This window comes from Meriones unguiculatus, chromosome 8 (genome assembly GCF_030254825.1).
Source record: "Meriones unguiculatus strain TT.TT164.6M chromosome 8, Bangor_MerUng_6.1, whole genome shotgun sequence".
NCBI lineage: Eukaryota > Metazoa > Chordata > Mammalia > Rodentia > Muridae > Meriones > Meriones unguiculatus.
Genome location: NC_083356.1, coordinates 86170199 through 86242287, shown reverse-complemented (window position 1 = coordinate 86242287; position 72089 = coordinate 86170199). Strand labels below are relative to the sequence as shown.

General features: G+C 39.6%; 3 long non-coding RNA genes across 5 annotated transcripts in view; all 3 read right to left on the bottom strand.

Moving 5' to 3' along the window:
• Positions 1-23326: 23326 nt before the first annotated feature.
• Positions 23327-38421, bottom strand: LOC132655894 (uncharacterized). Its single transcript, XR_009593843.1, has 7 exons — positions 38286-38421; positions 37481-37633; positions 34068-34128; positions 33894-33975; positions 27326-27391; positions 24402-24506; positions 23327-24271 (listed from the first exon to the last, which is right to left on the bottom strand). It is a non-coding gene; the product is annotated as an uncharacterized LOC132655894 (long non-coding RNA).
• A 3015-nt stretch (positions 38422-41436) lies between these two features.
• On the bottom strand, positions 41437-43383 carry LOC132656032 (uncharacterized). The gene is made up of 3 exons (XR_009593989.1): positions 42511-43383; positions 41845-41961; positions 41437-41722 (listed from the first exon to the last, which is right to left on the bottom strand). It is a non-coding gene; the product is annotated as an uncharacterized LOC132656032 (long non-coding RNA).
• A 27286-nt stretch (positions 43384-70669) lies between these two features.
• Positions 70670-72089, bottom strand: part of LOC110559364 (uncharacterized) — an 11060-nt gene continuing 9640 nt past the window's right edge. Inside the window, exon 5 of one of the 3 annotated variants that reach the window (XR_009593841.1) lies at positions 70670-71705. This is a non-coding gene — a long non-coding RNA (uncharacterized LOC110559364). The remainder of the gene's footprint in view (positions 71706-72089) is intronic. The other 2 variants (XR_009593842.1, XR_002477055.2) reach the window with 2 other exon arrangements.

Below are 72089 nucleotides of genomic sequence, written 5' to 3'. Positions count from 1 at the left end.
TAAAGAGGAGCCTGCAATGGCTGAAAAGTATTTAAAGAAATGTTCAACATCGTTAGTCATCAGAGAAATGCAAATCAAAACTACTTTAAGACTCCATCTTACACCTTCCAGAATGGCCAAGGTCAATAAAAAAAATGACAGCTCATACTGGTGAGGATGTGGAGTAAGCGAACACTCTTCCATTGCTGGCGGGAGTGCAAACTTGTACAGCCACTATGGAAATCAGTTGGCAGTTCCTCAGGAAGCTGGGAATAAATCTTCCTCAAGAGCCAGCTATACCATTCTTGGGCATATACCCAAAGGATGTTTCATCCTGCCAGAAACACTTGCTCAACTGCTGTTCTATTCCTAATAGCCCCAACCTGGAAACAAACTAGATGTCCTTCAACAGGAGAATGGATAAAGAAAACGTACATTCACACAGCAGAGTATTACTCAGTCATTATTTAAAACAATGAAAATTTCAGGTAAAGAGATGGAACTAGAAAAAAGTTAACCACCCTGACCCTTACCAGCTACAGTACTCAGGAGAGCTGGTCCTGGACCTTACCTGAGCAGCACAGTAGAGCTGGTCCTGGGGCAGGAGCACAGGTGAGCCTCTAAAGAATGTGAGAGGGGAAGGGCTGGCCCGCCATTGCCTACTGTAAGATACCTCCCCTCTCCCCAGCCTCCACCATGTGTGGAGGTCAGGAATGCTGGTCCTGAATTCATTAGAGCTAGAGAGCTGCTCCTGCCCCTTACAGGCTGCAGCATTCAGGAGAGTGGATATGTATAAGCCTGCTCCAAGAGCAGGAGAGAAGGAGAGCTGCCCCTGCCCCTTGCCTGCTACAGCATTGGGTGAGCTAGCTAGAGCAGTGCCGGAGAGCTCACCTTGGGGTATGGGTGTAGGAGAGCTGTGGGCTGACCAACTCTGCTACCACCCAGGTCAAGATCCAGAACTTTGAGTTGGCCCACCCCAACATCTACTGCATCCATGAACTGCTGGAGCATGTAAAAGGGCTGGTCCTACAGATCCAAAGCTGCAGGGTCTCCATGATGCAGGACAGCAACAGGCTCTCTGAGAGGAGTCCCAGCAGTGACCCGGTGTTGATGGTGTAGCAGAAGCTACAGGCCTCAAACCTAATCAATGACCCATTGTAATGGACGTTTGCAAGTAAAGTTGTTTGGACAAAAGAGTATGAGCTGGGGTGCACCATAACATATCACAGAGTCCACGACAAGATATTTTTTCTTCGTTTTGTTTATTTTCTATTTTTGTTTTTTGTTTTCTTTTTGTAGGGGAGGTTGTAAGGATTGATACACAGGGATGAGGAAATGAGTGGGATTGGGGTACATGATGTGAAACTCACAAAGAATCAATAAAAAGTTAAAAAGTCAGAAAAGTCAACCTTAGTGAGGTATCCCAGACCCAAAAAGACAAATATGGTATTTATTGGATTATATGGGGATGTTAACTGTTAAATCATTGATAAGCAATCTACAACCCATACAACCACAGAGAATAGGTATAGAGCAAGGGGCTAAGAGGAAGAGATGAGTCTTCCTAGGAAGGGTGAAGGATGTGGGAGCTGAGGGGGGAATATCAAATGGGAAGGGGAGTAGATTAGGAGGGTGAGAGAGGGAAAGGAGGGACAGCTAAAATTAAGGACCATTTGAGGGGTCGTATGCTAATATAGTAGCAGCTTCCTAAAATATGTACGTCTATGAAAGTGATCTAAATGAAACTGCCAAACAGCAGGTGGGGCAGAACCCCGCTGGACATCTTTTGTCACCAAATGAAGCTTCCAATATTGGAATTAGGATAAATCTAATTGGATTTTTTGGTCAAAGGGTTTCCATTCGGAACCCCCAAACAACTCGGACTAGTGCCGAGGCTATTGCTTGCCCTCTGCAGACAGACAGTAAAGCCTGACAACATCTATCCAAAGTCTTGAGAATGGAGACGTCGAGGCAGGGCCCATCTAGAGTCTAGCTCTCAGGACTGTGTTCAAGGTACTGGAAGGTACTCTGAATGCTGCCAAATGAGAGAGGTGAACACCAGAACAGCTACAAGGCCTAGGATCTAGAGTGGTAAACTGCCTGCAAAGTACACTGGTGCGATTGTGGCACAAAGCCTGCGGGAGTAACCAATATCTGATTTGATTTAAGGTCCACTCCATGAGATGGAGCCTATACCCAGCACTGCCTGGGTAGCCAAGAACCTGAGGGTAGATAGGACAGGCACCTAAGGGAAAAACCTTCTGCTGCAGGATTATAACAATAAAATGACTCTGAGTGACATTCTTCTAGATTCATAGATCATTACCTTGCTCAGTCATCATCAGAGTTTCTTCATCCTATAACAGATGGGAACAAATCCAAAGATCCAGAAAACACCAGAGAATGAGACACTTTGAAACATTCCACCATGAATAGGATGTCTCCAATGAATCCCTCCCCATCAGGGCTCAGGCAACTCTGTAGAAGAGGAGGCCCAGAGAGGATGGAGGACATCAAGGAAACAAGACTTTCTAAACATGACATGACAAACATACAAATATAAACTCAGAGACTATGGCAGCATGCACCAGGCAAGCAAAAGTCTGCGACAGATAGGCTCCTAGAACTGAAAGGAAAAGATGGACTCAAGTCCTCATCCTTGCTAAGAAGCTATATTCAAACGGTAACCACTTGCAAATGAAAAATTAGTTTTTTCCAAAGGAGAATCACTAGGGAAACATAACATCCTTAAAGGTAAGCCTCACTCCCAGCAGGAGATGGCCAACACAAAACGGATTCCCAGCATCTGTACATCTTTGGAGGTTCCTTGCCTCATAATGTTGAGTCAGAGTTTTGTTTTGTTTTGTTTCTTAACCTTACATGCCTTTTCCATATATATATTACGGCTTCAGGTTTTGTGTTCTTAAGGGATTCCAATGTGTGTGAACGCGTGTCTTTGCACATAGATGTGTTTCTTGTGCTTTTTTTTTTTTCTTTGGCACTTTTTCTTTTCATTTATTTATTTTTTTGTTCCAATTTGTTTTGGTCTTATCTTATTATTATTCCTTAGATACCTGTTTATTTTCTAATGAGAGATGGAAAGGCTGTGTGTATCAAGATTGGAAGGGAGGGGAAGAGGAACTGGGTGGTGGGAGAAGGAGGCCTTAAGCACAGTATATTACATGGAAAGAAAAGTGTTGTCAATTAAAAAAAAAATGAGCTAGGAGTGAAATGAGGGTCACGGTCAAGGATGGCCCTACATCTGACTAGAGCATCTTCTGGGAATTAGTTTTAGATTCATAACAGACAAATCTTTTCAGAGAAGAACAGGTTGGCACGAAAGCAACAAAGAAGATTTTTTTTAACCCCGGCTAGTCATACTTTTCTGCATGACTCAGCTCAATATTCTCTTACTTTTTCAAAATGCAGACAGATAAACATACCTTGCAGAGAACCATCTCTTTGATAATTCTCAGATTCTCATTCTTAATTCTAACTGAATGTTAAAACTCAGTCTTTAAGAGTGCAATATAATACATTGATCTACCTAGATGTTCCAAGACACTCTTCCCTTCTCAATATCCTTAATCACCCTTGTTTGTCATGTAATGTGACATATCCCACAGTTTACTATAATTGAGGTATGGACTATTAGGTGACCACTCTTCAGGGTACCACAGACACTTAAAAGAGTTTTGTGTTATATCCCCTTTACCAAATGACCTCCGAAAAGATCAAGTAGCACTGATTTAATTTATGAAGTCAGTTAAATTACAAGGAGTAACCACAAAGAGCTTATTGGAGATTATTTGTAAATACAAATAATCAATAGAAACTCATAAAAATCATGGAAATACTCCTGAAATAGTGACAGTACAAAGATTTGAAACTGAATGATGAAAAGGATGTAGTTACTGTAATTGAAAATAGCCATCAATTTGAGAGGTTTTTCTCTCTACATGACTTAACAGAAATGAGTATGTCTATTGCCAATCACAAGAAGGCAACCACAGATATAAAGATGTCCTTGACCCCTCTCCCCTTGGCCATATATTGACTGAACTCAAACAGAAGGCAAAGGGCAAGAGCATCTGATTAATGCAACCCATTGAATTTTGCCTCCCAAGGCACCAAAATCTGTGAAGCAGGGTAACAGATAAATGCAGAAGGAATGTGAAGTCCTATTGTTTGTCCTTCATCATCTGTGCTTGTCCTTTGTCCAGATAAGAAACACATTTCACTAACACGGGGAACACAGAGCCCCATCTGTTGCTACCTGAGCTCAGAATCAGGTTAATTCAGCCTTATGAACAACAAAAACCAGAAACGTATACAATATATCAAAAGAGTGAGAGAAAGTGGGACAAAGAAATAATTAGCAAGATAGAGTGGCTGCCACAGCCTTGTAACAAAGTTGGTACCTGAGGTTCTAGCCTGCCAGGATTGTTCTTTCTTTCCTGTCAGCTCCTGAGCTGCTACAGAATTTCCCTGGTAAAGATCCTTAGCCTTTATCCCCACAAGATGTATACTCTTATGGAGCTGGTTTCTGCCTTCCACCTTCCCGATGGTGAGTGCTCTCTGTCACGAACAATTCCACATTTGGCTAAGGCTGAGGATCTGGCTTGCTTCCATGTATGTGAACCTATCTGCATTGCCCACGTGGCATGCCTGGGTTGGCTACCCAGAGGCTATTTAAGCTGTGGGCTGGCTTTCCCCAGGGTCCGAGGATTGTTCAAGGTTCCTGAATAAACTGCATTAAAAATAAAATAAAATGTAAAAAAAAAAAAAGCAATAAACATGTTTGAGTCCATGCTCAAAAAAAAAAAAAAAAAAGACTACTGACTTTACTGAACAGTTATAAGCACCCCCCACCCCAACCGTTATCATTGACTACAGGAGATCATGGAATATTCAAGTGAGTGGTCTGACCTGGAGGCATGAGGCTCCTCCCCTTTTTTAAAACAGTAATCCAGTCTTCTCTGGGTAGCCAGGATCAATCCTCCATAACAGTATAACTGTATAGTAGCCACATTTGGGGGGAGGGGGGAGGTTGAGGAACATAACTGGTCCTCAGGAAAAGCATTTCTTCCATTAAAATTAAAACATCCAAAGCTATAAGGCTCAGGTTCATGAAGGTACACTAGAAAGAGAGAAGCCACCCTCAAATTCAGCCTCACTCCTTCACTCCTGCAAACATGCATTTCAGCAATGGGATGGACAGCATCCAGTATGAGTTACAACATTTAAGTGTATATCACACCTTCCAAGATAACAGTCTCCCACCTCAGAGAGCAGCACACACAGAGAGGTGGAACAATAATATATTTTGTTAGCACTGTAGTTTACTTCCTCTGGTAAGTATTCTCACCAATAGTTAAGGGACTGCCTATGAGTTAGATTGCTTCAGTAAGCTACACTCACCTTGGTAACTCAAGCCAAAGTTCTGCCTATAAGAAATAAACATTTTCTACATGTAAGAAACACCTCAAACAGTACAGATCTACTTCCAGTTCTAAAGACTCTTCCATCAGTGACCACTGCCATATATCCCTGTCAGTCAATCACTTTTCACCACTTCGTCCCTGGAAAAGACTAAGTTAATTGCCCTCATTCTGTACTTGCTGGTTAAGGAGAGACACAGTGTGGTCTATGGCACTCTGTGATTGTTTATTCCAGCAAAATCCCATCGGTCAAAGACAACACACTCTTTCCTACCGTCTTCTGTCACCTCAAACAATTCGTTGAGATGCTGCTGCTTTTCCTCATCAAAGCTTTGCTGGCTGCTCAACTGATGGACTCTTCTTATGAGTATGCAATGGGCAGCTGAGTATATTGTACAAATGCCTGTATGTTTTCCTGGATGCAGTATTCCAAGACATCAATGACATTTCTTCCTCTTTGACTCTAGACCACCATTAAGTGTTCTCATCAGTGCACCAGTATATTGTGCCCAGGTGGCTAAGCACACTTTAAATCTGCACACTCAAATAAACTCAACCACATAGACATATCCACATAGATAGGGTCCAAACTCACCTTGTTTTCCCCTTTGCTTAATACTTTTAGACACTTCTCATATAAAAAACAGTGTCCTGATGTTATAAATGGGTCCATTTTCTTCCTAATGGGACATCCTACTTCTCTGTCCAGTTTTGGCGGCCTACCGTATTTACTACCATGACTCTGTAATGTTAGGCAGGCAACTTCACATATATGAGTCTCATACTTCAAAGAAAGTTAGAGACAAGGGATATGGACCCATTGGCAAAGCGATTCTCATGCAAGTTTGAGGATCTGCATACAAAGGCTGGAGAAATGTGGTGTGTAATGATAATCCCAGGGGTAGGGAAGTGGAGACAGGCAAGTCCTTGGGGCTTGATGGCCAGTCAGCATAGCCTACTCCTGCTACTAGCCATAGTTCTTAAGGAAAGATGCTCTGAGATTGATTTGTAGCTTTTATACGTGTGCAAACAAATGTGCACCCATACCAGCGCGAACAAAAAAAGAAAAGTGACAAAATCTACTTTATAGGGATGATGAAATGAAAAACTGGCAATTTAAGTAAAACTCTACCGAGGATTTCCTTTTTTTAATTTTAATTTTTATTAATTACAATTTTTCACTTTGTATCCTTCCTGAAGCTCCCTCCCTCCTCACCTGTCCCAATCCCACCTCCCCTTCTGCACCCATGCCCCTCCCCCAGTCCACTAATAGGGGAGGTCTTCCTCGACTTTCTTCTGATCCTAGTCTATCAGGTCTCATCAGGAGTGGCTGCATTGTCTTCCTCTGTGGCCTGGTAAGGATGTTTCCCCCTCAGGGGATGGTGATCAAAGAGCAGGCCAATCAGTTCATGTCAGAGACAGTCCCTGTTCTCATTACTATGGAACCCACTTGGACACAGACTGCCATGGGCTACATCTGTGCAAGGGTTCTAGGTTATCTCCATGAATGGTCCTTGATTGTAGTATCAGTGTCAGAAAAGACCCCTGTGACCAGATTTTTTGGTTCTGTTGCTCTCCTTGTGGAGAATTCCCTTGGACACAAAAAGCACAAAACATTGTAGCAATTCCCACCTTTAAGGGTTATACTTGAGCCATGTCTCTATATTAAATATATATACACAAAAAACTGTTGCAAATATAAATGTTTAATGAGATATTAATATTGCAAAACTGATTAGTTTAATTCAGACAATTCTACATTGGAATGGACCCTCAAAATGTTATTTGTGGAATTAAACTCTAAAGTTTTAATTTATGTAACCGTCCTTGGAGTTAATTCCCCTTCAAACATCTATATTTGAAGAAAATCTTCCATAGGATTTCCAGATATACCAGTAAAAGACAAACGCATCATAAACTGATATTTTAATTGTTCACGGGTGGGATTGATGCCGAGCCTTGAGGATACTTAGCAAGCTTTGTTTTCCATTTCAGTTGACATTGGCAGTCAGATTCTGAATCTTCGCTCCAGTGCGGTAATTATGTCAAGCTCAGCTTGGGAGGGTGAAAGTGTTCTGTTGAGAGCAGTTGCCCTTGATCACAAGGAAACAGAACAAGAAGGGTAACAGATACTCCCTGAATTCATCTCACTTCTAACAGAAGCCTAGTAAGAACATGAATACTAGAATGCTGCTTTCCACCTCAGATGAGAGAAGTAAACGGAAGAAAATAGTAAAAGCAGAAAATTCACTAACATGTCTGCTTCCCTATTGCCTGGGAAGAAAGTATAAGCAAATGGCTTCTCCACATGTTTTAATTAAATTGTTGGGGAACGCCCTTTGTAAAAAGCTCATGCTTTTGGTTGGGATGCTGACTCAAATTGCTTTAAGAACCTACAGTTTGGGGAATGACCATATGTATGTGTTATGCAGGCTTCGGGGAAGCAACTTTCTTAATAACAAAAAGGTGTGATATATAAACTCATAGTTTAGAGTCATCCATTAGAAATTCATTCTTCCCAAATACTTCTCCAATGTGTAAAACTGAGATACAAAACAGCCATTCCATAATGTGCTTCAAGATGTACCAGATGTATTTCTCCATTCTTGTGGGAACCTGTGGATTAGCCTTCCCTCATGAGCAATCCCTGAGCAGGAAGATCATTTCCTCCTACTCTCCCCACCAACTCTCTTGCAATTTGCAGGACATTATGGGATATTTGCCACAATATGTGGGACATTTTGGTCTCTCCCTGGAATTTTGCAAGCATGCTCTAACATGGTTTGAAGCAGGAACCAAGATATTTGTTTCATATGGTGAGAGCTAACATAACATAACTTCAGGATGGAACCAGGAGCTCGCCTTCCTTTCCCAAAGCCATTAGCACTGACAGTGCATCCCATTTATTTAGTCAAACGGCAAAATGGAAAGGCATAATCATTAGCTACAGATATCCCTGCTGATTTAACAGCCTTGGAGATTGCAGCATCCTATCTCGATGCTGGCAGGAAGCAGAGGAAGCTGGCAAATCCATCCAAACCTGGGTTCTCCTTTTATGAGAGGTTCAGTCTCTGCCATTCTGTTTGCTGGGAGCAGCACAAAGTTCAAGCAACAGTAAATTGTTATTCTCACACTTTATCAATTTGGTAGACCTGACAAAACCGGAAACCGGAAACGGTCTACTTCTAAGTGGGAACCCAATTTCTTTATAGAATATAGCTATTCATTTTATCAATTGATTTTTAAATAAAGTTTCTCTTTAAGAATAATAACTCTTGGCTAATGCCCTGGTGGTAGCTCACAACAGTGTGATGCAGCCATGATCATTCAGGCCTTTACAGCCATTGAAGCAGGACATTCTCCCCAAGCATGGTTGGATACCATAAAAAGCTAAAATGATACCCTCAGGATGCGAGGCTAAGCACTGCACTCAGGGTCAGCCGCTTTCGACCCAGAGAAGAGCATGTCTGATTGCATGCGGGTTGATGCCCCAGGTCCCACCTCTGAGAAAAAGGTATTGGACGGGTCTGATGCTCTTTGGGTGGATGACACCTAAATGAACATCGGTACAAAGTCCCAATTTATTTCTAATATCAGAGATCAGACCTCTACTCTTGCCTGATGCGTCTAAAACAAAAAGGGGGAACTGTAGAGAGCTGCGGAATGCTGTGCCTTAAAGATGGAGCTGGTTTCTGCCTTCCACCTTCCCGATGGTGAGTGCTCTCTGTCAGGAACAATTCCTCATTTGGCTAAGGCTGAGGATCTGGCTTGCTTCCATGTATGTGGACCTATCTGCATTGCCCACGTGGCACGCCTGGGTTGGCTACCCAGAGGCTATTTAAGCTGTGGGCTGGCTTTCCCCAGGGTCCGAGGATTGATCAAGGTTCCTGAATAAACTGCATTGAAAAAAAAAGAATAATAACTCTGCTTAGGGGTAAAATACTTTCTGATCACGAAAATGCAAAAACCTCAATTTTGGTAAAACCGCAAATTTCGAAAGGAATACTTTGACATTTTTTAAGAAATAACAATCCACTTAAAGTATGTTTTTAATTATTTATTAATTACACTTTATTCACTTTGTATCCCCCTGTAGTTCCCTCCCTCCTCCCATACCAATCCTTCCCTTTCTCCACCCTCTGCATGCATGCCCCTCCCCAAGTCCACTGATAGGGGAGGTCTTCTTTTCCTTCCTTCTGATCCTAATCAATTAGGTCTCATCAGGAGTGGCTGTATTGTCTTCTTCTATGGCCTGGTAATGGTGCTTCCCCCTCAGGGGGAGGTAATTAAAGAGCTGGCCAATCAGTTCATGTCAGAGACAGTCCCTGTTCCTATTACAATGAAACCCACTTGGATACTGAACTGCCATGGGTTACATCTGTGCAGGGGTCTTAGGTTATCTCCATGCACAGTCCATGGTTAGAGTATCAGTCTCAGGAAAGACCCCTGTTCTCAGATTTTTTTGGTTCTGTTGGTTCTCCTTGTGGAGTTCCTGTTCTCTCCAGATCTTACTGTTTCCCACTTCTTTCATAAGATTCCCTGCACTCTGCCCAAAGGTTGCCCTTAAGTCTCAGCATCTACATTGATAGTCTGCAGGGCAAAGCTTTTCAGAGGTGCTCTGTGTCAGGCTCCTGACTTGTTCCTTCTTTTCTCCTTCTTCTGATGTCCAGCCTCTTTACCTTTCTGGGTTGGAATTGAGCATTTTAGCAAGAGTCCTCCCTTTTGATTAGTTTCTTTAGGTGTACAGATTTTAGTAAGTTTATCCTATATTATATGTCTATATGAGTGAGTATATACCGTGTGTGTCTTTCTGCTTCTGGGCTAGCTCACTCAAGATGATCTTTTCCAGATCCCACCATTTACCTGCAAATTTCATGATTTCCTTGTTTTGTTTTTTTTTTCCTGAGTAATATTCCATTGTGTACATATACCACAATTTCTGTATCCATTGAGGGGCATCTGGGCTGTTTCCAGCTTCTGGCTATTACAAATAAGGCTGATACAAACATGGTTGAGCAAATGTCCTTATTGTGTACTTGAGACTCTTTTGGGTATATTCCTAGGAGTGGTATAGCTGGATCTTGAGGAAGCTCTATTCCTAGTTGTCTGAGGAAGTATTTTTATAATTACTATTTGTATTGATTTTTTTTATTTCCAAGGTTTTTGCAACTTATTTTATTGAAAATATACCAAAAATAACAACTCTGCAGGGTGCATTTTAAAAGGATATATTCAATGAAAATTGTAAATTTGACCAGCTTCAAGTCATTGTTCATGCCTTGATTGCTATGATAAAACTGAGTCCCAGGACACACAGGACGCATTCCTTTTTTTTTTTTTTTAAACTTCTTTTTTTTTTTACATTGTGATTTATTTTTTCTTTTCCATAATTTTATTTTTCTCATTAGTTACATTTTGTAATTCTGTATCCCAGCTGTATCCCTCATTCCCTCCCCATTCCCTCCCACCCTCCCTCATCTCCTCCCTGCCCCTTTCCAAGTCCACTAGTAGGGGAGGACCTCCTCCCCTTTCATATGACTCCCTTTTGTCAGGTATTTTCAAGACTGGCTGCAAAGTCCTCCTCTGTGGCCTAACAGTACTGCTCCTCCCTTGGGAGGTGGGGAGGTCAAAGAGCCAGTCATTGAGTTCCTGTTAGTAATAGTCCTTGTTCCCCTTACTATGGGAAACCAATTGATTACTGAGCTATCACGGGTAACATCTGAGCAGAGGTTCTAGGTTTTATCCTCTCATGGTCTTTGGTTGAGTGTCCAACTCAGAAAAGACCCTGTGCCCAGATACGTTTGGTCCTTGTGGAGCTCCTATCCTTTCCACATCAAACTCCCCTTCTTTCATATGATTCCCTGCACTCTGCCAAAGGTTTGGTTGTGAGTCTTAGTATCTATTTTGGAGCACTGCTAGGTAGAGTCTTTCAGATGCTTTCTGTGGTAGACTCCTGTCATACGTTCAATGCATATCCCATTTGTCTTTCTAAATGAGGATAGATCATCATACCCTGTGTCTGCTTTCTTGATTATCTTCTTTAGGTATATAGATTTCATTATGTTTAGAGGGCTAATATCCAGTATATATAAAGAACTAAAGAAGCTGAAAAGCAGCAAAACAAGTAATCCAATTAAAAAATGGGGAACGGAGCTAAACAGAGAATTCTCTGTAGAGGAATATAGAATGGCAGAGAAACACTTAAAGAAATGTTCAACGTCATTAGCCATTAGGGAAATGCAAATCAAAACGACCCTAAGATTTCACCTTACACCCATCAGAATGGCCAAGATGAAAAACACAAATGACAACACATGTTGGAGAGGTTGTGGAGAAAGGGGAACCCTCCTCCATTGCTGGTGGGAATGTAACTGGTACAACCACTTTGGAAGTCAATCTGGTGCTTTCTCAGACAATTAGGAATAGCGCTTCCTCAAGACCCAGCTATACCACTGCTAGGCATATACCCAAAATTTGCTCAAGTACACAATAAGGACATTTGCTCAACCATGTTTGTAGCAGCTTTATTTGTAATAGCCAGAACCTGGAAACAACCCAGATGTCCATCAACGGAGGAATGGATACAGAAACTGTGGTATTTTTACACAATGGAATACTACTCAGCAATCAAAAAGGAGGAAATCATGAAATTTGCAGGCAAATGGTGGGATCTAGAAAAGATCATTCTGAGTGAAGTATCCCAGAAGGAGAAAGACAAACATGGAATACACTCGCTTATATAGACCTAAAAGACAGGACGCATTCCTTTTAATGACGAACATTGCACTATAGCTGTGGTCAAAGCATGAGCTGAGCTGTACATTAGTTCAGAGACAATTCTATGAGTACACCATCGGTGCACGGCCAAGTCTAAAGACATTCTTACTATCCGAGTTATCAACACTGAAAACAACAGCCTATCCACCCATGATGGTGCTCTGTGTGAAGGGAATCTTTCTCAAGCCACACATGCAAAACAACACCAACAAAGAGTAACAAAAGTCTTAAGGTTTTAAAGAAACAAAATCTTATATAAATAAATTCCCAGTTTCTCTATCGTTAGACAAAATGTTCTCTTCCTTCCCCTTTGTCTCACTCAACAACCCAAGTCACTTTGTCTTCCATGTCTATTTTCTAAACACCCACACAAACACACTAGCTGAAAGCAGCTTCCATAAACCTACCAGGACAAAGATGACACTAAGTTTAACAGACACATTTAAGACCTTTTTTTACCTGTCCTCTAAACACCATAGGCAACTTTTCATTGCTGTCTTCTTGAAGCACTTAATTCCTTTGGCTTTAAAAACTGTGATTTTTTCCTTTTCAGTTCTATTCTGGCCACTCTTTGGAGCAGGCTTGCTTTCTTCTCTACAGGAAGACATGGGTCCCTGATTATTTTTCCATTGTGTTTGCTCTCTCTCACTATGTGTGTGTGTGTGTATTTCTCTCCCATTACCTTTTATTAAAAATACTTTTTCATACAATATAATCTGATCACAGTTTTCCCTTCCTTATCTCTTTCTAGATCTTCTCTATGTCCTTGCCATACAACCCCATCCCTTCTTTTTGTTAAAAAAAGGGAAATCATGAGAAAACACGCATACATACAAGTGCTTGCGTGCACAACACAGTCACACAAATCATAACCCATAATATACAAGGAAAAGACCCGTAATGTAAAAATTTAAAAATCTTCAAAACTATCATTGAGTCCTGTCAGCCATCCACTGCAGGGAATGGAGCCCCTTTAAGTGTAGCTTGTATACCCAGCGAGACTTCATTGGAGCCAACTGGTTTGTTTTTTCTTCGCAAATGATTACCAGTTGAAGATAGCTTCTTGATTAGGAGAGGGAGCTGTCCATTTCCTTCTCTCTGCACTGAGACCCCATCTGACTTCGACCTCTGCAGCCCCTGTGCATGATATCTCAGTCTCTGTAAACTCATACATGCATCAGTCGGTCCTTTATGTCAGAAAGACACTGGTTTTGTGGTGTCATCCATCCCTGTGGCTCTTACACTCTTTCTGCCTCCTCTTCCACACGGTGCTTGAGCCCTGTGAGGAAGGATTTGAGAGAGAAATCCCACTGAGGAGTGAGTGTTCCAAGGTCCCTCACTCCCTGCCCATTGTCTGGCTGTGGAAGTCTGTTTTAGTTTCCATCTACTGCTTGAGGAGGCTACTCTGCTGATGGCTGAGTGAAACACTAATTGTTTCAGAAGGTTTGAGCCCACGGTCACAGAGCAAACACATGGGGTCAGGAACACCCAAGAGCTCACATCTGGATCCTAGACTTACACAGAGGCCCTGGCATGGGTCTCAGTCTTCCCTGCTGTCACAGCTCTTAGGAGTCCGTCCGGGTTCGTGTTTGGCAGCTAGTGCTCTACATTTTAAGTTTATTTCTACTTTCCTTAGAATTCCAAAAAGCTTCCATTGAGTTTGTTTTGTATTATACATCTACTGTTGGCCATAAGACCCATCTGGAACTCTCTGTAAAGATCCCTCTGATGTGAACATGCCTCGAATTTCCTAAGCAGGAAACTTAATCCACGAAGTGTTATGTTAATAGTGTTTGAGATGTGTACCTGGAAGGTAATTCAGCTGTGGGTGCCATCAGAGATCTTTATATAAAAGCAATATCTCTCTAGCAAGTTCTCTGTGATGCTCTCAGGCACATTACAATGAAGCAAGAAGGCTGAATAGATGCCAGTAAATACTTTTGCACAATGCAGGATGCAGAAGTACGAATTAAATGCTTCTCATCTTTATAAATTAATCAGCATTGCCTATTTTGTTGCAGGAACAGATAATGGATGAAGACATTTGCAATTTTTTAAAGCAAGATAAAAAATTTTTGAGTCCCGACTTCCAATATCAGGTTTTCAACTATGGTAACATGTTTAGTTGGATGCTCTAGAGAAAGATCTGACAATGGTTTTCTATTCTAAACTTGGTTTTCTTGCAGTATTTCCTGATAGCATAGCAAATCATTGATCCAGCTGTGGAATCTAGAAAACTGACAGTTACAGTCAGGAGTTCCTTCAACAGTGACTCCTTTGCACATATTCTTACTGTATTTTGCTTATACTCCCTCTCATGGATGTGCTTCTGGTTCATCTGCTCATTCAGCTCCTCTGCTCCATCTTTCCACCTGCCTCACACAATGTTCTCCCTCTTTCGTCAGTTACATCTTCCCACAACTGTCACCTCTTCTGTCTCTTCCACTGAGAATCTCCATAGTTTGATATCACAAAAGTAAATAAATAAATAAATAAATAAATAAATAAATAAAATAAAAACATGTGCTCTGATTTGTGACACAGTTTACAGTATGAAAATTGTCAGTGCCCTCATCAGATTTATGTATATAAGTGATAGATTCCCTGATGTCAGTGGGGGCCTACTTCAGTTGCCATGTAAATCTTTGCTTCAGCATGTTGTAGTTGCCAATCTGATAATGAAATAATGGATGGGAGAATGTATGGCATACTCTAGAACTCTCACAAGTGAAGACACACACTGTCTAAAAGCGCTGATCAAACAAAGGACAGCTACCTAAGTTACCAGAAGACCTAACACAGCAGTGAGAATAATCATGCTGATAAGGATTGAAAGGAAGACAAGGACATTGACAAAAGTGATGATGACAGACTACTAACTGACAGTGAACTTTGGAAAAGATGTGAGACAAAGGACCTGTAAAGTGTTCATCATAACATAACATAAGAGCAATATTCCTGTCCCTTTTTTTTTATGAGGACAGTGAAACCCACAACAATGAAGGTGATTTGTGCAATTGCTGTCATTAAAATTTGAAGACCCTCCCAAGAATGTTTTTATTATTTTTTATCTGTGAGGTAGAAGAATAATTCTTATTCTTCTGTTAATCCAATAATGCCAAACTTTGTACTTTTAGTGCCCTTGAGGGACATTGTTGACCTTTCATAATGAGCTCACTAACAAACATTCCCAATAATTTAAGTGCATTGCTGTTTATCATCAGTTAAGTGAAATTTCATTCTTGGTTACTACAAAAGAATGAATTCAAAATATCATGTGCCCAAGCCAAGCATGGTGGCCTACACCTGTTACTTCAGCACTTAGAAATCTGAGACTGGAGGGGCTTGAGGCCATCCTACCTACAAAAATTAAGGCCAACCTAGGCTATCCTGTGTCAAAAGGGAGGAAGAAAGACAGAAAAGATAAAGGAAAATGGGGAAAATTTTTAAAGGGAAAGGGGAGTGAAAAAGGAAAGAAAAGAAGAAAGATGCTTAAATTTCTTAGTATAATATTACCTGTAAAATCCTAAGTTCTTGCTCAAATTAAACAAATATTTTTATTTTTTTAACATCAAGACAAACATTAGTTTTCTCTTATAGAAAGTAATAGCATGGGGGAGGGAAAACAGCCTTATGAGGCCTCAGAGTAAGACAATGCAGATAGTCCTGATGAGACCTGATAAGCTAGGGTCAGAGGGAAGGGGAGGAAGACCTCCCCTATCAGTGAACTGAGGGAGGGGCATAGGAGGAGATGAGGGAAGGAGAACAGGATTGGAAGAGATGAAGGAGGGGTCTACAGCTGAGCTACAAAGTGAATAAATTGTAATAAATTTTAAAAAGACAGTAATAGCACACAAGCTTAAATTATAGATCATCTAAAAAAATAAAAGTAGCTCCAACAGCCGCCAATGAGATGGTAGTAACAATGGTGGCTGTAGTTCCAAGATCCCTTTTCTGTCTGAAGAGAGTCATAGCGTGAGGGGCATCAACGGGCACAGGCACCCAGTGAGGCATGCGTGTAACCAGGGCATACCTAAATTTACTAGCATTCCAGCATTGGGCAAAAAAGCAAGTATCATTACCACAATTACTTGGCTCTATCTGGCTAATAATGAATAAAAATGAGGGATATAGACAAACAGGTGTGGGCTTATAGGAAATATTATGAGAAGCCTTAACCCCCTCGTTGAAACATCCTGCGTCAGTTCTAGAATTAGCAGTGGTGGTGTCCGAGGTCTGAGTAGGTTCAGGAGACCATTGCCCCCAGGGGCGAGACGTGCTCCATGCCAATTGACTAACTCCATGTTTTCCTCCACTTTTGAAAGTCATTTAAGGTTCTTAAATTATTTTTTCCCTTTTTTTAAAAATTTTTCATCAATTACACTTTATTCATTCTGCATCCCCCCATAAGCCCCTCCCTCCTCCCCTTCCAGTCCCACCCTCCCTCCTCCCTCTGCTTGCATGCCACTCCCCAAGTCCACTAATAGGGGAGGTTCTCCTCTCCTTTCTGATCTTAGTCTGTCAGTTCACATCAAAAGTGGCTGCATTGTCCTCTACTATGGCCTGGTAAGGCTGCTCCCCCCCAGAGGGAGGTGATCAAAGAGTAGGCCAATCAGATTATGTCAGAGGCAGTCCCTCTTCACATAACTATGTAACCCGATTGGACTCTGAACTGCCCTGGGCTACATCTGTGCAGGGGTTCTGGGTTATCTCCATGAATAATCCTTGGTTGGAGTATGAGTCTCTGGGAAGTTCCCTGTGTTCAAATTTTCTTGTTCCACCGGGGCATTAGCCATGAGTCATACTGGGCAGACTGCTCAGACCCTGAATAATCATTTAGCCAATGTAGCTCATGCCTTAGTTGTACATAAAGGAATTAATGCTCAACTAAAAGGAAGCTTGATGGTGTTCAATCAGAGGATTGACCTCATGCAGGAGCAAATTGATACCCTATGGCAAATCGCTCAACTTGGCTGTCAATGAAAATATGCTGGACTTTGAGTCACTAGCATATAACATGAGAATTTTTCCTGTGCTGCAAATATGTCTAAACAATTGTCGAGCTATATTTTAGGTAATTGGACTGGAGAATTCGATACTACGATGGAGCAGCTGAGAGTGGCCATTGTCACAGTAAATTCTACCAGAGTGGACGCAGGACTAGCCACAGGATTATCATCATGGATTGCTGCAGCCATGAATCATCTGAAGGAATGGGCGGGCATGGGAGCGTTAGCAGGCCTTCTGGTGTTGGTCTCCTTGGTTTGCCTGTGGTATATATGCAAGATTAGAGTCTCACAACAGTGTGATGCAGCCATGATCATTCAGGCCTTTACAGCCATTGAAGCAGGACAGTCTCCCCAAGCATGGTTGGATACCATAAAAAGCCAACATGTTATGCTCAGGCTAAGCACTGCACTCAGGGTCAGCCGCTTTCGACCCAGAGAAGAGCATGTCTGATTGCATGCGGGTTGATGCCCCAGGTCCCACCTCTGAGAAAAAGGTATTGGACGGGTCTGATGCTCTTTGGGTGGATGACACCTAAATGAACATCGGTACAAAGTCCCAATTTATTTCTAATATCAGAGATCAGACCTCTACTCTTGCCTGATGCGTCTAAAACAAAAAGGGGGAACTGTAGAGAGCTGCGGAATGCTGTGCCTTAAAGATGGAGCTGGTTTCTGCCTTCCACCTTCCCGATGGTGAGTGCTCTCTGTCACGAACAATTCCACATTTGGCTAAGGCTGAGGATCTGGCTTGCTTCCATGTATGTGGACCTATCTGCATTGCCCACGTGGCACGCCTGGGTTGGCTACCCAGAGGCTATTTAAGCTGTGGGCTGGCTTTCCCCAGGGTCAGATGATTGTTCAAGGTTCCTGAATAAACTGCATTGAAAAAAATAAAATAAAAAATAAAAAATAAATAAAAGTACATGAGTATATTACATATACCTAATAATTTTTCAAATATTAGTTATCCAGAAGTGAGCTATAAAAACATAACTTAAAACATCACAATATTAAAAATTTACCATCAATAGTAATTATTCCTTTCTTGGGCATTCACATTAGCAGGCCTCTTATCTTTTTCTACAGGTTACATTCAATTCAGTAAGGCAAAAATAAATACTAACAAGTTTTAGCCACATCTCCCTATGGCTTTAAATAAGTTTATTTAAATAAACTTAAATGGTTGTTAAATTTAAGTCTCAGAAAAGATTTCATCAATTCTGACCAGAAGCCCATTATACATTATGCTGCAAGACATTAGACTGAGCTTCGCCTGTTCCACGAAGCATTTGTGTTATATAAATTATCTTATATGAACCTTCTGTCACCTAAATCTTCAGAATATATAATGAATAATAGAGACTATTTGGATAAACCTGTGAAAATGACAGCTGATCCTGCTCTAGGAAACGTGTCACTCTGTCTCACAAGAAGTCATGCAACACCGAGACCTAATGATGGTTCTACAACTGTTTTCCAGCATATTTTTACATTGCATGCATTTTCACTTCCAGCCATGAATCCAGTACTTAACAAGACAGAAAATTAATAATTCAGCTGAACATGTTTAACCAGGTAATGCAGTCAACTCCCCAGACGAATGAAGTTTATTTTCCAGACAGGGATATTAAGTCATCTGCTACTATGACCGCATCAGCGGAGAATATGCTGCGCCACGGAGTACAATAGTTATGCACATCCCACGTGCTCTCTTCTGTGCATGCAGGAAACCAGGAGGGTCGAATTTGGGGGGCGGGGGATGGGAAGCTAACACGCCATGCGTAAGTTTTTCCATTGTGTCTTGCTATTACAGCACATATGGCTCGTACCATACTGATCTGAGATCCCTCCCACACATAGGAATAAGCAGAAAAAGTGAGGAATTAAGTGTTAGCCTTCACTTTGAGTTTCCTGACTTTGGAGGTTTTCTCCAAGAGTATTATTTAAAAGTTGTTAATTTCCTTTTATAACAGTTTTTTTTTTTTAATAGAAGAAATTCCTCATGGAAGCGTAAAGGAGATGGCATGATAGATGGTGAAAGTTCTAAAGATGTGTAAACACTTATTTGTGGGCTTTTTAAATGCAGATTATTCAAATACACATCAAGGGCTTTGAAACACTTTATAAATCTGACTATAATTGTATTATTTTAAACAGTCAGGAACTGCCGTTAAGATAAAAATTGGGTATTTATATTTACCTAGAATATTATAATTTTCTACCAAAACTATTTATTTGTTTGTATATGAATATTTAGAAATTATGTTGAAAATGTGCATTCCAAGACACAACAAATATGTGCCATCAGGTATGTTCTAGTTTCCCATAACATCAGGTTGGCCAGCATCTCCATGGCAAACCAATGTAGTAACATGTTGAATTAACAAAAAAACTCAGATGATCAAGAAAGTAAACAACTCAATGAATAGTCCAAAGAAACAAAGAAATATCAAAAAAAATGAAATTCAAATGACAAGTAAATACATGAAAAAATGTCCAACATCACTAGCCTCAGAGAACGAGGTGAAAGCCTTGATCGCGGTGTCCCCTTTGCTGTGAAGAAGCTGAGGAGTGGTTGGCCATTGATAGCTACAAAGACAAGGGGAGTTAACTTTCACCAAGGCTATTTCTCCTGATATATCAACTACACTCCAGAAAAGTCCCCACTCCCAGAAGCAGTTGGGAAACCACAAACTGGACTTGATGGGAGAAAAAAACAAGAAACCTCAGGATTGGGTCAGTTGGAAAAATGTGGTGAGGAGAATAGAAATGAGAGGAGTAAGGGGGAGACTATCATCAAAATACACTGTATAAAATTCTCAAAGAATTAATAAGAATATCAATTTTTAAAAATGCTTCCCTGAAATTCTCATTCCAGTCAGAATGGCAATCATTCACAAAATTAACAAAAAAATGCTGGTGAAGATGTGGGCAAAAGGGAATCCAGTAAATGTAGGAAGGTGAAGAGGTTCAACTACTATGTGAAATCATTGTTGGGGTTCTCCAAAAATTAAGAATAGATCAATGGCCATATGACCCAGCTTCTGGTTGTTCACCCAAAGAAGACTCACAGAGATATTGTACAACACTATTTATTTCAGTGCTGCTCAGTTAAGACGGAGCCAATCTAGATGTCCAACAAAAGAAGAGACAAAAAACGTACTATTCATACACAATGAAAAAGTTTAGCCATGTTTGGTTGTTTGCAAAAAAATTAATTTAACTCAAGATAACAATATTGAATGAGTCAAAACTATCTCAGAAGGATAAATATCATGTTATATCTTATACATGGTTAGTTTTTATAAATAAACAAAATTACGCATATATATGCATATATCTATATGGCAGAAAGGCAGAAGAAAACCTATCTATGGAAACAACAAGGACTACTGAGAGGAGAGGAAGGACAATGTACATTGTATCGTATAGGAGAGAACATGCTTAACATATAATATATACATATCTGAAAATGTCACTCACAATAGCATGTACAATGAACACATAAAACAGACTTTTAAAACCCAGGACTAAGAAGATCTTAGGCCCTTGGGACAATCTTAAGACTGTTATTTAGAATACTGTCATGGAGCCAAGCTACTACCAGCTTTAATCAGAAAAGCCTCTCTGCAATGAATGACAGTAATACAGAGACCCCTGTTCAAGCTGCTGAGAATGACAGTTGAGAACCTAGCTCTCATTGTACCTCACAACAGAGAAATACCAAAGGACTTCCATTGTACTCTATTGACACATGTGAAGAGAAACATTGCAGAATTATGTGGAAGATGGTTTTATTCACCTCTTGTAATTTAACTGAGAACCATTGTTTTAATACATTTGAATAAACAGTATTTGATTTTTTCCTTTTTTTAATTCTTTATTAATTACACTTTATTCACTTTGTATCCCCCCTGTGGTTCCCTTCCTCCTCCTATACCAATCCCTCCCTTCATCCACCCTCTGCATGCATGCCCCTCCCCAAGTCCACTGATAGGGGAGGTCTTCTTTTCCTTCCTTCTGATCCTAATCAATTAGGTCTCATCAGGAGTGGCTGTATTGTCTTCTTCTGTGGCTTGGTAATGCTGCTTCTCCCTCAGGGGGAGGTAATTAAAAAGCAGGCCAATCAGTTCATGTCAGAGGCAGTCCCTGTTCCTATTACAATGGAACCCACTTGGATATTGAACTGCCATGGGCTACATCTGTGCAGGGGTCTTAGGTTATCTCCATGCACAGTCCATGCATCAGTCTCAGGAAAGACCCCTGTGCTAAGATTTTTTGGTTCTGTTGCCCTCCTTGTGGAGTTCCTGTCCTCTCCAGATCTTACTGTTTCCCACTTCTTTCCTAAGATTCCCTGTACTCTGCCCAAAGGTTGGCCATAAGTCTCAGCATCTACATTGATAGTCTGCAGGGCAGAGCTTTTCAGAGGTCCTCTGTGTCAGGCTCCTGACTTGTTCCCTCTTTTCTCCTTCTTCTGATGTCCAGCCTCTTTGCCTTTCTGGATAGGAATTGAGCGTTTTAGCAAAAGTCCTTCCTCTTGATTAGTTTCTTTAGGTGTACAGTTTTAGTAGGTTTATCCTATATTATATGTCTATATGAGTGAGTATATACCATCTACACGATGGAATATTACTCAACAATAAAAAACAAGGAAATCATGAAATTTGCAGGTAAATGGTGGGATCTGGAAAAGATCATCCTGGGTGAGCTATCCCAGAAGCAGAAAGATGCACACAGTATTTGAATTTTGAAAAAGAGAATATAACACTGAAAACCTCTTCCATTTTCCATTTTATATAGTGGCTACATAGCAGATATGGATGGGAATTGAAACTACATGTTTTAGAACTCCAATTCTAGACAACCAACATTAAGAGGTTTATTTACATCCACTCATGTTTTTCATGTGTTTTCTAACATGCATTTGCCAGTCTGGGCATAGGAGGTTTCAGACCCTATGAATGTAGGTGGTCAATGTAAGAGTTTCATCATAGAAACCCGTTGGGAAGAGTAAAATAGTCAGGAAAAGATCACATTAGGCCATTCCTTATCTTAAAATGTTCCCGAGTTGGGTATTTCCCATATCTTGAGACAAAAGTTGCATAGGGGAGTGAAAAAATTCAGATCTATTTCAGAAGTCTTAGTTTCAAAGTATCATTAATATTAGATACAGGGAAAATTGCCCTGAACAAAAGTTAATTCCTATTTAACAGTGAAAATTAACATTGTGAAGCATAGGTTTGGTCCTCTTTCTGAAAGGTATCAATGACACTTCAATTTTTATAAAAAAAAATAGTTGACTCAATGAATACGGCTAATAAATTTGGATGAATTTTTCTGTTTTAAAATGATTAAGGGAAATAAACATTTGAGATAGGATGAATTTGGAATTTTGTGGGAAAACAGGTCCTGGTAGCTCAGTGGAGATGCTTAATAAACTTTAAGCATAGTCATGCTACACACTTTTTTTTCCCATTAATGGCCTTGTATTACTATAACCTAGTGGGTATACATACATTCCTATATAACCTGTGCATACGTTTCTCAGATTTAATGTCTGCATCACCCTCCCTCAAAAAAGATTTCTGGAATGAAGCATTGTCCATGTCTGCAGCATCTTTCCTGCAAGAAATCCTAAATAACAAGAGGATAGACTTTTTTCATGAAATAATTTACTTAGAAATAGATATGAAACAGATTTCTAGAAATACGGACTTACTTAAACTACAGTAAAATTCTTTCACGGCATTAAATGATTTTAATTGCTTGTTTTATGCAGCTATTGGGAAATAGTTGAGGTATTTAAAATCCAGAGACAGAGAAACAAAAGTCTCCTCTAGTAGCTGTGATCTGCAGTGTGCATGACTTTCACTGGGCATTGTGTCTGAAGTGTAATATCAAGGCGTTAGCCCCCCAAAAGTGCCTTTTAGAAAAGCAGATAAAATGACTTCTTGGTAGCAATAATTAGAAACATAATATTTTATTTAAAATATACTTAGATACCAAATTTCCATCACACAGAAATATTTAGCAGTTCAGAAGAAAATGTTTGGCATTTTGTCCAATGGAGTACCATTAAAAATATATATATATTTTAAAGCAACCAATGCCCATCCAAAAACAAGGTACCGTGTACGTAGTCTATATGTTTTACAGTTGAGGGGGAACAGGAAAAGGAAGCTTTCAAATATTCCTTCAGAGATGGACTAGATGAGGAAAAAGTAACAATCAAGAAAGTAAAATGTAGTTCAGAACATGAAAAAAATGTCCAAGCAAAATATAGTGTGGCGGTACGAGAGAGAAGTGGGTTGCAAGAATGAGTGAGACATAAACCACACCGCTAACACTTCGCTCGGAGACAGCAAACGCGACTACAGGAGGAAGGTTATAGATCTGGAGCTGATAAAAGTGATGGCGGAATAGTGGTGTTAGAATTCGAGAGGTACCGGCATCAGAACTGACTTCAGTAGAGACACTCGAGGAAGGAAAATCAGCCGCGAGGCTGGGACAGAATTTTCAACATGAATTGATCAAGACTGAGGGAGTTGCAGTCACCAAACCAAGAAAGCACAGATCATCTCTAAAGTGTCACCAACAAAATAAAACAAAATAAAATAAAGAAAAGAAAAGAAAAAATAAAATAAAATAAAATAAAATAAAAGCATGGTGTTATGAGAGAGTCATAGATTAAGGATTCAATCAAATCTCTATTTGGTTGTTTATTAACTGTATGACATATATTTATGACATAATCCCTTCACAGCCTTTATTTCTTCATCTATAAAAGATGTCTACCAAACAAAGTTGTTCTGAGAAACAAATAGAAAATGCAAAAAAAGAAATACGTAATATTTTTTATTGTGATAAAGCAATTAACTAATGAAAGGTAGGGTTTTGTAATTTTGCAAGTTGGCTAAAAGCATCCTGGCTTATTCTATTTGCTGATCTTACCAGGCAAACTCCAGGGAAGAACCGGTGGGACACATTACAAGACACCTTCATAAAAACTTGCAAAAACACGGGTCATTTTCTGTTCTGTTTTTGTTGTTATTGTTGTTGTTATTTCTTTTCAAAAATACATCATGGAGAAGGAAGTCAAAATAGGACAAACCAAAGAGATGGAATTTAATAAACATCTGGATACTGAAAATGAAGAAATGTTAATTTCTAATATTATTTTCCCAAGTTTTCTTACCTGGTGCTTATGTACTTCTAATGAAGATCTTGATGCACCTGGGTTAGTTTTTCTAATATTTTTTTATATCCATGTAATCATGAGTCTACACATACAGAAGATAGCCTAATAGGAGAGCCAAAATAAAGCATATCATTTCTGTTGTAAAGCTCTTATCTCCATTTAAGGGTAGACCCTTAAGGATTCTTCAACAACCCAAAGTACAGACACTTGCTTTTACTTTAAAGTTTCTCTCTCTCTCTCTCTCTCTCTCTCTCTCTCTCTCTCTCTCTCTCTCTCTCTGTGTGTGTGTGTGTGTGTGTGTGTGTGTGTGTATTAAGGCCTTGTTCATATTTTAGAAATCTATCCATGATCTTTTTCCAAAGTGAAAAATACTCACTTGAATAATTCATTTTGTCTCTTACAAAACTGGACTTTGATTCACACTCCTCAAGAAATGATTGTTCTATAGGACAGTGCTTTAAGCTTGCTTATTTTCAGGTATCTCTGAAATGTTTTAATTGCATTTTATGTCCTTGGGTTTTTATGTATACATTTAATTATGGGGTTTGGTAAATAACAATATAATAGGTATCCCTTTTCCAAACACCGTATAAAGGAAGTAACATAGAAGGTTCACTCCTGCATCAGGCTTTTGACACAAGTGCTTTGAGAAGCATTTGTATTGTTTCGGAAAGCCATGATTTGTCCCAGCCACCTTTTCTTTACTGTACAATGGTTTTGTTTTTCTTTTTGGTATGGATATGCTATATTCGTACTTTTGAGCAACATATTAAAGTTTGAATAAAGTATTAAAATATTCACTCAGTTTCATGAAGACATACTTTCATTTAATTTAATAAAAGCCTCCAGTGGTAACTGCTATAACAAGCACACATTTAACCTTACAAAATAAACTCAGAATGAGAACACTAGAAATGTGTACAAGCTAAAACTGCTCCCTCTTTCAACAGTTGCTGTCACAAAAAATAATGCATATACACTATACATTATACATATGACAATACTATCACTATTTATATGACAAATGATTAATATCCAGAATATATAAAGAACTCAAAAAAGAAAGAGAGAGAGAAAGAAAGAGAGAGAGAGAAAGAAAGAAAGAGAGAAAGAAAGAAAGAGAGAGAGAAAGAAAGAGAGAGAAAGAGAGAGAGAGAGAGAAAGAAAGAAAGAAAGAAAGAAAGAAAGAAAGAAAGAAAGAAAGGACCCAAAGAGACAAAGAAAACAAACGATTGAATTAAAAAAAAATGTCTGGAACCTGAACATAGAATTTTCAAAGGAAAAAATTGCTTTGAAATATCTCAAAAACTAGAGATGATGAATAAAAACAATTTTTATATTTCACCATACCCTAGTTAGAATGGCAAAGAGCAACAAAATGATCAATAACAAGTGCTGGATAATGTGTGAGGGAAAAGGAACACTTGTTCCCTAGGATTGCCACTAGGGAAATCAGTGTGGAAAATGATCAAAAAGAGCTAAAAATAAATCTACCTTATGAAGTAGCTATACCACTCCCTGGCATATGCCCAAAGGACCCAACATCCTACTCCACAGAGACTTGCTCAGCCATGTTCATTACAGCTAGGAAATGAGAAATACAAATGTCCTTCAATTGATGAATGGATAATGAAAATGGAGTCCATATACACTATGGAATACTATTCATCTGTAAAGAAAAACTGAAACCACGACCTTTTCAGAGATGTCATTTGAACCAGAAAAGAACATATTGAGTGAGGTAATACACAACCAGAAAGACAGTGTCATGTATTTCCTCTCATCTGAGGGTCCTAGCTCCAAATCTTCAGATGTGAGCATACATGCTGGACTAACTGCAGAAACCAGGAAAGTAAGAAATGACCATTACCTGGGGAAGAGTTTGGGAGAAATAGGGAGAAGACTAGCACGGTACAAGTGATCTGGTAGAAAAATGGGGTAAACGGGAAACTCTAATTAGGGAGGGAAAGGGAGAAAAATACTAAAGAAGGAGAGATGTCTAGAAAAGTAAGGATGTCTAGAAAAGTCATTAAAAGTCATAGTATTAACTACTCACCTAAAAAATAAAAAAAAAAACTATTATACACATAAGTATACAAATGTGTATTTATAATTTATTAATTAAATTTCCCATCTGGGCTTATGACCCTTGCTCCAAGAGCCCAAGATCATCTAACAAAAAAACCCAATAACTGACATGAAAAGCCCTGTCTTGAGTTGTTGCTTAGTGTTCTCTAAGAAACTCCCCCTCCCCAAAAAATTGCAGCCTGCTGTTATTGCCTTTGGTTGCCATGCAGATTGAAGGTAAGTCCCTATTTGTTTTACTTTCTTAAATTAATTAATCTACATCCCAATCATAGCTCCTCCCTCCTTTTCTCCCAGTCCCATTATCCATCCCTCTTTCTCCTCTCAACCTGTCCCATTACTTAGAAAAGGGGACCTACACACACACACACACACACACACACACACACACACACACACACCAACCCCCCTCAGCTCATCAAGTCGCATCAGGACTGAGTGCATCCTCTCGCCCTGTTGTCTGGCAAGGCAGCCCCACCAAGAGGAAGTGATCAAAATACAGGCAATAGAGTCCATGTTAGAGACAGCTAACATGGACTCTTCCTAGGACACCCAAATGAAGCAAGAGCTGCCCATTGGCTACGTCTGTGTAGGGGGCGTGCTTCCAAAGACACAATATATAATACACTTTAGACACAGGGTGCAGAGTCCTCTGAATTGGAACCGACCTGAATGTCTCCTCCTTCAGGACTAGGTTTCATGGCACCAAAAGGGACCATGCAAACTTCCAAAGGTGAAAAGTAACCAACATTCCCACCAAGCTAGGATGCCTATGAACCACAAAAAATGACCATCACAGCACAATAATCCAAAGGATACAGTAGTGACATGCTTACCGTAGTAATACCCAACAGCTCTCTAGTTGTTGTTTGTTCATTTGTTTGTTTTGCTTCATGACTTGTCTGTTGGAGAGAGTAGAGTATTGAAGTCTCCCACTATCTATGTGAGTAGGTCAATGTTTGGTTTAAGTTTTAGTAATGTTTCTTTTACAAATGTCAGTGTCCTTGTGTTTGAGACACAGATGTTTAAGAATTGAAACATCATCTAGGTGGATTTTTTCTTTGATAAGAATGAAGTGTCTTTCTGTGTCTTTTAATTAATTTTGGTTTGAAATCTGTTTTGTTAGATATTAGAATGGCTATACAAGCTTGTTGGAATATCTTTTTTCAGTCCTTTACTCTGAGGTAATATCTATCTTTGATGTTGAGATGTGTTTCTTGGTTGTAGCAGAAGATGAATCCTGTTTAGCCATCCATTCTGTTAGTCCTTGTCTTTTTATTAGGGACATTGCATAGAGAATACCTAGGCCCCTGCTCAGATGTAGCCCATAGACAGCTCAGTCTTTATATGAATTCCCTAGTAAGAGGAGAAGAGACAGTCTCTGACATGCTCTAGGTTGCCTGCTCTTTGATCTCTTCTCCCTGGTGCGGTGACCTAGCCACTCCACAGAAGAAGGGGATCCAGACAGTCCTGATGGAATGCTATAGGCTAGGGTAGTACAGTAATGGAGGACTTCCCCTATCAGTGGACTAGGGGAGAGGGATAGAGAAGGAAGAGATGAGGTAGGGGGCTATAACTGGGATACAGAGTGAATAAATAATAATAATATGTACAAAAAAAGAAGTCATGTATAATTCTAATAGGTCTGCCATCATATGTAACTTTACATTTTCCCTTGCAGCTTTTAATATTCTTTCTTTGTTTCATATGTTTTGTGCCTTAATTATTACTTGGAGAGGGAAATTTCTTTTCTGGTCCATTCTATTTAGTGTTTTTTGTTGTTGTTGTTGTTGTTGTTTTTTAAGTTGTTAAATTAATTTATTTTTATTGATTACAGTTTATTCACTTTGTATTCCAGCTATAATCCCCTCCCTCATCCCCACCCAATCCTATTTTCCTTCCTTCATCTCTTCCCATGCCCCACCCCAAGTCCACTGATAGGGGAGGTCCACCCTTCCTTACCTCTGAACCTAGCATATCAGGTCTCATCAGGACAGGCTGTGTTGTCTTACTCTGTGGCCTATGTAGTGTTCTATAAGCGTCTTGTACCTTTATAGGCCTGTCCTTCATTAGGTTAGGAAATTTTTCTATTATTATTTTGTTAAAAAAATATTTTCTCTGACTAAAACGCTCAATCCCCATCCTGAAAGGCAAAGAGGATGGACATCAGAAGAAGAAGAAAGCAGGAAACAACCTAGGAACCTGCCACAGAGGGCCTCTGAAAGGCTCTGCCCTGCAGTCTATCAAAGCAGATGATGAGACTTTATGACCAACTGTTGGGCAGAATGCATGGAATCTTACGTAAGAAGTGGGAAATAGTAAGATATGGAGAGGACAGGAACCCCACAAGGAGAGCAACAGAACTAGAAGATTTGAAACACAAGGGTCTTCCCAGAGACCCATACTCCAACCAAGTACCAAGCATGGAGATAACCTAGAACCCCTGTGCAGATGTAATCCATGGCAATTTAGTGTGTAAGTGGGCTACATAGTAATGGGAAGAGGGACTGCCTCTGACACAATCTGATAGGCCTGTTCTTTGATCACCTCCCCCTGAGGGGAGAGCAGCCTTACCAGGCCACAGTAGAGGACAATGCAGCCACTCCTGATGTGATCTGATAGACTAAGATCAGAAGGAAGGAGAGGAGGACCTCCTCTATCAGTGGACTTGGGGAGGGGCATGCATGAAGAAGGGGGAGGGAGGGTGGGACCGGAAGGGGAGGAGGGAGGGCTTATGGGGGGATACAAAGTGAATAAAGTGTAAAAAATAATAATAATAAATATATACATATATATATATATAATATTTTCTGAGTCTTTGAACTGTGATTTGTCTCCTTCTACTCCTATTATGCTAAGGTTTAGTCTTTTCCCAGTGTCCCAGATTTCCTGGATATTTTGTGTCCAGAATTTTTTAGATTTAACATTTTCTTTGACCTATATATCTACATCTTCTATTGTATCTTCAACACCTGACATTCTTTTTCCATCTCTTGTATGGTGAAGCTTGCCTCTCTAGTTCTGTTCACTAACGTAGACTTTTCATATGCAGAATTCCCTAATTTATGTTTTCTTTAATGTTTCTATTTCCATTTTGAAGTCTTGAACGGTATTATTTGTTTCCTTCAAAGAAAATTTTTTAGCTTTCTTTAAGGAATTTATTCATTTCCTATTTAAGGATCTCTATCATCTTCATAAAGTTGGCTTTAAGGTCCTTGTCTTGTATTTCAGCTGTGCTGGGAAATTCAGGACTTGTTGCATGTAGTATGCCATATTGCCTTGTCTTTGTTGATTGTGTTCTTATGCCAGGTGTCTAGGCACCTAGGTTTGGGGTGATTATAAGACAAGTTGCCAATTTCTGAGTTTGTCTTTGTTGGATGAGTGTTTGGTTCCTTGGTATCTGTTCCCTCTCTGGTCTTCTGGTTGGTGAGGCCTATGATTGAGCAGGGGCTCTTCATCCAAGTTGGGAACTAGGACAGGGTGACAAGGGCAGATTAGGAATGGGGGGGGGCACCAAAAGAGTGGATGAGGGCCATGGGCAGGCAACCTGCCTGGAGTTCCGAGCAGTGGGTCTCTGCCCCAGTTCTGTTTCATTTGTTTCAATTCTAGGTTCTTTTGTTTTGTTTTTGCAAGGCTAAGGATTTAATTTGGGGCTTTGTGAATGCTTGGTAATCATTTTGTCACTAAAGTTTATCCCTGTTCTTATTTTTATCTTTTATTTTAAGACAGGGTCTTCCTAAAGTTGCCAAGCCTGGATTTGACCTCACTCCGTGACAATTTTGAGAGTTTTTCCTTTTGATTTTTAAGTATGTGTGATGTGTATATGCATGCCTGCATGCACAGGGTGTGAAAACCCATCGTTGGCTGAGCATATGGTGGTCTAGGAATCATTTTTCCTCACTCTTCCACTTTGTATTTGCTGTGAATGTGTCTCCCAGTCAAAGCCAAGGATCCCAAGATGACAGTCTCCGTCTCACTAGCCATCTTGCTCTGGGATGTTCAGCCCCTTCTTCCAAGGCTGGAATTACAGAAAGGCCACTGTGCTAACTCAAAGTTGTTTTTTGTTGTTGTTGTTGTTGTTTTGTTTTGTTTTGTTTTGTTTTGTTTTGGAGTTCTAAAATCTGAACTCTCATCTTCAGGCTTGACCAGCAAGCACTTAACAACTAATCTATCTCTTCATCCCAATTTTGTCATTTCTATATACGGAAAATATTTTTTTTCATTTTCATGAAGTTAAATCTGTCCACCATTCCATTTAAAGTTTTTTTTAAGAAAGACATTTATATCTACAGAATAAACCACTTATTTTATATATTCCTTCAAGTGTTCACATATTAATTATTTGTTATTTATTCTTTTCCTCCCTGGGACTTATTTCCTATGTGACAAAAATGGGATTTGATAAATTAATCTTTCTCTAAAACCGATAGCTGAAAATGAGTGAGTGTTAGTCTGAGAATCCTTCCTACTTATCTCCCTAGGCCAAGAGAAGCATATGGTATGGTAGGTGATGTCCATAGCCATAATGTATGCTATAGTCATTAACATCCTCCTCATTTAAGATACAGTTGCCCCCAGTGTCATTACTAAAATATGGGGCAATGGAATTTTTTATTTAAATGGTGCATTTTAAATTTAAACACATCTAATGTATGTTTAAATTGGTTTAATTAAATAAACCACTGAAAAAATCAAGACTTTTAAGTACAAACAGTCTCTTGGTCTTTCCAAATAACTTTTCTAGCTCTCAAGGGTTTCCAAGTAGACGTGGTTGTTTGGACAAGGTGATTGCTTATGCATTCTCATGGGTTTAGCATAGACTGTGCTCCTACTATCTGTGACCTAAATACGGTTGATTCAATTATTTAAAAGCATAACACTTTTTTGCATAGATATGCATAGATATAGCCTTAACTTAGCAAAGGCACAAACAATTGAACAAACTCTTTTGGCTTTATTACTCCTGTCAAAATTCTACACAAAGAGTAAAGAAAAAAAAGAGAAAGAAAAAACATGAACATAAAACTTTTTTTTCAAAGTTTCAAACTAATAATAAATTTTAGTGCAAAGGTTGACTTCTATACCAAATGTGGGAGTTTTCATAGCCTGGAGCCCTAAATCCCCAGGGCTACAGAAATCCCAAATACAGCATGTTTTCTATAATTAGCATTTTCTATTTCTAAACCTGTTAAGTTTCTGCTCTAATAAAAATATAGATTCAGAAAAACTAGTTCCTAAGATAAGGTGGTTTTCATGGGCCAGAATATTTCGAACTCCAAATCCAGGTTAGGGATTTTTAAAATATCAAATCTATGATCAACTTATCCTAATTTTTATCAAAATGAAATACTTGCTGAAGAAAGGAATTGACTGAGAGATAGACTGGAATTTCACTTTTGTCACTTCCATCTTAATCAAACAAAACAACATCCATGTGGCTTACGGAGGCACAAATAAAACATGTTCAAAATTTTAGCTGACTTCTTAATGACTAGATTTTTTTATATATTATATAATGTTAACATTTAAACCGTAAATCTACCTTCCGTGTTAGAGCCTTGGCATCAAGAAACTCAGCAGAATTTCAGAGTTCCTGTTCTGAGAATGTCTTTTGCTAAAAGACCACCAAGTGACCGAGTAAATCATTTGAGAACACCAGCTGTGGGGCTTCAGATCTAGCTACCTTTACGTTCGTTCAGATTCCTCCAGAGCAGAGAGGACATTAAAAATTAAGCCATATTTCATGTGAAGATACTACAAGATGGCTTTTTATGTTAAATCGTATTTGATGAAAGTACGTTATCTTTAGGACATTTGAATTAAATAATAAACTGTATGTGAAATGCAATCTGTTCCTTTCCTACAGACTCCGTGACATCACCAGAACGCATCAGGCGTTTTCCTGAACACTTATTTTCCGTGCTTGCTTCAGAAAACAACAGTTCTTCACCAAGCCAAATGCTCATATTTGGCTTTTAAATTGTGTCTATAATCAGGTCATCAGTGGGAACTATGACAGTGAAAGTAAAATTGGGTTATGGTGCATTTTAAGTGGTTAATTTAAGTGTTTTCTGGTGGGCTAATGATACCTTTTAGACAAAAAAAATTCATTTTCACCGTGCTTTTTTTTTTGAAGTAAACAAATTCTGATCACCTGCATAACATCTGAGGGTAACGACATTGTTAAATCACTTCTAAATGCCCCAGTTCAGATTCCCCTGTCACATGCAAGCTGAAACGCTCGAACTAAATTGAAGAGACTCTAATAACTTTAAATCACTGTGTCCTGCACATGCTCACAACCAGTCACTTCCAAATTTGAACGCATATAAAAATTTGAAGAGCTTCAATTATTTTAAATAGCCATGTGCAGTGGAGACAGAGATTTAAAATTGTTGTAGTGCCTGGCATTTTTTAAGTACTTCAGCCTGGATGTGAGTCAAGCGGCAGCATCCTCTCCGGATACACTGGGTTAGCTTGATGCATCAGAGGTAGCAATACATACCCAAAAAAAACAAGATCGGCTTTTTTTTTTTTAAATCACACAATTTGAAAAATGGGCATCTTATAAAATAAAACAGGTAAGCACACTGTTCCCATCCATTTCCAGACAGGAAAGTGAACACTGTGGCTATCACTCGGACAGGCCAGAGGAGAAAGATGAAAATAGTATTTTGAAAGCGGAAGGGGGGGAAGGTTTTCAAAGCAGGCAGATTCGTGCCCTCCCACAAAGCAGTGCTGACAGCCGGGACATTTCCCTGCAAGGCTTTCCCTTGCTTCCACTGTCCTAGCCAAGCCGACTTCCTTGTCCCTTCATGGAGGAGCGATTGTACTGCCTCGTGTTTCACCAACACTCTGAAGCCACTCTTTCTATATTCCCTTTGTTGAAATGAGTCTCCTGTGGGAGAGGGTGAGCACTCTGACATTTTACATAGCTCAGAGTTCACGGTCAACATACAAACCCTTAAAGAGCTTGAAAACTGTAACCGCACAATCGGGCTTTTTAGACATGGCCTTTCTTCAGCATTTCCCATCTTGTCATCCAAGCAAAAAGTTCTGCTCTCCTTTGCCGCCTTGGGGTGTCCGCGTACTCTAGGCTTGGCACTGCCCAGGGAGCTGGACACTCTTCATAATTTTGTGTCAGTGAAAACATAATGTCCTATAGTTGGTAAGGGAGAAAGGGTAAAGGGAAAAAAAAATGAAAGCAAAGAGCCTGAAGGCACTAGAATAATTAAGCCAATACAGTGACAGCTGTGGCAGGTCCTGGGCAGAACCAGCTCCACTGAGCTGAATTAATGACATCAACATCCCAGTATCTCCATTAACACTTGATCATTAATTATTACCCTCTGACAGTAAGAGCCCAAACCTTGTTAGGAGTGCCGTGTTATTAATCTACCTTACCTGCCCTCCACGCTGACTCCTCAGTGCAGTGCAGTCCTGTTTTGTTTTGTTTTTAAAACTTCATCTCTTGCTTAGTTTATACCTGGGTAAACAGGGATGGCCACCAGATCATAAACTCTGCTTCGAGTCACTAGCTTTCACGGTCTTTCATCTAAGGCCGGGGGCAGGGAGTACCTGGACATGCTGCACTGGTTTTTCTTCATCCAGTTTAGAAGGGTCAAGAGACACAATTTACCTGAAGAAGTGTAGGAGGAAGCAAAGATGTAAATTATTTACCACTGTCCACATATCTGCCCTTATGGGGACAAGAACCTTCAGATTTCCTGAGAGTCTCATCCTTGGAACTCAAGGAAACTGGGCATGTATCTTTTCAATTCTAAAAGCTGTTCACTTAAATTGCTTCCAGGAGCCAGTCAGATTGCTCGGTTGTTAACGATGCTCGCTGGGACAGCTGTAGGACCTACATTCAATCCCTCCCCTCCCTGCATCCAACTCACAGTGGAAGAAGAGGGTCTCAGAAGGCATCCTTGAACCTCCATGCTCAGTCTGTCACTCAATGACATAAATATACACACACATACCTCACACACACACACACACACACACACATCTTCATCATCGTCATCCATCCACAAAACACACAGACATAACTGTCGTCGTCATCATCAATAACTAAGTTTTAAACTCCCCAAAAATGTAGAAATGTGTATTGCACCAAATATTTCCTTCGTCAAATTCTGACCACCCTAAAGAAAAGACACATTCTTTCTGCTTTCCAGGAAAGATTAGTTGGATTTTTGTCCTATAAAAATTAAGTATCTGCCACACATTTTCACCAGAATATTTCTGGTAAAATTTCAGCCCGTAAACATTAAGTCACACTTCTGAACATTTAGTATACCGAGGGAAGAAGAAAGTGGCACACCACAAATGGCTATGGAATTCCAGGAGGTTTGGGGAGTTAACAAATCAAATAGCCTGTTAATAGGAGCAATACCAAGATCTGCGCTTACAGCATGGCATGAGTGTATTTTACTCCCAGAAAATAAAATTGGGGAAGGCACACCCAAGCCATGGGTTAGGTCCTTGCTTCACAACAGCAGACAGTAGAGGCCTGGAGTGATAATGAACCTTTACCAAAGACTTCCCTGAAGCCCAGCGTATTAATTTACTAATTGTTCTTTTCCTGCTAAAGATATGCTCTGGAGTTCAGTTCCTCATCATAAACATAGACACAGTATAACTTAATAGAGTATCTGCTCCAGCTAATGGCGCTGGAATGCACTGAGAAGACTCCCAGAGCCCCTAGAGTAGATAACATGCTTCCCAGCCTGTATCAAGAATCTATGTAGAAAGAAACAGTGGCATGAGCAGACCATGTTCCTGTCCGTTCTATCTTCCATAAGGCAGAACAGATTCTAAGGAGCAGTTGTAAGCCTACTACCTAACATGACTGCAAGAAAAAGTAAGTCCAAATTAATATACCGCCACTCACTGACAGCATTGCACTTAATTACACCAGGAGGACTAAATGTTTGCTTTCCCATTCACGATCCTAGCCCTAAACACAGCTCTGCTCTCTTGTTTGTGTTTACAGTACCATGTGTGTCGTTCCTACAAAAGATCCTCATGGGTCCTTTGGTTTGTGAATGTGGTTCAGCGAGTCCCCTCCTTGGGATCGTCACGTGGGAATGACCATTACTTGGAAATGACAACAGCATGTAGAATAAAGCCATTGATTAATGCCAGTACTTGGTTCCCAAAATAATAAAATTGTAAAATACAGGCCAGGGCAGGGAGGGAGGTGATTCTATGAGCCCTAATTCTCTCATTTAGGGAAAAAGAAAAACCTAGAAAAAAATAAATAAACAGCACAACTTCTTGAAAATATAAAGCTGAGACCCATGTTGAGTGATGTAAATTTGCATAGCTGATCAAGAGAAGTGACTGTAGATGGAAGGAAGATATAAGGTCCTACCGAAGTAGCATTTCATAAACATTCAGCAAAGCAATGAGAGTCTTTGACGTTCTAGGAGGTTCTGTGCAGAAAAAGGAAGAGGAGAAGGAAAAAGAGGAAGGGGAGGAAGAGGAGGAGGAGAAGGAGGAGGACAAGAAAGCTTCCTATCTATGCACCATTTTCTGTGTTCTTCAGAAGAATGACCATTTGTGCGTCAGTCTTTCTCATCAAGAAACGGAGTAGCTCTACTCTTCAGCTTTCTACTCCATACTGGGAATCACTTCATTTTAGTAATGTGTTGATGCCCTGATGGCCCAAAATGCCCCACTCCTCCCCACACAGGTATGTTTTGTCTCACAGACTCAGAGATGTTCCCTTGTTTTTAACAACTTTCATAGAACTTTTTTTCAAGCTTCCTTTGGGACAGCATCCTAAAAGCTGTCAATGCAGCAATTTATCATTTTTATTTTTTACCCCATTTAGTTTGTTTCTGTAATAGTAACATTGTATTGGTTTAGACTATTCTATCAAACTTCCATCACTTGTTTATCAGTACTTTTTATGACCACCACAAAACTTCTGTCTGTCATTTAAACATTCCCAGAGAGTCTCTGTTCTCTAAAGCACCCACAGTCACTCAATTTCACATCAGAATCGTTAGTTGTAAGTACCAGTTTTCAACAATATTCCAAATATATACAACCACCTCATGTTTGAAAATACTTAGCAAAAAGGAAATTAGTGAACCCAGACCATTACTGAGAAATTTTGGTGATACTCACAACAAAAGTAAGTCCTTTCTACACAGGCAATCCTTGAAGAAAAGGCTACTAAACTAACCACCATCCCTTTACATTTTTATTAAATATTTTCCTGAGTTTTCTTCATCTTGGGACACCCTCACAATGATTCTTTGAAGAATTAAAATCTCGCATTTTGATTACCTCTTTTTAACATTTACCAGGGATCACAGAGAAGATATTGTTTGACATTGAATTTCTGTTAACCATGTCCTCCACTGGAGCATAGCTGTACACATTGTTTCCGAGCTAACATAATGGGGAATATTTTCAAAGAAGGCTGTGTTTCAGGCCAGATGGTTTATCTGCTGAAACAATTCTCCCAGTAGAGAAATAGTGGCTGCACAGTTGCAGTAGTGTTCATAAGCCTAGTGCAGTAGATTCATTTGGCACCCACATTTTGGAGTCAAACAAAAGTACGGTTTGTGTGAATCTCGGACTCAGATATTCATGAGTGAAAAGGAGCTCTCTGAGCGGTGCGTTGTGAATTATTGTAAAGACTGTGATGTGTTTACATCACAAACACAATACAAAAATAGGATAGAATTTTCAAGCATGTATTAATAGTTTCACATACACAGTGCAGAGGGCCACTGTTGTTAGGATAATTGCCTCAGAGGTTATCATGGACTGGCTCAAGAAAAGCCAAATTGCCACCACTAGTGTGGAAAGCAAACGTATTACCAAAATTCTGGCCTACTGTATCTACTAAAACCTGAAGTAAAAAAGGTTAAGTATGTATGATCTCTTGGGCAGAAGTAAACCACGGTCTCAGAAGGACGGAGAAGGACAATAAATGCTTAGCAATGCCGCCGTAGATCTCCTCCCACCTTTCCGAATAGCTCTCAGTCTTTTGATTCATCAGAGTTCCTTAAGGGGCACCGTGGCGGCTCTCTGGGTTGGCTTCTCTACCCCACAGTGGTCTTCAGATGTTTTGTGATGCATGTTGGGAATCTCGCCCTTTGTCACAGTCACCGACCACACTTTAAAAATAAAACAGAAGAGTTCGAGGAGTCCAACAGGGGTTGTCATGCCCTGGAATGTCACAAGCATGTAGAGGGATGGGAAAATCCCTGAGATTCCAGAGACTTAAAAAATAGCACATGGGAGGTTCTAAATAAAGACATTCTTGGGTATGTCGGGGAAGTTGGCACCAGTCTTGCAGGTTTCTCCCTCAGGGACTATTTTTGTTTGAGTTAGCCAGTAGGCAAGTGCCAGAATAGACACGCATGGATGTGCCCTTCTGTGCCTAAAGAACCTAGTGAATGTTGGCGGCATTTACTTGGAAAATAAGATACTTTTAGCAATTATGATTTTCCACTAATTTATCTTTATACACATGTATCTACATATGTACATAGGATATATGGTATATCTCATTTGTTTTATTTTTAACAAACTCTGCCACCTACTTCAAAACTTTAGGAAGAGAAACGACATGGACTTTTTAAATTCTGAATCCACAGAGTGAGATTTAATTTAAAATTACACTTTAACACTTACAAACACAATTTCTACTCCATAACCACCATAACATCAGAGAGGGAAAAAAATACATAAAGCTCGGCATTCTAAAATTAACAGGTTATTTAGAAGACCTGAGACCTCTCTAAAAACATACATATCAGTGCTTACGCAGGGTAGGCGACATCCAGATGAGAAAACTGCCATCCAAATTCATGAGTCTATAGAATCCACACAAATGATGGAGACAGGTGCCAAGATGAAAAAAATCCTTATGTCACTATTTCCAAGATGAAAATATTTATGTCACTCTTACCTGTGGGTAATTGGATAGAAACATAGACAGCCACTAACTGCCTGTATCTCACATTGATCCAGAGATCCTGAAGCCTGGCCTTTTTGAGTTCCTGCACACCACATCTTGATCTTTCAGAGCAAAGATTTGCTGAGTTGACATTCCGTGCAGCCATTTAATATGCTCAAACTAACGGAAGTATGGGTTTTTAAAGTGGCTTATCTGGGGGCTGGTTCTCACTTTACTGCTTTGCTTTGTATCCTTTTATGAATGTCCTCAACTAACAGCAGATAGTTCATGGGACATTGTAACAACAGACTCCCGATTACATTCATGAGAGAACTTTCATGAACAGTTTGTAAACAATCTAATACTACATATCTTAAGACAAAGAAAAATCCTTATGGACAGATAACTAATTCAGAAATTTTTTCTGAGTAATTAATATCAGATATCTATAAGCACAACGTCCTAAATACCAGGAGAACTGCTGAATGCTTCAGTATTCCATTGAAATGGTTTCCTCATTTGCATTTGACTATTACATCATTTCAAATTATTTCACCAAGAAGAAACCAGGATGTATATTTTTCCTACTTTTTGGTAGATAGTATCACAAAAATAAAACTATACATATGAAGTCAATGAACAAAGGTGAAAGGCTCTTTGAAAGCCAGGTTTGGCCATTTAAATATGTGTAGTGTCATAAGTAAACTGAGCATATCTAGTAAGTGAACAAATGCAGCCATTCTCAAGGTTATGCTTAAGTGATGCTAATAGTTTGCATAGCAACAAGGTGGAGTACAATTAAGGTTTATAAATATTAAATGCAAATGAAGATGGGAAAACTAGTGTCTTGGTAAATCAGTGCACTTGAAATATGATTTTCTTGGGGGAAAATGTAACATGTTCAAAACAGAAAAACTGAAGTTCTTCAGAAATATTGTATAGCATTAAAGAATATTCAGAAATTGTGGTACATTTACACAATGGAGTATTACTCTGCAATGAAAAATAAGGAAATCATGAAATTTGCAGGTAAATGGTGGGACCTGGAAAGGATCATCCTGAGTGAGCTGTCCCAGAAGCAGAAAAACACACATGGTATATACTCATTCATATAGACATATAACATAGGATAAATCTACTAAAATCTGTACAACTAAAGAAACTAATCAAGAGAGAGGACCCTGACTAAAATGCTCAATCCCCATCCCGAAAGGCAAAGAGGATGGACATCAGAAGAAGAAAACAGGAAACAACCTAGGAACCTGCCACAGAGGGCCTCTGAAAGGCTCTGCCCTGCAGACTATCAAAGCAGACACTGAGACTTATGGCCAACTGTTGGGCAGAGTTCATGGAATCGTATGAAAGAAGTGGGAAATAGTAAGATCTGGAGAGGACAGGAACTCCACAAGGAGAGCAACAGAACCAGAAAATTTGAACACAGGGGTCTTTCCTGAGACTCATACTCCAACCAAGTACCTGTCATGGAGATAACCTAGAACCCCTGAACAGATGTAGCCCATGGCAGTTTAGTGTCCAAGTGGGTTACATAGTAATGGTAAGAAGGACTGCCTCTGGCATAATATGATTGGCCTGTTCTGTGATCACCTCCCCCTGAGGGGGGAGCAGCCTTACCAGGCCACAGAAGACGACAGTGCAGCCACTCCTGATGTGATCTGATAGACTAAGATCAGAAGGAAGGAGAGGAGGACCTCCACTATCAGTGGACTTGGGGAGGAGCATGAGTGAAGAAGGGAAAGGAAGGATGGAACCATAAAAAGAGGAGAGAGGGGCTTATGGAGGGATACAAAGTGAATAAAGTGTAATTAATAAAAAATAAAAAGTATGCAATTAAAAAAAAGAGAATATTTAGAAAACCATGTTAACTGATGAGCGTGGGAAATGAGTCCTAAATATTGCCATTGGGGTAGCTGTAGGGGTCCAGGGTAAGGTTTTTCTTCAGTGTGTATGTATGTGTACATGTATGCATGTGTGTGTGCATGCCCACACACGTGTATTCATGTGCATGGGCACTGTGAAATGAACCCAGAATTTCGTGCTTGCTAGGCAATAACTCTACACTCAAGATCACCTCCAGTGCCTACCTGAAAATATATTTTTTTCACTCAAAACTGTGAGGCATTTATCACAACTTAGCCTTTTAGAAGGGAAATCAGGGACAAAATAAAGACAGAAAACAAGAGTGAAAGAACAAGGGCAGACATGAGATGGAGGAAGGCAAAGGCAGGAATGAGCCAGCTCAATACCTAAGCTTTATTGTTGGAGCGATTGGGGTGTTTTTGGATGGAATGTGCTGCCTGTATTCCTAATGTACTCTGTGAGAACCTCCCAATAAAAGAAACCAAATTTTATCTCGTCTATTATGCTGATGGTACTCCTCCTATAACACACTTTCAGAAACAGTGTGGCTTCCAGCAGGGCTGCCTGAGGCTGCACAGGTCTGCCAGGGTCTTCCTGGTCAGGGATGCTTACACTCTCATTTAGCCCTTCCTGCTCCCGCCAAGCGTGCAGCAGCCACAGACCAGGGCCACGGTTTTACATATGTGCTAAAGTTTCCAGGTGGCCTGCTTGTGTTATGATTGTGCCTGGCCTCAAAATAAAAACAAATTGACAATCCCTCACCTCTCCCAAGCCAGTGCCAGATTTTAAATAAAATGTCTAGTGGTGATTTATTGCCAATGCAAACTGCCAGACTGGCATCCTGTCCACTCACCAAGCAGACGAATCAGTAAAAGCTATGTCAGCCTCGCCAGTTGCCCCAAGTATGCTCTAGGAGCATCCCAAATATCTTCTCTATTCTGTTACCAGCTCACATATTCATGAGCAATAGGAAATAGGATCCTCCCGATGACCTTAATGGCCTAATGGAGTGATCACTCTGCCCTTAGGGACATCCAAGTACCATCTGCACTCTTTTTCCTTAGATAACACCCTGGCTTGCACACCCACCAAGCAGAGAAGCAAAACCAGAAGAAGCTCTTTCCTCCAACTAACCTCAGGTCAGGGATGGGCTTCCTATCACTTCCCCAGGGAGCAAACACCTGCCTGGTGATTCACAAGAGACGCTTCTCTTCCTTGTTCTTCGTCGTAAATAACAGCACCCTTTGGTAAAAGTGTGTATCCTTTAGTGTTGATTTAGGCCACCCTTGATTTCATTCATCTCTATTACTCGCCGGCAATCTGATCTCTGTCTGCCTCGATACAGTGCATTTGAGGCTTGTACTGGCCTGGTCCTTCTTTTTCTCCAGGGCTGGCCGGGTGCAGAAGATGGCCACATCTAACATATCTAAACAGAAAAGCCAAAACTCTGAGGTCATCAGTTGCTGTTTCTATAAGATTACAGACAACCTGGGCTACCACACGAACCTTCTTCCCATCTTATGTAAGCTGTCTGAAGTGCATACTTACCAAGGCAGTGAGAAGAGCTCTCCCATGGCTCATCTCCATGCCTCTATGTCACTTGTACAGAAACCTCAGAACCGTCTATATTTCATCAGCCATTGTCTTCATGTATTATTTAATAACCTGTTTAACAGAAAGCCTAATTACAAACATTTGTTATAGAACTCACCTCTAGAAGTGTATAAGAATGGGGCTAAATTGTTTGCTACCTAAAGTTTTAATGAGAATATAATACCTTCAGCCCATATGCTTCAAGAACGTTATCCTTAATTATGTAACAGGGGTATTTTACTGATATCTGTTAACTGCTAGAGCAGCTGTGGTTTTCTGCTATTTTGCACAGCTCAGGAGGAGCAGTGAGTTCAGTTTCCCCTTTTTGGGGGTTGCAAAATCCGTGCCCCAAACAGGTGTGTGCAATCACGAACCACAGTGATGCACCCAAACTGCTGCCTTTCTAAAAATTCCACCAGCCGGTGACACGCTGCTCAAGGTTGCACAACCTTGTTTTCCACCGGTTATTTCGATGATTCATCCCCCCATGGGGAGGTGAACTTCAGCCATTATTTCTTCGCTCCTGTTTCTGATAATTAGAGGAATCACTTCCTCATTTGATGATCACCCTGTTCTCACTCTTACTCCCTCCCTCTGTCTTTCTTTAAAATTAATTCTGACCTTTTGGGAGGTGTTGTTCTCTTCTTCAAAGAACAGAAGAGGTAAAGGGCTCTCTCCTTTTCTCTCTTTCTCCCTTTCTCTGTCTCTGTCTCTCCCTTTCTTTCTCTCTCTCATACACACAAACACAGAGAGAGACAGAGAGTCAGAACTCATCAGAACTCTTAAGTTGTCAATCCAATGCGTTAAATCTGCCTGTACAACAAGGAAATCATTCATTAAAAGTATCAGTACTCAAACCCAATAAGCCTGCACTATCCATTTCCAACCAGTGACCTTGCAAAGCTCTCCACTGTGTTCAGGGAACTTGATGGCTTTGCCATCTGAACCTCCTTCATATTATTCAAATGTGCAAATCACTCTCTTTAACAGAAGAGTTAGATTTTCATAAATATAAACTGTTTATTCAAACCCAAGTCTGCTGACAAGAGGCTCAAGTCTTCCTAGAAATAAAAACAAGGTGATTAATAAATGACAAAATTTAGGTCTGTAAGGAATGACAAATATATCGATGAAAAGAAAATTGCAAAGCAGGAGATGTAAAACATTTTCAGCACAGACAAATAACACTGGGCAGTAGAGTCAGCTTAGACAAGCCAACATTCTTTCATAAATTTGCTTGCAAAAGTTAGACAGTATAATTTTACCTTCCCATCTTGATTTTTCAGGAAAATGGGGAACTCCAATGAACTTGTTCTTTTTCTTGCTGAACAACAGTTTACAATTTAATAATGAGACATTGTAGGAACTGTTTTCTTAATGATGCCTAAATAGACACAAATGTACATCAACCCATTTCACATTTCTCTAAATATTTTTATAATGGTAAAGGGGTATTCACAATAACAGTAAAAACTGTGGAGTCCTGATAACCCAAACATGAAGTGTTATTTTAACCACATACTGTCACCTTGAGTGGGTGACGGGAACTCTAAGAAATCCAGCTTTCTCATCTGGTAAGTGTGGAAATAATATAAGCCTCATGCAGTGTGTAGGTGAGATAGTGTTTAAAAATACCTCAGTTGGAACACCTGATGCATAACAGATGACTGAAGCTTTTCTGGCGTGTTCTTTTACGTGTGCATTTTCACCTGGAAAGGGTACCCCTATCATGTTACCAGCACCCAGCACAGAATGGAGCTCATGGTAAGCATAAACAGGTGTTTATTGAATTGAGCTAAATACAGTCTCCTGAACATATAGAAAACTTTTAAATTGGTAATGGAAAATTGAAGATTTCTCAATGAATATATTGTGAAATTAGTTCAGGGACAAGTATGGTTTGATTTAATTCATAGTGTACCCATAACTTCCTACTAACAATAACAACAAAAAGTCATTATACATTTCAAAGTGAATGATGTCATTTTTTACTCTTTTTTTTTTTCTCTTTTGTATTTTAAGAGATATTTGCTATTAATGTGAAATCATTCCTCTGGACATATTCACAAACAGGTGATTAAGTGACCGTAGGTGGACTCGGTGGATAAGATAGCAGAAGTCATAGGTTAGGCCCAGATGGGGCGGTGGTGGGAGGAGAACCCTAGATGGGAAGAACACTAGGCCACCACTTCTAGAATTCTTGGTAGCTGCAGGGGTGTGGGCTCCATAAGGGTGGCGGAACGCTGAAGCAAACTCACACTTCCCCAAAAGCAGAATCACTGGGGTAAAGTTTCATCTCTCAACCTGCCCCAGAAACAAACCTGAATGCTCACACCTCACAGCCCAACCATGTGATTTGAAGCCCATCGGTTTTGGGCATCCAGAGCGTAACTACCAAACAAGCACATTAGTACACATCATTTCATCATTTTACCTTCCCCATATTGTCCCACTTCTTTTCTACCTTTGACTATGTTTCAGAGATCAGAACACTTTTTAAAGAAAGTAATTCAAAGATGAGACAATCTTAGGCTTAGTAAACAACTGCACAAGATGTCCTATTTGAAACCAAAGCTATCATTACCTGCGTATCTGCGTAACAATTTTTGGGTAGAAAGATAAATTGTTTCTTTCAAGCAGTAACTTACTACAAATACTGAGAGGATTATAACTGTTCTGCAACAGCCAACAGTCAAGCATGTTGGACCTTAATGGGTTTGCACTCAACATCAAGACAAGAAAAGGAAATGCCTATGGGAACAAGCACACATTCCAAGAAGGAACATTGATGTTCATAGAGCCCTCTAAAAGTGGAGAGATGATGAAAAGCAAAACCCACACAGGTAGGCTCAGCTCTTCCGGAAGCTGCTCACTGCTTAATGTTTCTCATCCTGCTGCTTCTGGAGAATCAGGTTATAGAGAAATTAAAGGTCACCTTCAGTTTATGTAGGTGCCCTCTGGAAAGGCTGTCCCCTGTCATGGCCCTTAGAGAAGGAGAATTACAAACAAGGAACAGAAACTGCGGACTTTTTTTTTTTTTTTTTAATCTTAGGTTGGAATCCCATGACCCAAGATTTTGCAAGTCCTGAAGGAAATTCAACTCAGGCAATGAAGAGTCTTATGATACAATAGCCCGCAATCTGCTAGTGCTTAAACTCCTGATTCATAAAGGGGGGTAGAGGAGAGAGAAGGGAACCAGCGAAACAGACCCAGCCCAGCTCACCTGACAATTCACCATCTTGCTTCTTCCATCCCATAGCTCAGAGGCAATCTCTTGAGAAAGCCTTCTCATTCTTGGTTATGACTCTTGGCCTTCCAGGCTGAGGGTGACATTAGGGCAAAAACTAAATCTTACACTTCCCTGTCACCCCAACTTCTGGTATAGAAATGAGCTAAGATGAGATACTTGATTTTTGTTAAATCAATCAGTTAAGTGACAGATATAAAGTAGTCTTTTTAAAGGGTTTGCTTGTGACTAGTGACACGTTTTTCAGTTCAACAAGTAACATGTAGTAATATCATTTTAGCAAGGAAAACTGAATATCTTACACAGAGTCTGGGGACAGGTTCCTTACTCCCCTTGTCTATTTTGACATCACCTTCAGAACCTGGCTTATTGAGGGTTGTCTTGGTTGAATCATAAATGGTTAGAAATGAGAAAGGAATGGTGTGATAGGCCCTGGAAAATTCATTCTCCTACCCTTAAAATTCTGTTGTGCTTGGTGGTAGCACTGAGATCCTATTAAGCATCTCTCTGAAAATAAGAAACAGCTTGTCCCATTGTTTACCTCATCTCAATGAAAAGAACTTCTATCTTTTGTTGCTCATGCCAAAATCCATGGGGGCATTATTAACTTGTCTTTCTACCTCCTACTTCATATCTAAAATCAATTAAGAAATCTTATTGAAACAACTTTCAAAATATCTCTAACATCTCTAATCACTTTTCATTGCCTCCTCAGCCAATACTTGGAACAAGCCAACACTGTGTTCATGTAAGTTTTGGAAATAAATCGTGAGAGGTCCTTGCCCACCTGTGGTGGAGGCAGGGTGGATCACATCAGTCATCAGCCATATCATGCCTTCAGTGTGAGTTTTTGGAAGCTCTTGGAGGAAACAAATGGTGGGAGTCTTCCTATGACCCAAAAAGGTAACAAATTATCTGTACCCTCCAATCTGCTATACCCATTACTGGGATCTCTGGTTAATCCTTCATCTCTTTCCTCTAGGTACACATGCTAGGTACCATTCCTCAAATTAAATAAACCATGGCTAAGAGTGCTGAAAGCTCTTGCAGAGAGCCTAAGTCTGGTTCCCAGCACCCATGTGTTGGCTCACAACCACCTGTAACTCCAGCTCCAGGGGATCCAATATTCTGGCTTTCCACTCAGGTACACACACATACGTATACATAATTTTTAAAAGAAAAAATAAATCTTTAACAAAAATATTTTAAAAGAATTTACAAAGCTGTCTACACTAATTTAAAACTAAATAATTTTCCTTCATGGAAGCCATAATCTATTTAGAGAATAGATTCATAATGGAGAACAGATTCATAATATCAACAAAATATAGAATATTATGGAAGAAGTTTAAAAAAAAACAGAAAAATAAAATTTTCAAATGCTGTTAGTAAAGGTGGGGTGGCTTTAAACTGACAAATACAGGTCATCATTAAATTATTTGAAAATACTTTTAGTACCCAGCCAAATTCAGGACACCACCAGCCAGCAAGGGCTGAGCCAGGAACAGCACAAGTTTCCTCTCTTTGTGGTATCCCAAAGCTCTGAGAGTTTAAGTCATCTCAAAAGTACCTTGCAGGTCTTTTGCCTCCAGTGCAGCCTTACTCCATCAGCCCCACAGCTGAGGCTGGCCTGAGACCGTTCTTTTTCTTACCATACAAGTCAAAGCCACCAACAAACACTATCAACTTTCTCTCCTGAACGTTTCTGAAGTAGGCCTCCTCCCCAGCTCTACTACCAACTCCTGAACCTGCACCTTCACCTCTCTGTAATGTATGTCTCTACTCTATCTACAAAATCCAGTCTCCAAAGGAGTAGATACCTGTTATGAAAGACTTGCCAATGACTCTTGGTCATCTAGATCTTAACAAAGAGATCAGTGTGGGGTACTGTGCACACCGGAGGTCAAGTTTTCTTACTGTAAAACTCTGACTTGCTCCTGAGTCAACATTTGATTGTATAATTTGAGTATCTCTTCTTTCTCTCCTGGCAACCTATAAAGACTGCTGTCACAGGAACTGGTGTATAGTAAGTGCTGAACAGAAAAAAATTAAGTTCAATACTGCCTTTAGGCTAGGTTCAGGTGGGACTTTGCCATTTCCCTATCACCTAAATCCTCACTCCACACACACACAAAAGGCGGAGCGGGGGGGGAGGACTAAAGAATATATGGATATTTTGCCCTGTAGCTCACAGTACCTAACAACATAGTACAACAAAATTCACAGCCCTGTAAAGTTATTCTTACAATTAATGTCCTTTCAGTCAGAATTCAAGGCACTGCTCCTTCTCTACTCCTGTCCTAAATCACAAAGCAAGAAGTGACTCCCTGGATTACTAGGAAGCTCTGGTTCAAATGAGAGAAAATGCACAATCAAGCAGAAGAAAAGGAAAATTAATCATCTTGTTGAATCCTTTCAGCCAGTATGATGCAAGAGGTTATTGCAAAAATATAATTTCCCGAAAATATCTAACATCATCTTGCTTCTATTCACCTATCAATTTACAAACCAACACATGAGAATTTTCACACATCAGGACAGCAAAGTTTAAACCAACTCAGGGTTGAGAATGTTTAAGAGGAACTTTTCATGGAATGTGGTAATAAAATGTTTTAAAGGAATTTTTAAGCGTACATCCAAATTTAAGGTCTCATACCTGGGAACCACAGGTTCTGCTACTTCCTTGCTTGGAAATCTCAGTCATGTTTCTTAAACTCAAAATACCTCAGTTTCTTCCTCTGTTTAGTGCCTGTTTTATATATTCTAAACTTGTAAGGATTAAAAAGGATAGTGCTAATTTCTTTCATGAACTCAATGGCTGGCTCTTTGACCTCCCCACCCCCTCCTCTGAAGGAGGAGCAGCCTTGCTAGGCCACAGAGGAGGACATTGCAGCCAGTCCTGAAGAGACCTGATAAGCTAAGTTTTGATGGAAGGGGAGGAGGACCTCCCCTACCAGTGGACTTGGAAAGGGGCAGGAAGGAGATGAGGGAGGGAGGGTGGGATTGGGACAGAATGAGGGAGCAGGCTACAGCTGGGATACAAAGTTAATATTTTTAAAATAATAAAAAGGAAAAAAAGAATTAAAAAAAAAAAAACAGGACACTGCCTGTAAAGTGACTAACACAGAGCATGGTTCATAGTCATTCCTTGACTAATACCAGGCATCATCATCTTTTCCATCCTCCCTTCTCCTGTCTACACCTTATCATCATTAGACTAAACACACTCAATGTATAATTCCATCTTCAAAAATGGAAAGTACTGGAGCTAAAAGTTAAAAAAAAAAAAGGAACACATAGCATGTGCTAACCCAGAAAGTCCCTCACTACAGGACTATTCAAATAAAGAAATTTCCAGAGGGAAACTATGGCATAAACATGTTTTAATATCATTTATACCGTGATTACACTTGTACTCATACTGTATATTTACATGCAAGTAAACCAGGAAAATCACCACAATGATGTAACAAATCTGACTTAGGGAAGGGGTTTTATTAATCACTTGCTATTCCCTTATGTTATTTAAAATTATAACATATGCATTTCTCAGTTTTATGATTTAAATAATTTCTTCTGTTATTGCATTTTACATCTTTGGCTTCCTAACAGTCACTAATTCCCAGACACACCCTTCTCTGGCACGTCATGAGATCCATCCTCTTTCGTGGTATAGTGGGAGCTCTGTTAGGACTTCCAGACACTGAGCTGCAGGAAAGGCTGTGTCAGCTATAGAAGAGAAAGAGTTAGGGCCTGCCTGATGCCCCCATGCTCAATCACATTGTCCCTAGAAACTCGAAAAAACATACAACGTCTCTGCTGCACCTCTCGACTTAACACAGCACAAGCCTTTGCACAATTTGAGGAATGCTAATCCTTAAGGACAGTTCTGTTACATTTTGTAACTTAAAGGAAAAAGGTTCAGTAAATATTTATTAATGATGTTGGTCATTATTTTCCTTCTCTGCTCCCAGACATAGAATATTATCATTTAGCTTGCACATTCCTCTAACTAGTCCTAAAATTTTCAAGTATATTTTACTTCTCCATCTTTGAACACAAGTAAGCCAAAACGGGAAACTAAACAGCCACAGGGCTTTTCTAGGAATGTGGTACATTTGGATTGCTTTAGATTCCTCTAAATTGCAAACATCAATGTGCAGATTCATCCAATAAGAAAGCTTCAAATACCTATTAGCGCCAGAAGCTTGGAAGACTGGGACAGTTGGCACTAGGAGAGCAAGACCTCCACACCCACAACCTAATTAGAGCCCCCTAGGAATGAGCACTCGTAATGGATGCTACAGAATGTGATGGATGGCTGGTGGGGGTGGTTTTCTATTCTTGGTGGCTGTGGAGATGACTGGCTTGCTGAAGCGTTTGCCATAGAGCACAAGGACCTGAGTTCAGACCCCCACCACTCACGGAGAAGACAGGGCATGGTGGCCCACATCTGCAAGCCCAAGGCTAGGGAAGTGGTAAGAAGGGGATTTCTAGGTCCCTGAGCCTTCCTAGCCAGCCCACCTACCTGAATCATCAAGTGTCAGGTTCAGTGTGAGAAATAAGATGACGAGCAATCAAGGAAGATGATGTTGAAATATGGCTTCCATAGATATATATGAAAATGTGCTTGTGCATCTACAAACACAGAGGCACAGAAATGCACACATATACAACCACACATACACACACATGAGAGGGTTGATTTTTAACACCTACAAAGGGGTGTATGAGTTCTGTAGGATACAAGTTTTGTTTTGAAATTTGACGAGTCCCCAAAGATGTTTGAACAGAAATGTAAATTTTTTTCTCTCTTTTGGTTGTTGACTAAAGTGGTTGTTTTGAGCTATGTTTACCTGTCTCTTCTCACAGAGCTGTAATTCCGTTTAATTCAGCTGTCTATGGCTGGATGTCAACATTTGCTTTGCTGTTGGAGTTATTTCATTACTTCTCATTAGGGATTGGTAAATAGTGTTTAGGTCTCTAACATGCGAAATTCAGGCCAAAATCAGATTGATGTCAGTATAATAATTTAATTGAAAGCCGTAGCTCTAGCCCACAGAGATGGAGGTGTGACCAGATTGCATCCGACCAGACAAAGGTAAAGGGATGCTCACCAGCGAGTTTGACTCCCACCCCACTATACCACTTACAGGAGAGCTACAAAAACTGCAGGTCAAAACTGTACAACAACAAAAGACATAAATTACATGCAACCTGATACTTCACATGCATTTTCTCAATCACTCCTGCAATAGAATCTCCCTTATCACCTGAACTCAGAGCTAACTGTCCCTAACAGCACTATAAAACTTCAGTTTGCACTTTCTGCAAAGCACACAAAACCTCAGCAGGTGGAAACCGAAATTCCCATGTATGTGAGTTTAATGTAATGTGATCATCACTGTACAGCTAACCCTTGCCCATGTCTTTTGCAGGCAGGCTTGAATCCTGGAACTGTAACAGTTAACAGCCTCATTGCCTGAACCACTGGCTCAGAACCCCCTTCTCAGATGCTATTGGTGGCTCTGACTTAGAGACCACTCTTTAGTCTTCCTTCTCTTTGTTTCTTTTGGATCCCCCAGGAGTTCTAGGTTTTCTTTCTTTCTGTCTTTCTCTTTCTGTCTTTCTTTCTTTCTTTCTTTCTTTCTTTCTTTCTTCTCTCTTTTTCTGTTGGGAAGGAGGCCTGGGGTTGGCAATTTTAATCTAGATGTTGAGTTTCATTTTAGTTCTAAAAACCAATCTTCTACTTTAATTCCTCCTCTAACAAAAAAAAAAAAAAAAACTTCAACTCATACTTCAGGTCTGAAAAATATTTATATTTTTAACATGGAAACGATACTTCTGGGAAACCAATGTAAGAAATAAAACTGGGGTAGATAATGTGGCGGTACCCATCAAGACAAGATCTCCAATTGGGAATCCTGTAAATCATCTCAATACACAACAAGACGGAATCACAAAACAGACTATTCACAACCATTAAAAGTCCTGCTCCTGAAAGCTGGCCCATCAAATTAATCAAGACTGTTAACAATTTATATCACATTTTAAAATTATATAATCCGTACACTCCAACCAAGCTTATAAATAAATGAAGAGCTGAGAAATCCTTACAATTCGATTTTTGTTTATTTTCAAGTTTCCCAGAATCCCCTCACTGGACGTATTGTTTAGAAACATATCATGTATACCCAAATGGAGAATTTTATATCTTTCTCTGGAACTTGCAACATCTAACCAGTGTCATCATTTCTTAAGTAGAATGAAGCAACTCATCCTATAAGACTCATCCTACTAGTCAATGTAGGAAGGAAAATTATCTGAAATACGCAGACGCTTGCCAGGTCAGAAGAAATGAGAATTACTCGAATGCCTGCTGCTGACACTGATATGTGTCTACCCCACAGCCAGCCAGCCAAATGCTGACACTTCAATTGCGAAGGCCCTGTCAGTTCCTGTTGGCTCAGATCCTCTTCGGGCGTGCTGTTCTAGTCTAATTCAAGTCAGTTTTTCTTTCCTTTTTTTTTCTTTTTCTTTTAGCTATGCACAACATTTAGCTCCTTCTTTCAATAATACCTCTTGACTAGGCTAGGGGTGTGGGGAATCGCCAGCAGTCACCCTCACATAATGAGTATACCTATAGAATGAATATTGATCAGCTCACTGGTTCCCAGACTTTTAAATTTTGTGAACTGGCCTATCTTAGATAGATAGATAGATAGATAGATAGATAGATAGATAGATAGATAGATAGATAGATAGATAGATAAAGGGAGCTTCTTCTTTTCCCACCTTTACATTTTTTTAAAGGAAATGATCTCAAACATGTACCTTCTCAAATTAAAAAAAAAAAGGAATGTTAGCCACAGACTAAATCATGTTACCACCATCCAGAGAAAACATCTCCAAAGAAATGTCATTCCAGAGACTCCTCTGAGAAGCCTTTTCTTGCAAATGAGGGTGGTTTAATTGTCAACTAAAGAGTTTATTAGAGGATGAGTTAAATCACAGACTTCTTTTTGTTTTCCTGGGATTATATATTCCAAGGAAGAATCAAGCATTAGTTACATGGTAATTTACTTTTCAGTTTTTTAAGACTAGAAAGGCTGGTTTAGCAGTTAAGAACACTGACTTTTCTCGGAGAGGAGCCTCGTTCAGTTCCCAGCACCCACAGGATACCTCCACAACCATATGCAACTTCAATTAGGAGAACTGACGCCCCCTTCTGACCTCCACAAGAACCAGGCATACGTATGGTACACAGACATCCATGCAGACAAAACACTCACACACATGAAATAATTAAAATTTATAAGAATTTTCCCAGTATTTCAGAGTCTAAAAGAAATGGGCTGCATTTGGATCTCCGTGATAGAACACTTACCTAGCATGGTGCAAAAACACCCAGCACTGGGAGGGAAAAGAGATAGAGGAAGGTGTCCAAGATGTAAATTTGTTAATACTTACTATCCACCAATACAGACCTTGCAGTCTTCAGAAGACTTGTGATTTTTTTTCAGCATAAGTTTAGGTTGTTTGATGAGCTCCAGAATGCCCTTTGGTTTCGGTGGAAGCCTTTAGAGAATATCAAATGCACAATAAACCTATTTTATTACATATGAATGTAGACACATGAAAAAAAAAAAAAAACAAGGGATGTAGTTGTGTTTTCCCCTGATGGTTGCAACACATAGATCTCCACACATCAAAACATCCCACACATCAAAGACCTGAATCTCAATTCTAAATTTCGCTTCCATGGCAGTAAAATCTGCTCACCAGGAACTGAGTCTCACCAGAGCTGAGTCGTGCTTCTGGATCACTCCTGATATTTCCAAAGCCTCCCCCATCACCCATGCTGATTTTCTGGCCAGGTCCTGGCTAACTTATCATCATGTACAGAGCATGTAAGGTGGATTAATCATGGGCTTTTGCCTGTTTCAAACTCATCACGTAGTAGTTTAAAGGTAATGCAAGTTTTAACAAGAACCAAGGAGCAAAGGAAACAAGAGGCCAAATGAAAGCAGAGTCCCTGCAGACGTTTGGTTTCAGCTAATGGGCTTTAGGTAGCTCTTGGACAAGGGTCAACACTCATAATCATGTTTTCTCCAGCTTCCTAATCCAAATCTAAAGGTAGTGGTTTCTTTTATGAATATTTTATCAGACAAGAATAAATGCAACATTTTATTTGGATTACACCACTCAGAGAAAGGGGGAAATAGAGAAAGGCCAATAAATCTTAAAGAGTTAATTATTTATACAGAGAAAATTTACTTTCTATGTTGTGACTTGTTTTATTGGTACACTGCAGCTCAATTTAGATTAAGAAGCAAAAGGATTATTGTTTCCCAACAGAGATGTATCATAAATAAATACAGCATATTTTTTTGTATTTGCCCAAACCATATAAGAATCTTCAGGATAAAGAAGGAAATGCATCCCAAAATTCTTTGTTTTTAACTCTTCATCTAACAATTAACTATGCTTAGTAACAAAAATGTAATGGCTGTGTAAACAAGGCCAGAACAACAGCAATAACAATGGACACATTAACTTGGAAGGGGAAAAATTTCCCAGGGCCCTATCCCTAGACAAAGAACTATAGGCAAATATTGACTGATGGGCAGAGAATTAGGAAATGAAGAGCGGTCTGCCCTGAAACCATATACACACAAACATACACCCAGAAAGTTGTGCTTATATGTCTGTACATGCATTTATGTGTAGCAATAACAAGGTTGTATTGTTGTATTTATATGTGTGCACATACATTTATGTAACAATAACAAGGTTGTACTTACATCTCTGTGCATACACATACATACATATATGTAACAATAACCAAAAAAAAAATGAGGAGGTTATCACCTCGAGGAAAGGAATAGGGGGAAGGAATGTAACTCCTTTCCATTTAAGAACATGTTTTGTTTTGTTTTGAAATGGCCGGGCTAACCAGGACAGAAGCTTTGCCTAAGAGATGAGGTCAGCGGGAGGGCTGTTTGTCATAATCACTCTACCTCTGATAGAGCACTCGCTGGCATTCTTGTTCAGTTTATCTCACCCCAAGAAAAGACAAACTGCAACATCATCCTGTGGGTAGGAAAGTACCAGCATCTTTTGAGGCACTTTGACCCTGTCAGGTTCTGAACTGTGGGTCTTTAGTTACTACTGCTTGAAGCAGGGAAAACTGTTACTCTGTCACAGAGCAAAGAATATTTGAAGGTAAGTTTTACCTAGCACAAAGTATATACATAATAAATATTATTAAACTGGATAGGAAGGTGGATTGATGGGTTTGTAAAAAAATGGATAGATGGTTGGATGATGAATGAGTAAACAATTATTAAACTAGACGTTATTCAAAGCTGTTGAAGAAGCCCGAAAAGATGTACTCCCCTCTGACCTGTTTACACCCTCAAATAAATAATAAAATTTTGTCGGATGGTTACAAACAAAGCTAAGTTACAAATTCTTCCAGTTCTTGGAATTGTTTAGGATAGAAGGGAATTTATTGAATTTAAAGTCAAATTGGACCGTCAAACCCACCACAGTTTATCTTTCCCATACATCTTGTAATAAAACATACCTAGAAAGAATCTCCCACTTTATCTTGAAGTCTAAGATTATTTCCCTCTGTACATGCTCTTGTGGGCGGGATGTGTGGGTGTGTGGGTGTGTGTGTGTGTGTGTGTGTGTGTGTGTGTGTGTGTGTGTGTGCACGTGGAGGCCAAAGATCAGTGTCTGGTATCTTCTATCCCTTTCTACCCTCCTGACACTATGAAACAGTCTCTCGCTGGCTTTGAAGATCCTCAACAGGAGCTTTCCAGGACATGTTAGGAACACTCTATCTCTGCTTCCCCATCACCAGGGTTTGGGGCACAAGCAATCAGACAGTCTTTGAGAGGGGGTTGCCACTCACATATACTAGTGATCAGAACTCAGGCCCTCGGGTTAGTGAAGCAAACATTTAATCAGCTGACCTTTCTCCAGCCCCTCATCTTACCTCTTAATCTCCTTCCAGAATTGTAAAGATAATAGATAAACATTTATTAAGTCCTAAATACAGACCACCCTATGTATGATGGATTTCAAATCCATAGCTTTGTGTGATGCTCACAAAAATCTTCTACTTAAATTGATTCAGTGAAATATCAAATAATTTTTTTTATTATAGGGATGTTCTGAAACCTCAGAAGTAAATAGACACAAACCTCTCTCCCTCTAGAGCTCACATTGCTCTGAGTGGAGAGAGGAGCCAACAGCAAACGATGACTATATATAGTAGTGGTGGTATCCTCACTTTAGGGATAAGAAATTGTTTAAATAATAAAATAGTTTCCCAGTAAATACACTGGCCATGAACACTACATGGGAGGACTTAAAACAGGGATTTCTTTTTTTTTTTTTTCCTTCAAAGCCTGGTTTATTTTTCTAGGCGTGACCCAGAATGATTCGCATGAGGAATTAGACTGGCAAGGTGGCTGGGTTGTAATTAGTTACATGGTGACCTGTGTCCATCTCCAGTCCCCTATAGTGCTGCCAAACAAAGGGTGGCTTCCCACTGTCCCTCCTCCTGTGAGCATAACCTTCCCCTAGCATCAAGAAGTCATGGCTGTGCTCCTTTCTACAGTTCCACGCCACAACTGCCAGGGAGGAAGGCAAGCTTGTCTCCTTACTCATCATGTGAGAAAATGTGCCTAGTCCAAGGTGTGATGACCATGAATGAGCATGTCCCTTGTGGAAGGAAAGAGATTCTCCCTCTTTTAGGAAGCCTGAACACGGGGAGGGGGCTGGGTGTTCTTCAGCACGATGTGATGGATACTGACAAGGAGTACCCCTCTGCTGGGCCTGACATACAACAGACCCGTAGAAAGCCTTTCCTTCAAAACTGACATTTCCTTCCTTGGGTTGTAGAAATGTTGTTGTTGTTGTTGTTGTTGTTTTTCTGAATCCCAGTTATAGGGTGGTGAAGAGAAATCAAATACAAATGTGATTTGTATTTGTTTAGGAAGTAACAAGTATTTCTGGTAGAGAATATATTAGAAAGCAAAGTTTAAAAATACAGAATTTCGAGGAAAAGAAATAAGTTGTGGAAAACATCTATTTATGAAATATTATTAAGTAAGGAAAGGTACGTCAAATCTAACAAAAAAAAATTAAGATGTTTCCTTATGCTCTGAGCCCAAGCCTGTAATCTAAAAATAGTATCTGGTTGAAGTAGGATGTTGTTCATATTCCCAAAGACTCAGGGACTTTGGTTAAGAGGATCATTTACACCCAGCAGTTGGATAAAAGCCTGGGACCCCCCACCTCAAAATAATTAATAATAATAATAGTTCAATATTAATTCTGTTAATGTTCTGTATGTTTCCTTATAGTTTTATTATCTGTCAAGCCCCTTCCTCATCAGAAGATAGGCTCCAGGGAGACAAATTATTTATTTGCCATATGCCTGAATTGCTAAATCGTTTGAAAAGTGCTTGAGAAGCTGACATTCAAATCTGAGAGCACTTCTTCACCGTACAGAAGCAGAAAGAGAAAAGGCCTCAGGAGCGCGATGCCACCTGCATCTGTGACTTCCAAATGGAAAGTGAAAAAGGAACAAATGTGGTCTCATTGCTTTCCGTCAGGGGAAGCTCCTGCCACAGCAGTGCTCAGCCCTCAGGTTACTGAACACAGCACCCTTAGAATCTCGGGAAGTGACAGAATGTGTCTACACGGAAGAGAACCAAAAAGACCACCATACGGTCATATCTCACCATCCACGTATGCTATTCGCAGACCTGGGGAGCTGCAATTAAGGAACGAAGAGAACTTGATGCCTTAGTTATGAACTGAAATTGTCATGGCTACTTTCCGTTTCCTTGTCTTATGACTCCTAATTCTCATTTTTAGAAGTGGCATTGGCACCTTTGTTACATTTTAGCCCTTGATATGCAAAGTCAGTCTGGCAGGATCATATTAAATAACTTATTCCACGATCCTAATTTCAATGATTTCCATTATTTCCCATGGAAAGTAATATGATTACATAATAGTCTCTGTTTTATAAAAACTCAGAACCATACCTATAAATGAGGATTACCGAAAGTACTTAGGACCTCTTGGGTTCATAAGACCCATGAGGAAACTATGTGTGTACAAGCTTTAAATATCATTCAGAATTATTAAGCTAGTACCCATTCAGGACGTGAACAATATATGCTTACAATTACTGTCCCCAAAGAGGTGGCGATGGTCCAAGGAAATACAGGCTGACGGTAACCTCACAAGCGAAAGGATCAAGGTCAACATGGAATTGCTCTAAATAACACACATTATTTCTATGGAGGTAAAGTTTTTCTATCCAAATTTCTCAGATGAGATCCAGAAGCCATCACAGTGGCCCATGCTGTGGAGGCAGGTGGAATTCTGTGAGTTCAAGGCCAACCTGATCTACTACAGCATGTTGAAGGTCAGCCAGGGATACACAGTAAGACCTTGTCCAAAACAAACAAACAAACAAACAAAAACAAACATAAGACTGTTTGCACAGTACGTATCACTTTTACAATTTATCCATCAGCCAAAAAAGGCTCAAGGCACATGGACTTCAGGTGCTCACAAACTGGCTACTCAGTTAAACACAATAATCCCAGCTCTCTGGAGGCTGGGGCAGGCAGATCTCTAGAGTCTGTTACCAGCCTGGTCTACAGAGTGAATCCTGGACAGCCAGACCACAAAGAAACCTTGTCTCAAACAAACAAGCCAACAAACAAAATCCACAATACACTGGGATCATAAAGTTTTACCTTCTGGATATGGTATACAGTAGTCAGGCATGCTCTGCAGAAAGATCTTCGCTGAACACTGTGTCCTACTTTGCACATGATTCTAGGCTAAAATAAAGTTCAGTATAATGCTGTGTCCACAAACTAGTATCATCACTTAGTTCATTTGGACAGCATGTTGACTTAAATGGACGTGTGTCGTCTGTAGCTTTACGGCTTCTGTATTTGCACTCATTTGAGCTGTGACCAAACACATCCCTGTGTTGGACAGCTCTGCACTGTTTCCAAAAGTGGCCCCAGCGGACACAGTAATCAGTTCAGTACATACTCATGAGATGGAATTCTTAGACTATTTCAAACATATTATTTGATATATGCTCCATATGGGTATTTTACATATATTTCTTGAGCTAATGGGTGATGCTACGGAGAAATAAATAGAAGAAAGAATTTATAAAGGTTGGCTTACTGCACACCTCTCATGTAGGAAGCCTTTTGAACATCTATTATCTCACTGGAAACAGCACTTTGGGTATCGTGTCACTTATACCGATAAAAACAGCAAAGTTCAAAGTGTCTAATAACCTACACAGAATTGCCCAGTTGTTACATAAGAGGTGATGATTGAACTCAGGTGGATCTGGCCCCAAAGCTATGTTCCTCCAAACATACCACATAGCTAAATCTCACGTTATTTCTGCATCCCAATACTTGCATTCCCTTTCAAAAGTCCCTGGTTACTGTCCGGCCTACAGTGAGTCTCATTGCAACAGTCTCGATGTACAGGATACATACTTTCACATCAGGTTTCCCCCCCTTAATTGGATGTACTCCTTCCTCTCTGACTAGGCAAACACTATGCTCCCTCCAAGGGCCATTTTCTACACGAAGTCTCACTTCCTTCTCTCGGTGTGCATTGCACAATTTGGTTTCTGTGAGCGTGTTAGGCGGGGGACGATCTTCCTTGTGCTGTTGTATAATTAGATTTCAAGTCAGAGAGCGAGCATTATAAATTCCTGTGTTTTAGCTCCCCTTGAATCCGGCAGTCCCTCCCTTCACTCTTCACAGCCGTAAGTAGTACAAATGCCTCACTGATGCTGCAAATGTCATCACCGACCACGTTCAATAAATTAGGAAGCCATATCATGTTGCTAAAAACTGGGTTGAACTGGCAATCAGGAAATTTGGTCAGTATCGATGCCATAAATGAGTTGTGCCGATCAAGACAAGGAATATAATTAAAATGCAATGCACCTTCTGCAGGGACAGCTAGTTCCAACTAGATGTCATGTAAACAAAATGCTTGTCCTTATGTGCTTTAAACTGTGGTTCTGAAAAGAGAAATTCTATTCTTTGAAGCTAGGTCTGCTCATATTTTTCTACTTCATCTAAACACCTTTCTCTTCATTGATAAAGTCCAGCAGATGCAGTATGAAAACTACAGACACTAATAGAAAGCCCTTTCACACAAGAGCCTGTTTCCCGAAGCAAAATATGCACCCGCTCCAGATATATTTAACATATGTGTTTCTGTAAATGTGATATATATTAGCAAAATTACAGTGTTCTCTACTCTGAAGCTCAGAGTAGACAGCCACCTGTGTGTGATGCTGTGGACATGACAGAAAACATCCACATGTAAAACTTGGGTGAATGTCAATCCCATCTCTCCAACTCATCACCTTTCCTTACATTTTAATTCCCACTTAGCTTTCATCAAGTTGTTCACATATATCAGAGCTGGGAGATGACTTCCAATCTATAAATGAAGGCTTTGTAAAGTTTGTTATTAATCTAAGAAATCATATATATATATATATATATATATATATATATATATATATTAATGCAAGGCTGCATGCTTCAAGAAATCCTCAAAATGACGATAGCACACACAAATACTGTGAGGATAGTAACAGTTTCAATGGGATAAGGCATTTTTTACTTCTTATCTTATGTTACATACTTCTTTCCTTTGATTCAAGGTTTTATTTACTTATCCATTAATATGAAGTTATAGAATCTCTTTGGGTCAGCAACCAAACTAGCTACTTAGTTTCAATGTTCTCATATGAAATGAAGTACATTAATTTTTTTTCTAGGAACTACTGAAGATTTAAAAGTAAAATGCTTAAAGAAAATGTATAGATGAGGAAAAGGCGGGAAACCCCTTCTACTTAACCTTTTTTAAGGCCATAAAAGTCAGAAGTAAAAGATGAAAAACTATTGAAAATGAAGAAAATGTATCATATATGTGAGTAAAAATGATGACTGAGAAAGTAGTTAAGGTCTTGGTTTCAGGGAAGGTTTGGAGACAACTTAACATCAGCTCTGCTTCTATACTATTTGAAATAAATCGATGTAATTGTAAAGTTAGAGCTGTCCGAGTGAAAATTCTCATACAGTGGAACCATTTTCTTGAACATTATTTTCTTTAGATCAAATAGCCAACAGGTTTATATTTGTCCTGTGCTGTCTCCCTAGCTCACCCAATACATACGTATTCTCCTGCAAAGGCTCCTCCAAACAAACCATTCAATTACTAAAGAGTGTTCTACTGAAACATCTAAAGAGAAGGCTCACTTAGCCTGGCGTTTTGTTTTCCTTGTTGGAGTCAAACACGTCGGGGACCTTAATAACACTGGCCTTAAGGTATTGCCATCACACAAAGAAAGCCCATGTCTAGGTAAACAGTGTTTCCATTTTTTGCCTTGGCTCTGGCAACTGGTGTTCTCCTGCAGGTATTCTCAATGAATCAAAAAATACCTAGAGTTTACAAAGGCACATGAGGACCTCAGACATTCAAAAAGTATAGAAGCAAAAGAGAATTTGTATTGACATTTTTTTGTTTGTTTGCATAAGAAGGAACTGGATTAAAAAAAAATTAACAAAGTTAATGGCAACAGACCTATGTAAATGACTCTGTACATCAAGCATGCTACAGGGCGCTTCACAAAATTTGGCCAGTATTCTGGGGATGGTATTGTATCATTTTATAGAACAGGACAAATCTCAGACAGATTTCATGAGATAGTGGGTCAGAGAGCTAGTATGTGAGAAACCAGATATGTCGTCCATGTGTCCAACTTCCAAAACTGTGTTAGCTGCCAGAGTTCCAAGTCTCTTTTTCCAGCCATCCGCTGGTTCACCGCCCGACTTATCGTGAGCAAGACTTACAAGTGTACGTGTTCAATTCCCACTAGGCCAGTTCACTTAACAGCAAAGGAGAAAGTGGCCTTCAACTGTGTCGGTAAGGTGTTCCTTTAAGCACTCAGGGGACCAATGCCCCAATTTAAACTTGATCCCTGAAAGCTGAACCTATCAAGGTGACCTCAGGACCACTGATCATAGAATAGAGATAAAGAAGGCAGAAAGCAGTGTGCATTCCAATGAGTGCTATTTGCTGGACAAAATAACATTTTATTATTTTTTTACGTTTAAAGTGTTGATAACCGTGAGGTTGGGCCATCTCCCTAGAAACTGCTTATGTTAAGTTCTTTTCTGACTTCATACAAGGTAGCTGGGTTTTTGTTTTTGTCTTTTTGTTATATATATATATATAAATTACAGTTTATTTAGTTTGTATCCCAGCTGTGGCCCCCTCCCTCATTCCCTCCCAATCCCACCCTCCCTCCCTTATCTCCTCCCTGCCCCTCTCTAAGTCCACTATTTTTTAAGGAAGCACTATCGTATCAAATTATGTAAATAATTCAAAATGTTCTCTTGTACATCCCTCCCTGCTCTTTGTCAGTCACCCAACAATTTGCAAAAATAACCAAAGGAAGTGTTTTTGGTGGGCTTTTGAAGATATTTTTAGCAAAGCCAGTAGAGGTTTAAAATATAAGTATGTGAGTGCCTGCCATTTAGAGAAATCACCTGCTCGCAGAGTTCCGTGGAGAAGTGGAATGTTTGAATGTGTCATTCAGACAACATGTGGACTGCATTAAGTCAGGTTATTGCAGGACATGCCATGTGACACAGCTGAGCCACATTTAATCATCAGCAACACAACTTGCTCAATGCAACATAAATTTAAACAGGAGTGGGATTTTTCCCCTCAAAAAGGCAACAGCTGCTGTAGATAACAAATGCCCACACTACACCACACTTTGAGGGGTTTGTGCTTGACATGATCTGAATTATATGTAGGTAGAGGAGTACATCTATATTTAGGGCCATCTCTAAATATGAACGATAGTACATAGAACACATCCTCTAAGTGGCACAAACCTTGTGTTGTTGTTGTTGTTTTTTAATAGTCCATCTTGTAATTTCTTCCTAGTAAATAAAAAGCATCTTTAAATCTATCCTTTAAAATTAGATAACATGGACAATTTTTTGCTTAGATATAAGTTGGCTTCAGAGCCAGTGGGCCAAATATTTAGTGTTTTAATTTAAAAGGAAATACTCTGCAAGCAGCTCTAAAAGGCCCAGGAAAGAAGAGCAAAGCTGAGCTACAGAGAATCAAAAAACAGGAGAGAAGAGAGCCATTCGTTGCTGAAGCCAACAGCAGTTCCTGTCTAAGAAAAGTCCAGTGCCCACAGCCTCACGAGCCAGCACTGTAGTCCCAAGAATAGCCTGGGCTTTTCTGGGCTTTTCATTTGCTTATTTACCCTTTTCTCTTCAGAATAAGATGCTAGTTAATGCTGTAACTTCAACTACCTTGGTTCTGATACCACTTTTGACAGCCTCATGAGAACCTAGGAGAAGGCAGAAGAGAAATCTCTTCCTACAGTTGTCCCCAGCTCTGGCCACTCCCACTATAAGGCCATCAGCTCAAGCACAGACACATCACGTTACCCAGGTGTGGCTTGTAAATCTCTCTGAAACATGGATGTCTGACATTGAGAGTGACTGAAGGTTTTGCAATGTCTCTTTTATAACTTATCAAAAAATAAAAGTCTATTTTATTAAGCACAGTTTTGGACATTAAAAGCAAGTATATTATAAAAGATGCAAAATTTAAGCTTCAGAAACATCTCAAGGTTATAGATAGATAGATAGATAGATAGATAGATAGATAGATAGATAGATAGATAGATAATATAGAGCTCAATTCCTCAGGGTGTAGTCCATGTTTATGTCTTAGAAATTTATAGAACATGTTGTATGTGCCAGGCTATCTGACCTAATGTAATCCATAAGAAAATTATAACAAAAAGAAGAGAAGCTCCAACAGGTTGAGGCATTTAGCCAGACTCATGTACCCAACATGTACGTAAGATCCTGAACCTGAATCTGACTAGAAAGAGCCACATCTTCCAGGCAATCCCTTACTTTTCAACTGGCCTCTCTTAACATCACCTACACTGTTTTCTGCCTGTGTTTAGGCGAAGGCTGCTTGCCCTGAAACTCACATTGCTCCTTGTAATGCAGCATCTCAATCATGAGCCTACTTGTACGTCTAACACGAAGTAGGCAAGTGTTTGCTGGGCTCAAAGTGTTCTCGTGCACTTTCCCATCAGTTAGCCTGTCTTCCTCCTGCTGCAGTTGAGGCTTCCGGAAACGACACCAGGTCTACAAAAGACCTGGGTTCCAGGTGCAGCTTGGTGTCTCCTATTTGTATAAAACAGCGACATTAATCTCTTACTCCTTTTCACTTTTGGTTCCCTCGTCTGCAGATCCAAATGTATATTTTAAAATCTGCTTCATAGAAACAAAAGTGTTACATTTTCCTTTTCTTTACTCTCTAGAGAAAGAAAGAAGCTGGACTGACCACCCCCTTAGGATATGCTAATTCTCCTGGACGGAATCATCATTCATTCACTCACAGAGTGTCTCTTTGTGCAGGATTTGCCAGAGGATCGGTATGCAATCGTGAGCAGAGTAATCAGATTCTGCTTGAACCGTCTCAGATCCAAGGGAAGGTCTCCGAAAACCTCTTATTTCAATACCTTCATTATTGAAATATATCCACAATTTTGAAATTTTTATTAAGGGAACTTTCAAGAACCAATTTAACATCCATCAGATCTGTAAGGTTAATAATGGAAAGTTCTTAAAAAGTAATGAGTAAAGATAGGCTGGAGAAATCACTAGCAGTGAGGAGAGTGCTAGAAAATGGCAGGAACTGTTCTAAAAACATGCAAACACTTTCAGTGTGGAAGTGTTCTATTCAAAGTCTGCAAATAAGATACTTGATTCAGACGCTAGGAAGGTGAGCAATATGGCCATTGTGCACCACTTGGCTACGGACACCTTCACTGGTCAGATAAAAGCAAAGAGAATGATTTTGACACTTACATGTTGATATTTGATGTAACATTAAATACTATGGAGAACTGAAGAACTGAGCCTCGATTTTGAAAAGATCCATCATTATTTTTAGAATTCATCATACTAAATATGACATTATATCTGTAAATAGACCTCTTCAACTTGGCATCACCTTAAAAGTGTGTTTGTATTAAATGACATTTCCATCCTCTAGGATTGAAATTTATCTTTATTTCATACAGAGAATTGTGGGATGTATAATGTGAGTAAGTCCCATACCAGACCATCAATGGGAAATTTAAGAGAATAATTTTTATAAGAAAGGAAGGGATTATTTGAAGTGGATGTCAATCAACTCCTGATCTGGCTAAACACACATTGAGTAGGAAAACCCTTCTAGGGCAGACTTTCAAGGCCTCATCATTTATGGCCGCACTCTGTGCCCCTCTTGTCTTCTTTTCAAATGCCAGGAATGTATGGTTGAGGCACACTCTTCTGCCTGCTCAAGCACTTTGCTAATTTGTAGCTCAGTAGACCTTCCACTGCACAGAGCACCTTGAGGTTAGCACATGCCTAATCATTACTTGATAACAGAAATCTGCAAGCATCACATCCCTAGTAACAAGAACATTGTATCTTAGCAACCAGCCTTGATATTGAAACAATTTCATTAAAGCATCCACCTCTTAGCAGGTGGGTGAGTGCGGGTGTTGATAAACATTTATAACATGATCAGCCATTGTGTTTGCCAACACTATAATCAGCATGACAAATTCACGAATCTGTTTACAAGCTCCTAGATAGCCAATCTAGGCAGGTAAGCTACAACTCAGACCAGTTAGGTGATCCAAATATTAGAGTCTTATTTGAAATGTAGAGTTTCCTTAGAAACCTATCAATTTAAGAGACCTTCAGGCTCCTTTCAGCACAGAGTCATCATTAATGTTTTCATTGGGGTTTAATCTTCAAATCATAGAGCTGGATTTAAATGTCTCAAAGGCCATCTCTGAATAGATACGATAGCAACACTGAGATTCCAGAGGGCTACATGGAAATGGCGCTCTTTCTCCAGTTCCACGCGCAGAGGAGCTAGCTGCCATGTAGTTCTTGCTACTGAGCATTCCTATTAACACTGACAGCTCAAAGGAAACAGAGGTGGTAACGCCCACTTTTGTAGAAGAAAGTTTGACACCGAGAAATTTGTTCCAAATTTTAGACTTCATTTTATGGTTTACATTTGTTTAAGGTGTTATTGAATGGTCAGCATCATGAGCTGCCCGACCTCTGAACAAACTCTCATCTCATGTCCAATTCAACCCAGGCTAACACTGAGTGTTTGGATTTGTTTGAAATGGTATTTTTTAAATATTTTGATTTTTTTTTTAGTGATCAACCAGAAATACATACATACATACATACGATTTGGTTTTTTTTTTTCTTTCGACGTCCCAACCAACCTTACAGTCACCAAAACTAAAAAAAACCTTCCAGTCTCTAAAATTCCAAGACAGCACATTTCTTTCTTAAATTGCATAACACAGCTCCTAAAACAACTATAAGTCCCAAACCTGTGATTATTCAAGTGTCTCCAAGTCCAAAGTTCACTACAGCATGCCCAGGCGAATAGGTACAAGAAAAACAAGAGCTTTTCACTTTGTGAAGTTTGAACCTTGAACCCACAGCACATGCAGGACCTCTGGGCTCCTCATCTTTGAACAAGCTATTAATCTACCTGAAATAGGTGAACTTCAGTGAAGCATTATCAAATAGGTAACAAGTTCCCTTTCAAATTAAAACCAGCCATGATGAAAAACAAGTTTGTTGACCTTGCTTGTTCACCGTGAACCATGACACGTCAGTTAATAACAGCCACCTGCACAACTCCAGACCTCTTCAACAGCCAGCATCACAAATTTAGAAACATTCAGAGAGCAAAATAATGAGCCCGAAAGAACAACAGCTTCACAGTCATATATCACTGGAGAAGGAAGAAGGAGGATGGAAGAAAGGGAGGAAGGGTGGGAGGAAAGGAGAGAGATAAGGAGAGAGGGAGAGGAGGAAGAAGGGAGAGAAACGGGGGATGGGGGGCAGGTTAGGAAAAATCTTCAGGAAGAAAGAAAACACTAAACACTTCAGAAGTTTTAGTCATGCATAAAACTGGGGCTAAATTAAAAGACACAGCCACTTTAAAATGGTGTGTTTATGTAAATGGTACCAGCAGGGCAGGGGCAAAAGGGATGGGATAGCCAGGACATGGGAAGAAGCTGCAACTTTGATTAAATCCACTCTCACACCACAAAGGTTTTTCCTGCTGAGTTCCTAAAGGCTTCTGCTACCAATGTTTTTTTGTTTGTTTGTATTTGGTGGGAGATTTTGTTTTGTTTTGTTTTGTTTTGTTTTGGTGTTTGTTTTATAATTTACCCATGTGTGTAAAAAAACTGAAGAAAACAATAATTGAGTTGCTGAGGTTGAATGGGCAAAACAAAGATACAGTTAAGAATCTGATAGGTTTTAAAGCTCTCTATCCATGCACTATTAAGTTTCTTTACTTGTCAGCCCCTTATATTCCTAATCCAAGTCTTCTTTAAAATTACTTATTTCTCATGAAAGCTTTAAAGTAATTTCTAAGTGAAGTTTGAGGCAAGAACCAGTGTGTTCAATAATGTGTGAAGGTGTGTATAGGTGAAACAAAGACAAACAGAGACAGAAAATGTTATTTGTTTTGGTTTTTTTGTTGTTGTTTACTTAAATCATCAGTAATTGCATCTTACTTTTACAAGAAACCTGTAGAATTTGCTGGTTTCATATTTGATGGGCTATTTTTTATAATCCGTGCTCCATAAAAATGCTAGCTTTCTAAAAATCAATATAATCCAAGCTAAAATATACATGATACAATTTTTTGTAGAAGCAGTGTTTCTTCTGTGATTTTGTCTTCTGAGCACCATCATATGCTGTGGATTGTCCTGCAGCAAAAAGGAAGGATACACCTCTCTCCACAAAGCACTCGCTGGTAAGGCTCCTCTGAGCTGCCTTTCTTTGCTTGTGCTTAAAACAGTTGAGGCAAGATATATCACTCACCATAGAAACCCACCTCACAGAGAGGTGCCCGCTAACATCAGGCACCAGTGTAAACTTTTAGGTAACCAACAGCAGGCGGTACATGCTCAAACTGAGGAATTCAACCAACACGCGGCTCTTATGTTTTTAAACTGGCTGCTGAAATATTAAAGCCTGGGTCCCAGAGGCCACAGGTAAGAGCTGATTTCAGCGATGACTTGTCATAGTATAAAGCAGTGGTCCCTGGCAAGGAGCCACCTTCCCAGCAAGCCCCAGGTCAGCCCCTGTTAGCAAATTGTGAAGATTAGAAATTCTGCCCGGTTTCCAGTGCTTGCTTTCCGTGTGGTACTTTCTACCTGCGGGTATCAAGGAGCAGAATAAATATTAACTCCCAGATCCTGTCAGCTTCACAGACCTATGAAGATGGGAAACTACAGTTTGGGGTTAGAATTCCCTCCTAACTCCATTTTCTCCATTTCCCAAGACAGAATAAGATTTGTATTTCCACAAGGTTTGAGTGCCAATTTTAAAATAAAAACCTTAGATGCCCAGGGAACTAAAATTTCAAATGCCCTCTTTCTAATCATAATACATTCTTGTTTACTTCCTTGTTTTGTTATTTTCTTTCATTCTTTCTTCCTTTTGTTTTTTTTTTTCTTTCTTTCTATTTTTTTTCCTTTTCACTATATACATCTGACATGCTGGAACTCACTATAGAGACTAGGCTGGCCGATCCTTCGTTTTAGACTGAAAAACTTCAAATCAGAATTACATTCATAATAAATTCATTTAGCAAAATCAAGGAAAAGGTATACTTCAGAAACAACAACCACAAACCTTTAAAATAATGTCTATGGGAATATTTTAAAACCATGTTGCAAATCTCTTATCTTCTAAAGGGGAGCAAGCTGGAGGCTAGCAGAATCTTCATCAGGACCCTGGAAACTGGGCCTCTTTACCACCGAGGCATGATAATGTATATGTAGCACTGTTGTCGGGAGATTATTTAAGGGCGCCAGAGTGCACAGATTAGAACACTATTGTTTTAATGTTTGTTTGTTTATTTACTTATTTATTTATTTTTTTGCTGTTTGGCTTTACTGTTCCGTCAAGCCTGTCACAAGTGACCCCTTGCCTGAGCCTCCTGAGTTCTGGCATTCCAGTTGCATGTCGCCAGTCTTGGCTTCAGATTCCAATTTCTTCCTTTCCGTGTTTGCATCTGAGATTATAGACTTTTCTGTTTTAAATCTTCTCCTTTCCCGTAAGCTGCCATGATCTAAGCAAATTTTATTTCCTTCTAATTTGTTGTTTCTTATGTAGTGTTAGTCAAGAAATACCAAGATACCAAACTAAAAGACTAAACTCTTGTTGAGTGAGGATCTATGGGTGGTAGTTTTTTGTTTGTTTTGTTTGTTTTGTTTTTGAAGAGGGGATTAGTTTGAGACAGAGTTGAACAACATAGCCCAGACTATACTGGAACTCATTATGTAGCCCAGGCTGGACTCAAACTCGACACCAGTCTTTCTGCCACAGCCTCCTAAGCACTGCACTTAAAGCACTTTACCTTAAACACCTAGAATCCATAGCTTGTGGAGTTTATCACACACACATATATGTATTGTGGCTGCTTCTTTAGTCTTGATAAGCTAAATATATCTAGTTCACATCCACAGTACAAAACACAAAGTAAGGGAACCAATCATGGAACAATATATTTAAGATGCACCTAAAATCACACTCAGGCTAGAAGGAAGGCTCAATGGTTACACATGGGACTTCATCAATACAGGGCCTTGAGTGAGACCTTTGGGAGCTAGCACTGTTACAGGTCATGTAAGCGTTATCAAAAAAAAAAAAAAAAAACTATTACAAACAGACAAGATTTGTAATTTACAAAGTAAACATTACTGCCCTAGAAAATGTATTTCTCACAGTCCTTGCCTTACTTTTCCTAATGCTGAGATAAAATATCCCAATATAAGCAATTTAAGAGAGAGGGAGTTTATTTTGGCTCACTGCCCATAGTCATACACCATCAAGGTGAGGGACATCTCAACAGCATCCACGGTTGAGGAGCAGAGGGTGACAAATGTCTGTGCTCAGCCCCTGTGTATAAACCTAGAGGCCAGCCAAACCTAGAAAATCCATCACAGCTGTGCCCAGAAGCCAGCCCTGCTCCCAGGAGTCAACCAAACCGTAACCATTCCCAATAGAGAGAAGACGTTTACCTGGGAGGAGACTGGTATTAAGGCTTAGACTTCACACTACCCATTACACGTCACAGTCATTTCCATGCCCCATCATATAGCTGCCAAAAGGCAAAGGAGTTTATGGATGAGAAATATGTAAAACCAGATCGCAAGTGTTCTCACATAGGACTGAAGAACACCAATCATGGTGCTCCTTGAAGGCCCAGTCAAGACTAAGACGCTGAGAACTTGCTTTTAACTCAATGATTGACTAAGTCACTACCTAAATCCTTCATACTAACCAAAGATCTTTGAACTAGCAAGACCACCCAGGGCCACTTGCTGTCTACATCTAAACAAGATCTCCGGATGAGTCTTATGGTTGCTAAAGTTTTGAGAAACACTAAAAAGAGTTAAAAAAAAAAAAGGGGGGGGAGGAAGGAGAGGAGAAAGGGAAGAATGGGTGCTGTTTTTAGGAGGCTATATGCTTTTCTCAATTTACCCCACAATAAATTCACAGGGGTATGTGTAAAGACAAGCCTACATGATCTAAAACATAGGGACAGGGACACTTACAGTGGTGGTTATGACTAGAAATAGCTAGCCTTTCTGACAGTCCCCAGTAGACGTGCAATGGTTCTTAAGAAGACATGATGATGTTGGCCCATGACATACTCTCTTTATAACCTTCTATTTTTTATAAAGGAGCAAATGAAGGGAAAAAATCAGGCAAGATCCTCCTTCTGGAATGAGTAGGAAGAGCTCTTTTGTGAAATTTAGCACTCTACAGATAGGAGACAAATCTCCCACTTTCTTTGCTCTGTCCTCACCACGTATTCTTCCCTCAAATCTGTTCGTCTTACAAAGAAATGCTAATTTGTATATTTCCTTTGCATTACTAGACATGTCATAAAAACAGATAGGAGTATTTTTGTCTGTTATTCTTGGTAATGGTCCAAGATTTAATAATTTAAAAATAAAAGAAAAATGATCTTTGGATCGAATGAGAGGGAAAGAGAACATATTTCAAATCATATCTGTTTTAAAAAGCAACTTCTGAAATTTTAATAAGCAATCCCCTTTCAGGCATTGATGAAGTCAGCTGTCTTTGCTGAGCGCATCTGTGTTCATTTTGAGCATGGTGTGTTGTACCCTCGCGATGAGAAAGAACTCTAACTAAACTAGAAAGCTTATCCCCTTGGACACAGAGCTGTCCCAAAGTGTCTCTTTTTGACCTAAGTCTTATGTTAAGTCATTTAAAAACAATTATCAGAATCTATTTTGATAATACTTTATTGAATAATAGGAACAATAATTGATAATAGAAAATTATACTTCACTACTTAGATTATAAATACTAAAAGTTTCTCCATATTAGAACTGATAATTGTAGCTATGATAAACAACTACTTTTTAACCATTTTTTTCTATAGTACATTTTAGGACACCTGCGAAGATTGTTAAATGACTTCAATAAAATGACAAATGGTACACCCGATCACATTTCTTCAAAGCTATGTAAGATAATGTTCAAAAACATTCGATTGTTTTCATTGTTTGTTTGCTTTTCTTTGTTTGTTTAGGGCTTTTTTTTTTTGAGACTGGCCTCCAACTCTCTATCCCGCTGCTTTCACCTTCGGAGTGCTTTGATTGCAGATATATATATTAAATAATGTATGCCTGATGACTTATGAACATGTTATTGGTTCTATGTTTTGCTCAAATATCAACCCTTTTTTTTTTCAATGCAGTTTATTCAGGAACATTGAACAATCCTCGGACCCCGGGGAAAGCCAGCCCACAGCTTAAATAGCCTCTGGGTAGCCAACCCAGGCGTGCCACGGGGGCAATGCAGATAGGTCCACATACATGGAAGCAAGCCCTTTGGGTGGATGACACCTAAATGAACATCTGTACAAAGTCCCAATTTATTTCTAATATCAACCCTTTTTTATTTTACAGTGATGTCTAAGTTAAGAGAATATTCTTCATATCACAGTAATTCCCAGATGAAAAGCTTTCCTGGTGATTTCTATTCTGTTCGCACTCTAACTTCCACATTCAGCTCTAAGCATCAGCAATGATTGCTGCTGACATCTTTGTTTCAATGAGCTTCTGAAATGTTATGCCAACCTCTGAAAACTTCACCCAGGGTACCATCAAATTAGGCAAGCCTAGTTTTCCTGTGTTTACTGTCTGAAGCACATATTCTCAGAACTTCAAAGTGAATGCCTGTCTGGGTAGTCATGCCTAGTTTCCACTATTTATCATTTTAATCGCTTTCTTTTAATCCCAATGAAATGCTGTCTCTTGATTTTCTGTATCTTTTACCTGAAAAAATGGAAGAAAAATGGTAACACTTGTTAAAAATTCATTTCTTACTTTTTCTGTAGTACAGTATATCTAAAGCAAAGCTTATTGAATCAAGTTCAACGACATAATAAATTTTTCCTTTCTGAAAATGCCATGGCTTAATTTGCTAGTGCACTTTAAGCTTTTGCCTTTAGCATTGGATGGGTCATTAGCCTATATGTAATCCAGCAAGGAGAACTCCTCAGAGTCTAAACTCAATCAGCAAAGACCAAATCTGTAGTTTCTGAAATATGACTGGGAGGTCAAGTGTCCTCAAAAAGAATGCCTGGGGCATCCCAGATGCAGAACAGGGCATGGCGAGGAACAAATGAGGCCAGAATTTGAAGCCAGCAATCATTAAAG